Genomic DNA, 72,089 nt, shown 5'->3' with positions numbered 1-72,089 from the left:
GAAGCCTGGGTGCTCAGTGGTATGCCACAGATCAAGCACACCAGCTATCAAAACTTTTTACTATTTATGCATCTTATCAAACAAAGGATTTAGAGTTCATTGGCTACAAGTGACATAGTTCTGTTATTTTCCTAGGCAACCTAAAAAAAAATTTGTATTCAACACATATCTATCCATTTTTTATATCTCAACATTTTATAAAAAATTTTAGTGTGTTAAGGTTTTGAAGAGGGAGGAGATGGAAGAGATAGGTGAAGAATGGAAATATGATATGAATTTGTACTTAAAGCCGGGCCCTGCTGAATGAGGAAATTTTGTAATTAAGCCCAGCCAGGGCAGGATTTCACATGAATTTTATGTGAAATAGTCTTTTTCAAATCTCACCTGCGACATTCTGCATGGTAATGAGCAATTCAAAATGGAAATGGGAAAAAAAAATGTTGCTCCTTAGATCTGCAGCACTGTCCTTGGGAAGCCAAGGTCAGAGCATTTCCAAAGAGATATAAATCAATATCATTCTTTTAAAAAAATTTTCCATGCTATATTTCACAAGCACTAAATGAAAATATAAACTTCACTGCAATATATTAGAAGCTAAATTATAATTAATTGCTTAAGCCACTTTTTTTTAAATCCATTGACCATTATTGAATTTTTTTTTTATGCAAGCTGGCAGAGGTAAATATCCGTAACTAAACATCTGCTCACCTGATCCAGGAACAGCCTGATTTAGCCAGGCAGATTCAGGCATCACAGGAACATCAAAGAGCACACATATATTGACCCTGTGTTTATGAACTTGAACTTTCTTGAATACTTGAATATGACCCATAATTTTCATTCCCATCACGTCAACCAATCTTCCCTAATGACTCTTTCTTTAAAATGAAAGAAAATTATCAGCCCAATTTTTTGAATTGCAAAGTCCAAGAAAAAAAAAAAAACTATTTGCAACTCCTACTCAAAGGGGAAAAAAACATGAGCAGCAAATGTAATCCAAACAATAAATTATTCCTCAAAAGCCATGTAATCCTCTGAATTATATTAATATATTTTCTGGGTTTTATTTTACATGGACTCTGACCAGGAAATCTATTTCTCGAAAAACATTTTCACCCTGCCTGCAATTTTCATGCCACCAGTTTTGCTGCTGACTTCGAAATGGGAAGTACAGCAAGACTGACATCTGTGGAGTGCAGACATGGTGTGCTGGGCAGTGCACAAAAGACTTGCTTATCAGACTCTCTGACAATATGAAAATATGGTAATTGTTTCCTGGAGATGTGCATACTGAAAATACCAACATTGCTGGTTCCTACCCAGAGGGAAACAAAGATTTTGAAGTTAGAACATGAAATAAAATCCTCCTCTCCTAGCAATATAAGCAAAGCCATGAATTTTTGAAATCATTTATAATATTGTGGGAAGCAGTATTGCTTTACTGCCATTTATAAAAAATAAAGAAACCTCAGTAAAATAGGAAAAGGAAAGCAAAAGAGAAGAAAAAAATTGTGTCTCTATTCCAAACTTCTCCGAGTTAAGCCTGCTATGTTTTATACCTGAGCAGCAGGAATGAGGCTGGCCATTTTTTAAATATTTTTTTAAATTAAAATAAAACCACTTCATACTGGGACAGGACTTGGGCCAGCTTTGCTGCCAATTGACTGATTCATTTTCTCATGGGCACAAATGGCTTGAGCAAGCTAAGAGTGCTTTTCATTTCCTGCTGACAAGGAGGTTTAGAACCCAAAATTTTATTAAGGCCTGGCCCTGCAGGCAGGACTCTCATCTTATCTTGTTCTGGACAAATTCTCAAAGTGAACCTGATGGAATGTACTATGCATCCTAAAACTAAGACAAAAAAAAATATGAAATAACACTGCAAAAGAATCGGTCTATTTCTGAATATTAAAACATGTGCAACAGGGAGCTGAGATGATTATTTGTGCCTGACATGTGAGCGAAGAATAGGCCAGAGGAGACACGACCAAAACCAGCTGAAATGATACTGCCTAAATATAATACATAGCAATTCCCTGCTTGGAGAGGAAAATATGAGAAAAAGGAAAGAGAAGATAAATTGAAAAATTGGCAGTAAAGAACATTCCCAATCCCCCAATGCCAGTGAGGAACAGAACTGTAAATGGGGTACCCAAGCACTCTAATTTACACACCAATCCCCAGCACTGCCATCTTGGCAAACTTGCAGGAGACGGTTCTAACTCATCAACGTTGCTGGTTACTGAATACATTTTTAACCCAGAGCAAGGCATGTGGCCACATGTTATTCCTACATTTAGAAAGCCACTCTACTAAGAGTGAAACAGGACCCTTGGATAAACTATCTCCAGTGAATTTTGCAGCACATTAAATATCCTGTGTTGGAAAAGCAGCCCACCAGTGAGCATAACACATAAACCACACAAGCCATGGCACTTTCATGGGAAATAAAGAGAAGAGGATACCTCAAATAAAGCACTCAGGACAGGCATAATGCTTTACATGTACAGGTCATTACAGGGCAAGTGTCCTTCCTCTAGAAATTGAGAAACAAAGGAGTAAAAAAGACTCCAGTCATGAAAGGTTACCAAACAGATAATAAATTACTAGGTGGGCATTGTAGCTCTTGCACCATTGAGTTCAAAGCAAGCTTGTTCTGGCCTTGATCTCTCTTGTGATTTCATTTAGTAACAACACTTTAGTTTTAAGCTCTACTGAGCACTGAGTACTTTTTGGGTAATGAATGTTTATAATTAAGTGTATTTATATGCTACTGTATTTAAAGTGATGTGGCACAAATATCAGAGAACTGAAATAATTTGATTCACACAATTTAGCTTGGATTTTGTATCTTAGGTCAGAAATACTCAAAACTGAACTGGTGTTTCACAGCCAACTCAGACATAAAATGTGTTTGGGTAAAATATATTTTACTGGATTTACCCACATTATACTATAACTGACGAAACATCCATAAATGTGATTAGAAAATAGCTTTTTATATCAGAGCAGACACTAAAAGCCAGTTAATAAATAGCTAATTATTACATTTAGTCAAGCAAGTAATTCAGGTGAATTATCTTTCAGTCTTGGTATTGTCCATCTATCTGCCACCACAAATTTTCAGATATTTTGTCATTAAATTTGCTAACGAAAGAGCTTTTACTGGGCATCTTGTCAAAGATAATCCCAGTGTTTAATGCAAGGACTCATGATTTTTTATAATCTAATTACAGCAGCCTGAAATTGAATACAAATTTCAAAATTCACTTTGTGATTAAGAGTCCATACCCACATTTTCAAATTTAATGACTAATTTAGTGACTAATATATACAATATAATAAATACACTAATCACAGGCTATAGAAAATTCTGGTCTCTTTTTAAATTTTCTTGAAACCAAAGAAAGGAAAGCTAAAATATTTTCATATTTCCTTCTTCTAAACGAGAACCAGTTTCAGCATTGATAATGGAGAGAAAGTTACTTCCAAAACTCTTCAAAGGAAATTCTTTTTGTGGAATTTTTAAAGTCACAATATATGATCAAACAGCATGGTCCTCTATTTTTATTTTTGTGTCCTGTTTCACTTCCAGTCAGAATGCACACTTTTTGTCCAATAAGCTGAATAAAAAATAATCTCCATCCTTTCTCTTAAACCAGAATATAAAAACTGCAAGTCTAGAGAAGTTCTTCTTAGAAAGTACCCATTATCTCACATTAAAAACCTCCAAAATAAAGCTTAAATTAATTTTATAGGATAAGCTGTGAAAATTTACCCAATGTGTAATAGACTCTTATAATCCATGATTTTTCCATAATTCTGATTTATATTCTCAACAAGTCATAAAAATCAACATGAGTTTTTACTCAAACACAAGCCTAATGTATGACTGAACACTTCCAAGGAAATATAAGTAGTTTCATAGAAAGAAGTCAACCAAAATCTACCAATTCACCTCAGCCAAATATAACACACAAAATCTGGAATATTCATTTTTGTTGGGGCCACACAGAAACATCTTTAAAGCTATTTGACAGCACGATGCTCTTCAAGTAGGTGTCATTTAAATATTTATGACATGATTACTCAGGTAAAGTTTCCATCATTTCTGTAAGCAATTTCTGGAGGAATCAAACTTAGAAAAACATGGATATTACTAAAGCACTACATGGCCACACTTGCAGAAATAGCATATTTAATGTGCAGCATGAATAATTTCTAGCCCTACTCAGAGCTTGAAATAAGAGGAAGTTATGCAGGAATTTTAATCAAAACAAATTTTTGGGGACACAGGCCATTCCATAAACCAATAAATAAACAGTCTGAATGGACGATGCATACCTACCTCAGGGGATACTGCAAGAAAGCATGTAAAGAACCAGAACATGAATCCAACAATTCAACCAGTCAGCTTTACAGAGGCTGATTCTGACTTGATTTATACCAGTGTAAATCAGAATCTCATTATATCTACATAATAATCCATCTCTCTGACGAGAGACCGGGTGCTTTTTGCAGGCTCAGGCTGCTCAGCAGTCACTGCAATCTACAAAGAAATGTTCACTGAGCTCTGCTGACTCATTGCAGCTTTTGATCTATTCCAGCTGGCAATAAGAGAAGACAGTGTGGCTGGGAAGGGTGGAATTGGGCTGGGTGGCTGTCAGGTGAGGACTGCCTCAAGTATGTGGTTATCTCATTATTAATGAAAACTCTGACAATATTCTCCCCCTCCTCAGAGCCTTTGCATGGATGCACAGACCTCAGAACTGTATTCCAGCCTAAAAGTAGGAGTGCATGGAGATTTGGACAAGCAAATTAATTCTGCACACACCTTCCAGACCAAGGCACTGTTTACATTCACAGGTTAATTATTCCTTAGATTTGCCTCTAATCTGTATATGTGTCTTAAACAATCCACCCAAAGCGTGCTTTTACAATTAAGAGTAATCTGCAATTACTTCCAGCCAGAGTGTAGACTTGCCTGCCAATTAATTGCAGAGTTTGTGGGAAGTGTTTACAAACTAGGCAACTGAAAGGCTAAATACAGCAGAGTAGTCATTCTGATGAGGCAGAAAATAAAAATGCCCTCAGGTATTTCGTGACTCTGTTCTTGTGTCCACAACCAAAGACTGAAGAGAACATACTAAAACTCCACTGCAATTTTCCAGGGTGCAAAAATGATGTTTCCTACATTTAGCTTACAGGATTTATAGTGCATTCCAAAATATGAGACTCTTAATGGCAAGATCAGTCCTTCTTTTATAAGTTACAAATGCTCTTTAAGAGCCTTTTTTCTGACAGTCCCTTGACTTTATAACTGCTGTAATTAATGTTGACAGGAGCTATGCTCCCTAATTTCTCGTGATTTGTACAAAGAAAGATGCACCATCATGATTTAAAAGGTTGGGGGGAGAAAAGCACTTATTGTAGGAAAATATCTGAGTGATTAAGTTCAATCACCTGCAAATTTACTTTATAATTGCTCTGAAAAACTTCTCATGTTCCTTTTTCAGGCTGCCCCTAGACATATGACTGGAACTACTGAGACTCTTCTTCTAATTTCTAACCTTAAATATATTCATACTACTCTATAAGTACTTGCTTTTGTGCCAATGTTTTATCCTGATTTTTATTTCAGAAAAAAAAACAGAATTATATTCTGAGATTCAGTGCCACAAGATGCTGGAATTATAAAGGTATAAATGAGAAAATGTGGAAATGAAAACATACTACCTCCAAACCCAATCAGGAAGTCCATCAAGGACTATTAAAATTCATATATAACTTTATGCACTTCAGATTGAGACTGTAAAGTAGAAAAACATATAGCTCTGCATTCCTAGCCCCTATATTATTGTCATAAGCATCTAATATTGGCTAGTAGCAAAGAAAAGGCTCTGGAACAGAGATACCTCTTGGGTTGTCCATAAACAATATTTTTCATGTAAACACAAATCAAGCTAAAACTCTTATACTAGTCACAGATTCTTTTCCACTTTTTTTTTCCCCATTTTATCTAAATTACCAAAAGAAACCCTTTCACTCTAAATATTGAATGAGGCTGAAGAGCACCAGTGCAGTCTCTGCTATGTTCTGTGATGGAATGACATTTTATTTTATAAAACAGAAAGGACAGAAGTGATTAAACACTTTTTGTTTTGTTTTCTTTCAAGGAATTCTTGAAAAGGCCTCTAGATATTAAATAAGAGCATTCAAAAACCATGTCCATGATGAAACTGTTCATAAATGAGGCCATAAATAGCAACCTTTTCATGAGTCTTGTCCATATGAAAGAAGCTTCCCTTTGGGCTAATTAAGTTTTTCAATAACTATACAGAACACGGAATGTGGCTTGACAGCACTTGACGTGACAGTAACAATAAGACCAATTTTTCTTCTGCACCATGCACGGTAAAGGCATTACCATGGGAACATTTATCCTTTTAGCCCTTCTGCACTGAGATTCATTGCTTCGAACATGCCCAGACCCACGAGGCTCTTGACTCGAATATTTTAATCGTTGATGAGGGAGGGACTGAGGGGCCATAGGAGGAGAGACAAGATGCTCGTGCAGCCTGGAGCAATACATTTATGAAAATCCCCTCATGGTGAACTGTGTCTCCTCCTTACTGAATCAGGCTTTCAGTGCTGCCCCTAAACTATGACCAACCATGGATTTTTAACACAAAACACATTTCCATAGGGAGTTAGCAGGCAGGCAGGAAGAACTGCCAGGACATTATATCTCTTGGCAGACACACTACAGCAACATCTTCTTTCTAATTCAATGGGAATTTATTCAGGCAACAGGTGCAACAGCAGCCTCTGAAAAGCTGATGCCAACTCACATCTCCAGAAATCAAGACATGCTTCTCCAGAGACCAAGGCAAGCAAATTATTAGGCTACGGGAAGATTACGAGCTAAAGGCTGTTTTTTCCTCTCAATGAATATGTTTTACTACCTTTAAATAATAGGATTTGGGTTGCTGGCTTTTCACAGAAAACCAAATACTAATCACAGAGCCATGGTGTGGGTTGGAAGGGAACTTATAGATCCTCAAATACCACCTGCCCCACAGGGACACAATATTAACCTTTAGATATCATACTTGCTTACTACAATAGTGTGGGAATGCACAGGACAGAGTAAAACAGACTTAATTAGCATGGGTGGTTTGATAACCAAGATGCCATGGCAGGAACAAACACAACTACGAAGATTACAGGAGATGGAATTAAACCTGCTTACAGGAAGAGAAGAGATTCAATCAACCCTCTGCTCTGCAAGCAAAAGATGATGTAAAAATATGAGTTGTTTGTATGATCTTTTAACCTGATTATTGTAGTGGAAAATTATTAACCTTACTTAAATGGTATATAAGCTTTTGGAAAACCTGAGTAAAATCAAATTCTGGTCACCGAATTGGTCTTCCCATCTATCAATCATCAATACAATAGAAATTACTTATTTACTTATAAATTATTGCTGTTCAGATTTAGATTTTTTTTAAAGGGGAAAAAAAATCTTTGTTTGCATTAAGTGACCATTTTTTGGACTTTAATTCCTGTGTAGTTTTTTTGCCTGCAAAGGTTTTTGTAGTATTTATTATCTTGAAAACCTGAGCTCATTGGCTCAGTTCAGAGAGAGGCACAACTGCTCCTAAATCACTACAAAAATCCTTGTGTCAACAAAGTGCTGAGTGGAGTAACATGTCTGAGAAAACTCCAGAGGAAAGAAGATAGTGCAGAAACATCATTAAAATTCCTCACTCTTGTTGATTATTCTTGAAAACTGTTCTATCTCAATAATATGAATTAAGTATTCTTAGAGAGAGAGGTTTTCAAAAGTTAAACAAGTTAGTGTTATAAAGTGTAAAAGAAAATTTAAAGATACAAAACTCATGAGAATTTTGTCAGATTTCACTTGTAAGAAGAAGGAAAATAAGGTGAAAGTTTTCCAAAAATGAAGCAGATGTTGCTCTAGGAAACAACAGTAGAGCAAGTGAAATTACAACCTTCAGGAGGAGCTTTGCTCAGAGCCATAATTTTAAGCACTCAACACCTACAATTAGGGTCAGATTTTAAATGAGCTACCTGATGTGTAAAAGCCTAATGCATCCCACTGGATGTTTTCCTAGCTAAAACCCAGCTTTCAAATTAGACAGAAGAAACTTATGCTTCTGGTCTCTGAGCAGCCATTTGTCAGAGACTTTTCAAAATAATTTATTTTTTAAATATCATGATATGGAGATAAATGAACACTCAGTATCCTGCAACAACAAGACTTTGGCCTGCAAATATCTCCAAATGGTTTTGTTTTAACATTTGTATGTTTTGTTTCAATAAAATTTTATATTTGAAACATTTTTTGTACTGTCTTATCATTGGTATTATAAAAGCAGTTCAAAACAAACTTAAACAAAAATTACTATAAAAGCTTCATTGTCATTAAAAACAGACAGAAAGAAGACCTCATTTCCTGTCTAGGTATTTTTAAAAAGTATGTTTTCAATCAAATTCAGGAAGAAATAACATTTACTTCATAGCTCCCATTCTTCACACAGCTCAGGATGGAGCAGTTTTGCTGGGATTTCTGCCTATAGAAAGAGAATATCACCAAAAATGTACATATTCATCTGAAGCTGAGGGTTACTAAATATTTTACTGCTAAATGGAATTGCCCAATGATCCTGAAAGTGTTACTGCAATTAAGTGAAAAACATATGATTTTTTCCAAGGGCCAATTCTTGCCTAGTATTGCAGAATCTATCCCAGCAATTATCGTGATGTGTCATCAGTTACAGCAAGTTACTTAAATATCTTGTTTGTTAAATATGACTCCTACATACAAAAGTGCTTTAGTTCCTTAATTTGCAAAATACTTTAGCACATAAGCATCAAAGCTCTTTTAAGAGGTACAGAAGTGTCATCCGCTATAGGAGGTAACAGCAAATTAAATTGGGAGTGGGAAAGACGAGGGAAAAATTATAATGGGTGTACAGAATATCAGAATATTGAGTCAGAAGGGTATATTTAGACTGATGAAATGTTCCTTTCAACTAAGTGAACTAACCAGGATGAGCTCACTGTTAGATTTTGACTTGGAACCTGGTTTTGTTTCTAGGAATTGCAGTTTGGGTTGCTCTCAGGTCAGAGAAAGCCACTGCCTGTCACTGCAAGACCATAAGTTCCCCCCACTCAAACCCATCAGACATCAGTAGGTGAGCACATGTTTGAAGCAGCAAGTCTAAAAATATCATTGTGAAGGGAAATATGTCCCATCAGAGAGACTCAGCACAAAACAACTCCCCTCCCTGAGGTTTTGGGGAAGTGCAATAGCAGGGAGGTACAGCACCCTCCTGCTGTGTCACCCTCCTGGTGAGTGAGATCAGACACATACAGAGCACGCTGCATTTCAGCAGTGGATATTATCACCTCTGGAAGGAATAAAAGAGCTGGATAACCCTCAATCTTTATATTTCTGAGAGCTTCAAATCAGTGACAGGCAGAACAAGGTGAACTGCTTGAATAAAAGACACTGTTCCCCCAGAAAAGCACAAAAACAAAACTCCAAACTGGCAACAGAGCAGAGAAAAAAGAATTGATGCTCCTACACTATTCTGAACCCCGATAATTTTTTTCCTACATACTAATTTTTTATATAAAGAGATTTTTTTTCTCATTCTCTCTTATGTAAGTGATATCCTCCTTAGGGAACTATCAAAAGTGAGAATGATCAGTGCTGGAATTTAATAAATTTGGGTTCTAATTAGTTTTAGTAGCTTCCACATTTAATTTTTTTTTTTAATCCTTCTTCGTTGGGGGAGCTAGATTAAAATCAGATTGCAGAGCAATAACTTGGGAGAAAAGTGACCATGCCCAGTGAGAGAACATGACATACAGTGGAAAGCAATCATAGCCAGTAGCTTTGATGGAGGAATTAGATTTCAAAGGGGAATTTCACATTTCGCAAGATGTAACAGGACATAATTCTGCACTGATTCACACAGATGTGCAAAAGCATACAACAGCCTTAGAGATGGAAAAAAATCATCTAAGTTAGAGGAGGCAATGACAATAGGGTGTTTATTTTTAAATGTTTATTTTTAGTTAATTATTTTCCTTATGTATCTGACTTAAAATCAGCGCACACCTATTAATAACCTTAATTTATCACATAGAGTGCTTTGATGATTTCTCTGTCTTAAAACGTGCTAAATCAAAAGTGGAGGAAGGCACCCCAGGGAAATACTGGACAACTGAGGTTTTTTCAACCAACTTCAACCCTTCTTAAGCAATCATGTTGCCCAGGAATCTACTGAAGGTGAGAGACTGTTTCATTGTAAGAACTGAACATCATGCAAATATTAACAGGCACTGGGAAAGCTGGACTAGAATGGAAATCATTTTGTAGCATCAGCTATCAGTTTCTGTTCAGAGATTAAAGAGAAGGGAATTTAAACATTCATTGCACTCTCCATAGAGCAGGTTTGCCAAACCAGAAAACATAGACCTCCATGCTTAGAAGAAAAATCTGCTTGTACCCATCTGAATCTTAACCATCAACAGTAAAATAAGCCTGCCTCTGCCCAGGGGAGCAGAGGAAAGAAAACTTGTGATGCAGTGGAGTAATGAACTCCATGAGCCTCCCTTTGTCATTAGACCTTTCTTGGAGAGTGTCATTTCCAAAGAAAAAGACACACTACAAGTAGTGAACGACTTACTGTACTCGATTACGGCTTTGTGATGTGATCAGACAGGTTTTAAACATGAGCAGGGACAGTAATTTTGCATGCAGTTCTCACAGAAATGTCTTTTCACAAAAAAAAGATAGACAGAAAGACAGTTATATTTGACACTGAAGACAGAGAGCACATGCCTAATGGGCTGCAGAAAAAGCCTAAAAGCATTCGTCTCTCTGAGTGACCCCTGCAATGCAGCAGTGGATACCAAGTCATATTGCTGCAAAATGGGCAAGGGACAAGTGTGTGAAGGACAGTTAAAACTTGCACACTTGGTCAGTTTTTCAAAATATTTTGAGGCAATACATCAGATTGCCTCGTAATTCATGCGAACAGCCTAATCAGCCCCCCTCAGTACTGTTAAAGTAATAAACTACATTCTGCCAGCCAGAATAAACATATTAAACATAGCAGCAAACAGAGCTCTAAATGAGACATTATTTTCTATTTGTGTTCAGCTGCTGTGCGCAAAACCCAGACAAGTGTAAACCTATAGTTACTGCCAAGGTATTCCCAAACTTTCTGAGAGGGCTGTGTTTCCTACACCCCCAATCTCTTACAGCACACCAGCATTAACCCCTTACAGAGCCATATTCAGACAGGGGACAGTCACATAAGTCAGTGCCACCTTCATCACTACGACATCTTCAGGACAAAGGCAATGTCAAACATTTCCTCTATTGCTGGACAACTGCTTTGAAAATAGTGCTGCCTCTCCAAAACAGAAGAGAGACTAACTTTGTCAATTTGAGTGATTATTTTGTTTCACTCAAATTCCAGCAGTCAGCTTTCCAGGTTGGTGCCCCACAATGTGGAGCACACAAAATCTGAGTACAAATTGAGCTTAGTAGAGTAGCAACAAATGTTGAAACACTCGCTCCAGAACCTTCCTATAGAAAAACCTGGCACAAAGCAGGAGAGACAATCCTCCCATGAATGTTATTGCTTTGCATTCAATCTGCATACACAATACTCAGGTTTTGTGTAGGCATATTCTAGGGTAGGCATGTCCCTGTTCAGTAAGAGACAGTGCCAAAAGCACAGGAGGAAGATGAGGTTGGCCACTGTCTGCCCCTGGGTGTGCTGAATACACCAACAGCCCTGGAAGTGAGAGAAGCATCGCTGGAAAGTCTGGAAACAAATAGCTTTATTTTACTTTCCGAGGAGTACGGCAAATTGCAATTAAGTTGGTGAAACAACTTAATGAAACTCAGTGTGAAATCTAGAGAGGAAGAGAGAGTGAGGTGGAAGATTTTCTTTGTATTGTTTACAAAACCCAGCATTGGTAAACTCTGAGAAGAGGCAATCAAACAGTGACATTCTCCCACCCTGCAGTTCAGGACTGAAGGCTTACGAATAACCCAAGAAAATAGGAATAAAGATATTGCATCTACATCCATCTCCCCACAGCAAGCAGCAAGAAAGGTCATCAGTGATCTTTATATTGCAGTTCAGAATGCACATGAAAATGTTGAAATTGCTGTTGAACCCACACACACAGAGCCCTTTGAAAAGCAGGGACATCTCTCTCTTAAGGTCAGCTATGCCAGGAGTCTCCCAGGGCTGGAGGAAATCCCAGCAGTCCCCCAGTAAATATGAAACACAATGAATCAGAAGATAGGGTCAGTGTTTTAGGTCTCTTGTTGAGATTTTCCTGTGTTCAGTGCACTTACTATTATAGGGCAACCTTAAAATTGCAAGTCAGAGCTATCTGCCAACTCTGCTTGGCTTCATCATAGAAGGAAAACCCTGAACTACATCCCCCTCCATGGGCTCTCTACCTGAGGACAGCAGAACTGATCTGCATAGGAACTTTGGCTGAAAAAACTTTAAGAGATGTAATTTAGCAGCTGCAGACTACTGTAGTGATGTTGCATGAAAAGCAACTCATTCTTTTTTCTTCGCTGCCTTTCTAAGCAGTGGTTTAACTGCTGCTAAGCTTTTTGGTGGAGGACAGAGGATGGATATTTCCCTGGCATTGATAAATGCAAACTCTGCCACAGATTTCAATACCTGGGATTAGTTTTAGCATCAGGATTAAATATTTACCCTCTGTAGCCTAAGAGAGGAGAAATCTTTGAAAATTCCTGTCAATCAGATCTCTTTTCTTCATTCTAAGTTTGAGTTTGTCCCAGAAGACTTGGAGAGTTATGAAGTATCATAACACCTGTTGCAATACATGGAAATACCTGGAATACATGCAATACTTGGAAAATTGATCTGAGGTTAATTCTAGTCCAAACTCTTTTAATTCTGATTTTAAAATAATAGCAACCCTTCTTATTAAACACCCAAATCACTTCTGAAATGCACTAAATCTTTAGATTCAAAGTACAATTTTTCAGATTCAAGGTAAAATGTTATCATTTTAACCAAAAGCAAACAGAGTAAATGGGCAACATTTTCTCTTTTTTTTTCTCTTTGTTACACAAGAGTAGAACAGCAGAACTTCAAAAGACTTAAGGCAGAGAAAGCACCAAAGCCTTTACCATCACTTGTTTTGCAATAAAGATTAATTCCCCGCCCTCCAAGCCTTCAAATCCTCATCATTGAACTCAACCTCAAAACACTTTTCCTGCTGCAATGAGTGCAGGAGCTGAGAAGCGAGGGAAATATATAGGTAAATCCACATACTGTGACATATTCACTTTTCTTGAATCAATGGTCATGAAATAGCAGCACTGAACCCTTGCCTGCACGTAATAAATAGCAGAGATGAGGTGGACACAACTCACATCCACAGGGGTGCTCTACATCACCCACTTACAGATGGGGAGTGGCAAGAGAAGAAATTAAAGGGCTTTATGTGATACTGTGATAATTGTAGATAATCTGCCTTTTACCTTTCCTTTTCTGCAGTTAGCAATATCAGCATCACTAACCAATTATTGGGCACTTTAGGAATTTGCTAATGAAGGTAGAGGAGGTGCCTGCTTGATGTGCACAGTTGATTTTACTGCATCAGCTTTTCTGCAGGGCACATGGAAACATGGAAGCAGGGCAGAGCAGTGGATGGAGCTCCCAGAGCTGCTGAGGAAGGGCACTGCCAGCACTGGCTTTGTCATCAACCTGCTGCCTGCCTTTTGCCCTCTGCAACTACAACAGGAAGATAAAGGTGTTTTCTTCAATTTAAAACAATTTTGGGAATGCAAAGCCTGCATAAAATCTGCCTTGGACTTTTGCATCCCTACCAGCAAGTCCACTGTCTCCAGTTTTCCGGGAAAGAAGGAAAAACTAAATAGCAGAACAATGGTTTTCTACCCTAGTGCCACATCTCTGGGCCCTCAACAGCCTACTCACCTCTGCCCACCATCCACTGACTACCAAATTCTATTTAATATTTCCTTATTGCTTTGGATGATAGACTGGAGCATATAATTGTAAAATCAGCATAAGGAGATGGGACATGCAAGCAGCCTGAGGGATAGAATCAGAACCTGATATGAACATGATAAATTGGAAAGAAAACTTTAAATTAACAAGATGCATTTCAATAAAGAAAAGCTCAAACCACTACACTGAGTAAGGAGAAATTGAAACAGAAAATTCAAACCATGAAGCAGTTGCTGATGCAACAGAAGAAATTATGAGAGGTAGGTCTGTAGGACAAAGAGGATATGCACACACTGACCATCAACAGTGCAGACCAAACAGCAGCCTTGAACTCCAAATACATAAATGCCATGTCACACACCTCCTAAGAGTTAGTTCTTTGCCATTCACAAATGTCCAAGTCCTAAAGTGTAAAAAAGACATGTTTTTATCGTGTACTGAAAATGTGCTACATATGATGGGAGTTGTGCCATAAAATGTTTTTTCTTTGATTTTATTTTCAAATCATGTTAACTTCTGAGGGATACCATTTATCTAGAGCAGGAAAAGCAACAAAAATGGGGACCAAGCATATTACAGCAAACATAGGTCAAATCTTTATGTAATAGTGAGATAGAGATGAAAGGAATGTACCAGCAAAATAGACACACAAGGAGAAACTACATAAACTTGCAACTTCTGAATCTGTGCCAGCACAGCCTGCTAAGCTGTACCTGGCAGATTACACTGGCAGGCACCAGAGGACTCTCACCCATTTGGTGTTTATTCATTCTTCCCTTCACTCTTGCCCTCAGCATGGAAAACATTCAGTCCTTGAATTTCAAGTGGCAGTGTTTGCCAGCCCCTTTTCTTATTGTTTCTTCTTTGTTTAAATTACAAGCTCTCAGCAGCAAGCACCTTGTTTCATATTATGCTACAAAACACCCACCACTGTGCTGATGTTCTAACAAAGACAGACAAGACAATGGTCTTTAAAAAGGCTGATTAAGAAAAGTTATTATTCATCTCCAGGGCCTCATACAATTCCCTTCAGGAAGATAAATAGTGCTACAAATATAGGCCTTTGTGAATAAGGCACTGAGATGATAAGAACTCTATTTCCATAGGAGGAAAGATATACATTTGAGTTATAGCTGCTTTTATTCTTGTGTATGGGTTTCCAGCCAGAATTTAGCTACAGCATCACTAAGGGGAAAAAAAAGAGGAAAAAAAGAAAATTAAGTAATATTAAAACATATGGTGTCTATACATCACTGAAGAGACTTTTGGCAGCAACCACCATGTGATAAGAGAGTCTATAGTTAATTAAGAAGTCCAGTAAGTTTGTTGAGAGATGTGAAACTGTCTAGCCTAACAAACCTTGAATCTTAACCTAGTCTTCCAAGCATCTTCAATAAGTCAGCTAAAACAAAGGCTACCACTGGAAAGAAACTAAACAAACACACAGTTCATGAGTTTTCTAAAGGCCATTGGAAACTTGTTTCTCCTTAGAGATTTGCTGGTATTACTGCAAGGTAAGTACATGCATCCAGAGGAGAAAAGGACTTTGGGTTTAAAATCTGCAAAAGTAATGAATGCTCAAAAGGACAAATAGATGAACACTACTTGTGCCAAAGGAAGAAATGGACAGTGCAAATTTATGCTGTTGAAGTATTCTGCCTTCTGGTTTTAGGAATAAGGCCCATCTGGATTTTTGAACTTTTCGCAGCAGTGTCAGACAAATACCTACTGTAAATAAATGCTCCATTTTAAATGGCTCCAGTATGCCACTTTTACCTTTGTGGCACAAAAATTTCCCTGGGAAGGGAAGTTTGAATGGAAAGTACACTTTCTACAAGCAGATTTTTTTTTGTCTTCCTATAACTTAAAGATGGGGCCATATATAAGAATCCTTGTAGGCACCACATACACCAGTGCAACTGAAGTGACAGTCTTCACATCCTGCATGGTGTTTGACCCGAGTTCTGCCCAAAGCTACTGGACCATATCACTCATCACACATCCAAAAAAAAACCAGCCCAAACAGTCCTAACCACCTTTTCCATTCCAACCTGGGAAGCTGGGCAATGGACTCGACTCCCAACTGCACCAAAGGGATTACTCTGAAAACCTCTCCTAAAGAACAAGAGCAAACATTGGATATGAAGGCATTCATGATGGAAGTTGGACTGAATTCCTGCTTTCTAATACAAGAAAAGCAGTGATTCCTATCTCTTCTCTGAGTTTCAAAATATTATCCTAGAAAATCTCATTTTTTATGACACAACTCTCTAGTGGTGGATTTCTTTACTTAAAAAATACAGCAAATGCCCCCAGAGCCTAATGTGCCTGATTTTGCCAGCACCTTCAGAAACAGAAATCACAGGTAACAATCAAAGTTGTTTCCATATTAAGATCTATTTTAAAAATCCTCAGGGTGGTAGGCCTTTCCTAAATAATTAAAATTTAATTAGCAATTTCCCCCGCATTTTAAAAAAACTTATCCAAAGAGTTACAAATGGTTAACACCTACTTGGATACTCAATGAGAATGTCAAAATAAACCTCTCCAGATTTCAATTCCTCTTATTTAGAACAAGTTAAATGAGAGGGAACCTGCCCTGGACCTGGTAAATTTGAGGGGGTTGATAATTTTCATTATACTCTCATAAGCAGCAGAGTCTCAGCTTTCAAACATTTCCAAATCACTTGAGCTGTAACATTTCTTCTGAGGTAGCTAAACTCTACTGAGCTATGTCCTGCCTATGGCAGGCCTCTGCAGGCTTTTTGTGGTAGAAGGGTTTTAACACTCAATAATTAGAAGCCAAAAGCCAAATGGAAATTAATTGCAGCTCAATCAGCCTTTATCATTCTGTAGTTATATCCAGAAAGTTGTCAGATGCTGATTAACCAGAGCTGTTCAGAACTGTTTTGATGAGGGAGTCAGAACTAAATAAATAGATTATTTTGTGAAGTGAAAAGGAGGGAAAAAATTAATAAAAGCCATTAACATGATAGGTTTGGACTTATATCACAGAATCTTCCGAATTTGAAGGGACTCAAAAAGATCATTGAGTCCAACTCCTGGCCTTGCACAAGACCATCCTCAAGAGTCACACCATGTGCCTGAGAGCATCATCCAAATAAGATAAAACAAAAAAAAATTTAACATTTTAAACAGGATCATACATGGGCACACTATAAGCTTGAGCTTGTTAACAGCCTGTATTTTCTGTCTGCAATGACAGACTTACAATTCATCTCTGATGAACCTGCAAAATCTCTTCAATCAGTAAAAGCCAACTGGATAAATTAAGCAATTTAACAGCTACACAGAACCAACTCATATTATCAGCCATCATTGCTATTATCGTTGTTACTTCTGAGAGCTAAAAAATTGGAATATTATAATCAAAACCCACATATAGCCCCAAAGAAATGACAGTTATTTAATTATTATTTTACCAAGAAAGCATAAATGGGTGAGCAGTTATCACTACAGAAGTAACTGAGCAGAGTATCAGAGGTGGGGTTTCTGTCCAAATGTGATGTAAAGGATAAATTTTTAAATTTTGTCCCACAGTGCTACAAGGTTGCCTTTCATATTTCCTTCACGAGCTGTTGGAGAGAGCTCTGAAGGCTTCAGCAAAGCTAAGAGATGGAAATGCTAAGTATCTTTCTGATAACTGAACACAAGTAACAAAACTGATAAAGTAGAGCTGTGAGGGAAGAGTGAACAGATATGTAGTAAATTCAAGCAACTTTAGAACTGCTAAATACCAGCAGCAGAAAATTTTGGGGTTTTTCCCTCACAGATTTAGAATATGAGCCATTTTCCAGAAAAATAATCACAAAATCATATTAAATCCAATGGAACAGAATCAATCCTTATAATTCTCTCCAACTTTAATGGAAGTTGTATCTACAAAACAGGTGTTTAAGGGGACTTAAAGCAAAAGAGCAAAATGCTGAGAGATTATTTAGTGCAAATGAAAATGACACTGAGGTTTTAAAGCACAAGAACAGAAGCTGTTTAGTCTGGGGAAAATGAAGATACAAGGGGAGAAAAAGCCCCAGCCTAACTGTTGTTGCAGGACAAACAGATCAAGGCCAGAAAGCAGAAGAGCTTCACTAATAGATTTCCAGCACCGAGAGAAGTCAACAAAAAGAGATCTGTAGGTTGAAGTTGACAACATGAATTATGGATTAAAATAATCCTACCTGTCTCTCCATGCCTCAGCCCACATATAGATATTATAGGGCAACAATTCATCATTACTCATTGTGCTGTTCATTATCTCAAAAATGGCAACCCCAAAATAAAGCTTATCTGGCTTAAAAATTTCTTCCCCAGAAAGAATCCACATCTTGTAATGTCAAATGTAAAACCTCCTGTTGGCCCAGGGAGGGCAAGATCCTCTTGGCCTATAAAGAAACTTGTACCACTCTGCAGCTGCCAGGATTTCAGCTGCCCTCTTTCTGCTCCAGAGGTCCAACAGATCCAGAGTGTTTTCCAAAAGTCAGATTACCTTATGTCAGTTCTTCCTTGTCTTTGTACCTTTGAAAACTAGTTCTTCAAATGTCTGCCTTGCTTATCTTATCTACTAAAGTCCCTTCCATTTAATTAGATTTGTTCAAATTTTGAGTGTTCTTCTAAAGAATATATTTTCGTTTCAATAAAATATTGCACGTTATCTCTTGAACACATTATTGGGGCTCCCACATTTCTCCAATTCTTTTCCTTTTACATTCCAGGGTGTGTCCCATCTGTGATGCTAATAAGGTGCTCTTTATGTGCCTCCATGTTGAGTCCAGGGATTTAATTTCTAAATTTTTTTTTCCTTTCAGGTGATATCTAATTTCTTTTAAATAGAAAATTTCCTTTCTGCAGGCTAATATTGCTTTTTTTACTCCTGGTGAACCTCTGAACCACATTAGGACTGCTCACCTCATCCCATTCTCACTCATCTCCTCACAGGTGCTTAGGACTACAGAGGGACACTCCTGGTATTTTTATCTCTGTCACTGTGGTTCACTGATTTAGCAATTCTGCAAAGAATCTATTTCCACAAAGGTGGGAAATTGTTAATTTTGTGGCCTAAGTGGAGATGCACAGACAGGCAAGGTCAATACCCTTGGCAAAGTCCTGATGAGCTGTAGAGGTCTCCAGTGCAGAGACCTCTCTGCTGAGCTAAGGGGAGTACACTGGGGCTGCTGAGGCTGCAGCTGCAATTAAAATCATTATAAAATTTGTTATATTTCATTTTAAAAACTGTGTGAAAATACTTGATTGAATTTCTGAATTTAATTCTCCATGATTGTTGTAGCTGCAAAAGGAGAGGACATTTCCATGAGGAAGAGGCCAAGAGAGCTGTTCAATGAGGGGGAACGTGATCTATACTGGAACGTCTGTGAAAACATCATGAAACAGTGTGAAGGCATCTGGTTTATGACAGCTAAATAATACCCAAGCCTACTCAATTTGGTTAGTGTCAGAGCTGCCTTGCCATCTGACAGCCATCTGCTTTCCTTTCCAATTCTATTGCGTTAGGGAAGGGGCTGGAGAAAACTTTGAAAGCACACAATAAGCAGTAAAATAAATAAAAGAAAACAAACTAGATTTATTAAATCAAGCACCCTTTGCAAGATATTTAAGGCAGTTACTTAAAGTATTTGCATTTTAAAAAGGTCAAATTAAATTAGCCATTAATTTTCGCCTGAGTTGCCTACAATTGTCTCAGAAATTTAATCTAAATGGGCTGATATAAAGCATTAATTTGCTCAAACTCCTTCAATCACTCTCTTTCTGGACACAAATCAAGTGCAATTAAGGAGGAGGCTCATTTTTGGATTATTTGTGTATCTGGTAGAAGGGCTATTTGCAGTTAGGACTATTACTATTATTTTTTAGGCATGATCAAAAATAAATGGGGTGGAAACAAACTGTGCTTTCTTATTGTTTCTTCGGGTGAAGTTACAGAAAGCAAAAGAAAACAGTTTTATTTCTGCTTGGCAGAAGAGTGTTCATAAATTTGTTAAATGGCTCAGTTGAAAAGCCTATAAACTCCACTGCTGCCCATATGAAATGAGAAATTTTTGATTCACTTATACATCCATGAGCCCAGTATATTACATATATTGGAGAAAGATGAGGTAAGAGAGAAAAAACTGCTGTACTCAGAAGACCAGATTAAACAGTCTCTTGACAATAAAAAAAAAAAAAAAAAAAAAAAAAAAAAAAAAAAAAAAAAAAAAAAAAAAAAAAAAAAAAAAAAAAGAGCCCTGAGTAGATTCAGTGTTTTTATTTACCTCTATTGCTATTTTAATTTTGGCTAGCAGAGTAAAAATTTATTTGAATTTGTTACTCCAGAACAAATCTGGAATTCCTTCTCTGTCTGTTAGCCACAAATATAATTTAATCAACGTTTTCTGTGGTATTTTGTCAAAGATAATTGGATCCCTTTGTAACTCCTTAGGTGCTCCCAGAAGAAAGGGAATTACAGCAGCTACTGGACAATTACAGAATATCCAACATTTCCAGAAATATTCCAACAGTGAAGTGCAGGCCAACAAGAACAAGAACAAATACCCTATCTACCCATTTTTTCCCTTGAGGATGCAGCAGTCAGAGTCTCTTGTTTCTAAAAAGACACTGATTTTCATGAAACTTGTAGAAATTTATCTTTCAGATCTTCAACCTTTTGCCTGGAGTGCTTAAAACTTGACATTACTTTCTAGAGATTTTGCTGTGTGGGAGGAACTGCCCTGGTAGGCAGCAAACTTAATTTTTCCTTCAGAAAATAAGCTAAAATAGTACCTGGAATGTGTTTGTCCTAAAAAACACACCCTTGGCCAACTGATGATTTGGTTTCTGAGATGGGAACAGCATCTGTCACAAGAATGAAGTCGTTGAGTGCAACATATTCCATTCTTGTAGTTTTCTTCACCAGGCTTGTCTTACTCTCCAAATATCTCAGAATAATCTATGCAAGTGGAGAAGGAGAGAACATTTTAGGGTCAATCATACTTGAAATCATGGTTTGGAAGAAAAAGCAAATAGGAACATGGCAGAAATACCCAACTCTGCATTAATCAGCAGAAAATCTGGCTGTCAGGCTTTGACAATTGATTTAATTTAGATTTAAATTTAGCCTGATAAGGTTATTTTTAGTTGCTGCAATTAGAGCATGTGATAAAACCCAGAGGATTAAAATTATAATTAAATGCAGATCCTGGAATCAACCAGAACAAACATAAAAGGGTCATTCCCATGGGTGTTACAACTGTTTTTGGGCCTCAACCTGTATTCCTGAGTGAATCACTGGGAGCCTGATGGCTGATAAACCAAGGCAATTTTTATTTTTTTTTTTTCTGATACACCTTTTCCACCTACAATAAAATGTGGGAAGTATTATTCATACTGATCTAACACTACAAAAATAAGCAACTCTCAATATTAATTCAACAGTTCCACCTGATGTCCAATGAGACAAATATTAAATGCAAGCTTTGTCTTTTGGGCAGAACAAAACTGAACATACTCAAATTCATGCCTCAATTTTGCAAGTGTGAATTTGTCTGTATGCAAGAGAAGATGCAGATCTTCATGATGCAAACTTGTAAATTTGTGCAGTTCTACCATATCTGTAAATGCTTGCATACAAAATGGATATACTGGAATACAGACAGGCCTAATTTCCTTAAAATAAACAAAACAGGAATTTAAAACTGCAGTTTACAACAACTTATCGTTACTCGAAGTTCAGTGATTTAGCACTAGATTCTGAGTGCAACCTGGATCTAATTCTGTTTCAATAACCACTATGGATAACACTGGTCCACATTTACTTATTTTTCTTAGTTTTCTTAGTTTTCTTTTTCAATTAAAAATTTATCCTGACCAAATAATGAACATTGTTAAGAGAGCTTGCTACTAGGGTAAAAAAACAAAGCTTAAAACAAATGTATTTTCAACAATTTGAAGAGTTTCTGAGACAATAAACTAAACAATAATTGTACTTCTTTTTTAATGTGTAAGGCAATGAGCTTGATGATGTTGTATTACAGCTGTTAATAAAGAGGTTTTTCCAAAGCAAATATATCATTCAGCATTAATTCCAGATTCTTCCACTTGAAAAGTCTCTGAAGATTATCTACACATTTTATATATATGTGTACATACATCTCCTTATTCGTAAGTATGTGTTCAACATCACATTTTGCCAAACCCCATGCACTCCCAAGACATCATAAAGGGAATTAAAAAGATCATAGAATCATCTCTCAGCCCACCAGTTTGCAGCCTGTGTTGATACCAGGGATGCCCCAACCCAGGTGGAGCCTGACCTGATTAAACTCTTGAGATTCCCATTGACCCACTGTTCGAGCCTGTCCAGGTCCCCCTGGATGGCATCCAGATAACATTGTCAGAATTAAATGTGTAGTGCAATATTTCAAAAGCAATCTACTCAAGGCTAAAAATATCAAAGAGACTAAATTAATTTGAGCCCTAAACTTAGAATGATTTCATGCCTTTTGTTTGTGTATTCTTTGCAGTTTGGTATGGCAAAAACAACAAGATTAAAGCTTTTGAAAAAGAAAGTGCTAATTTGTTATACTATATATTGCCAATAATCTAAGTCAGGAAAAAAAAAAAAAAAAAAAAAAAAAAAAAAAAAAAAAAAAAAAAGCTGTCCGGCAAGAAAGTCCAAACCAAGAAATTGAAAACAAACCAAGAAATTGAAAATTAGGTGCCATACTGCATAAATAAAACAAAAGAACTCAATTGTTCTCTTAACAGTCAGATATTCTCTCATATTAAGGCTATTCTTGATCTGTGCTCTTCTGATATGTTCCAGAAGAAATCCCATCCACATGAAGTTTCAAATCAATATGAAGCATTTACTTCTGTTTGGGAAATGTGATTTCTTCATTTGCAGCACATCTCACTGTAGATGATTACAAGGTAATTCCTGTCCCAGGGGTATTCCTTGTGCTGGAGATGGGGCAGAAGACACTCCGATTGAGATGATGCATCTGTGGCAAAGTGTTTTTTTCCAAAGCACACACCTGGGCTGTTCTCCAGGTGCTTTTCTGTGCTGATCGATCACAGATAGATCGGATCACCTCTAAGGTTTTGCCACCTTGGACACCACAATGGCACTAAAATACTGAGTTGGATTAAGTGTCCAGAACTAAACAACATCCAAACAACAATTCTAATGGGACAGCAGTTACTGGAGAGAAAATCCTGACTGTTTAAATATGAGCTTTGCTTCTTTAACCTATTAATTGTGCTTCAGAATCTTAAATGTGCAACTTAAATTTTCCTGGTAATGTCATCCTTCCTGATCATAAGTATGACAGCAGTTCTCTCACTCTGAAAGTTCTCAGTATTTAGGCAGCTTGTCATTAAATGTTTGTGAACATTCCATGTGTTTTACCCTGTCTTGAGGAAGGAGTTCATGGTAATGACAGGAATACAGGTAGTGGGAGGTGCATCCACTAATTTCCTGAGCCAGAAATCCAGCCACAAGAAGTTGTTTCTTCTAACATAATTTTCCTCTGTGCTTGTAGACACAGAATATTGTTCACTAAATATAAAAACTGAGTGAGTTCAAAGTTTCAAAAAATATTTACCACCTGTCAGTCCAATTTGAAAGGTCTTACTCATTTATAAAGGAGAAAAGAATTAGCATACTTTCTACCTTGAAAGAGACTTAAATAAATGTTTGCAGTGCAGACAGGTCAGAAACTTGCTGGGTTCCATCTACTCATGTCAAGAAAGAAAAAGTCATAAGGAATGTGTGACAGACAGTAAACTACCAGGAGAAAAACTGTGTATTCCTGTTATGTCTTGAGGCAGACTTTCTGAGCAAAACCAAACTCCCAAAAAAGCAGAGAACCAGTTCTTCTAGGCATACACACCAGAAAGTACATCTGTCACTATTGATATGGAAATGACAAGTGCCTGTGTATTTTGTGAATGGGGCAGGGGAAGACAGGAGAAGCGGGCTGGGGGAGTGGGAGGGACAGAGACTGCTTGGTTGTGGGCTTGTCTGGAAGAGAAACATCCTGACATGACCTTGCAGCACTTCCCTCCAGCAGCCCGGGATCAACACATCTGATGTTTTCAGAATCACAATCAAAGACAAACTGTCAGTCTAGAGCAATTCACTCCAGTGAGTGCAGAAAGGGCCTGACAACCAGACCTTCTCCACTACTGTGGAGTTTAAAGCAGCACAAGAAAACTGCACATTGCTCAGGCAGCTGAAGGTCTCCATCACTGCCCAGGTGGCTCGAGCATGGCAGGGAGATGAGGCAGAGAAGACTGATCTGGAATGCCTCAGATTTCAACTGCAGTCCCAGCACAAGCACTGACCTGCTGGGTGAACCTGAACTGACCCCTATTACCTCCACGCCTTTGTTTTTTCATCCTTGCATAACTCTGAGGGAGAAGGACTTTGAGGTTTGATCTGTAAGCTTCAAGGGTAACCTGCAGTATTCCAGAAATTTAAAACAAAAAGGGTTTTTTTACATCAAAAGTACAAAGTTACAGATTTCTTTGTTGGTTGACCCCTTGGATGCCCCTAGTACCCAACAAACAGCCTAAAACTCCACAGGGTAAAATGCAGGCAAAATGTCCCTGTGGTCTTTCTGGGTGGGCAAGATTGTGAAGCTCACTAACCCATCTCCACAGTGACACATGTCAACTGTGATCAGCCATGGGCAGCTTTAGACTGAAAATGAAATGGAAAAAGACAATGACAATTTAACAAGAGCAGTAGCATCTGAGGCTAGAAGGCTCCAGGTAACAAAGACTTGCTAAAGTGAGAGCAGCACCAAATCCCTCTTCTACCCTTATCCATTGGTTTCATCTCCAACTCTCAGCTATTCTTTTGCCTTGAAACACTAAAGCCATCACCAACATGTGAAGGGCATGAGGCCGTCTTACCCAGTCAGCAAGGCTCTTGTGCAAAAGCACAAAGAAAATCTGATATGAACAGTTGCAACAATGAAGGATAGTCAGGAATCACTCAGGAATTCTCACATACAGAGACAATGTTTAACAGCAATATAAACACAGATTTCAGAAATGTCTCTGAAGATTAATTCCCTCCTACAAAAGATCTTACAAACTAAATCAATAGAACAGTAAAGGAGAAGAAAGGGTAATGAAGAAGAACGATGCAATTATGGTGTTGCTAGAGAATCTAATACATACCAATGGAAGATAACACAGTAGAATTTTTGGAGGTTTTGTTGGGGTTCTTTTAATGCAACTATATTATAACTTCAAGTCTATAAGTAGTCAAGGTCTAAAGCCCTTAGCCAGAGAATGTCATTGTGCACAAAGCTCCCTTCTGTGAGAAGACCACAAAACCATGAGCTGAAATGCTGAAAAATCAGTATGGGAAAGTCTGATAAGTTCCAGACCAAATCAGCAAGAAATTCCTGCCAAATCAGCAAGAAATGACAAAGTTAGGACAAGAATCTGCCAAAGCCCACTGTCACACACCAGCATTGAGACAGTGGGATATTCACCCACTCCCATGAGGTGCTGTCTTGCTCTACACAGATAAAGACCACAAGCCTGTATTTATATCTGATGTAACACAGAAGCCTCTCAAAGACCTTCTGAACACCTCTGTACCCACCTACCAGCCCTACCCATCTCCTTGCACATTAATATAACCCTGCTGCCTTCCCCCACACCCAGGAAACAGCTGCCCTTGGCCTAGTTAAGTCTATCATCTCTCTTTAGGTGACATATTGTCCATTCCCTACACAACTTCAACCCATGGATTTATGAGGCTGTCATAGGTGAAGGTGCGTGTGTGCTGCACTCTGTCATCAAGATGAGGAAAAAAAAAAAAAAAAGAGGGAAGTTGGTGAGAAGGCATTGTGGCATTTGACATCATAATTTGGAGAGCAACAGCTGAGATTGTGGGCAGCTACTTTGTTTCTGTCAGCCTGAGGCTTTTGGTGAACACTGAACTGTGCTTGCTTCCATCTCTATAAAACTCAAAAAAACCAAAAGGAGAAGCCACAAAAGGAAATATGTTTACTGAATTATATAAATAAAAAAAAAACATGCAAAATTGCATGTACTATAATGAGCATATTATATACTCAGCAGCTCAGTTAATGACAGCACAGTGCCAGTGACTATCTATCCCTTATGATAGACAGGAACTCCGCCTCTCAGTGTTTCCTGTGAACTCCGATCTGTTTCCTGGGGCTCTCAGCAGACTAAATGACATGCCAGCAACAGGTACTGCTGAAGTCCTCACACTCCAGGCCAAGTAATGGAATCTCCTCTGTTTAAGGAACAGTCCAGTGTGCACCAAAACCATTGTTTTTCTTTCTAACCTCTGTTTTTCCTTCTTTTCCATCCTGCTATTATTCAAATTACAGCAATGCCCAGAGTTTACACGACTTCCACCATGCAGACAAGTCACAGGCAACAGTTGGGTTTCCAGCTGGAATGGACAGGAAGAAGTGTTAACTTTAGGCATATGCTGAGAACAGTGATGGGGATATTTTAAGTGTCTTGTCCATGGTCAGAAGTGGAGCCTGATAGCAAAATTAACCTATGCACTTTCCTTAGGATTAATTCAGTTCAGGAAGGGAATTCATATTTTTCCCCAAGGGCTGTGTGTAAGAGAACTGCTTTTGTGAAAGATCAGATTGGAGTTACATACCAGGCTTTTCTTCTACAATGAATAGACCAATACTCTCCTCCAGAACTCTCAATTTAGGGTCATGGACTTCAGCCAGCTTAAAAACAAACACATAATTAAGACTTGGCTGGAAATAGGTTCAGTTAAGCCTGCAAACTGGTGCACAGCCATCCCTTGATTTCAGAGCACCTGTACTTTCTGCAACAATCCCTGTTGTCAGATATTAAAGGGAGTTGCATGCAGATGCATCAATAGAAATCACATTCATGTGTCAGGAAGGTATAATTTGCTACATTCAGGAATCAAAAGAGTTCTTCCAGATTTTCATCTGCATAATAAAATGAAAATTGCAGTTCAGTTTCATTCCTTGATGTCTTGCTGACTTTTCCCTCCAACTGAATAGCTAAATTATTTTCCATATATATATAAAGTTCACTTCCTTGAACTTTAATTTTTAATATATATTTTAATATATTTTTTGCCCCTTTCTTCAGCTGCTAAGTGCCTGTGTAAAATTTAACTTGCCCACCCTCAGGAGCACTAAACACTTTCATCAATTTAGGTGCCTCTGGAAACTTCTACTTTATTTATCTGGCAGATCAAACCCAAAGATATTTAGTCATATCTGAAAGTTGATCAACCTGATATCTTTCCTTTGTAACTGTTGCTAGAAATTCCAGTTTGCAGGCCACATGACAATGCCCTCCATAAGTTAATCTGAAATAATTTTTAACCAAGCATTCAGAGCAGCTCTTCTGAGCTCCCTCTCTGAAGCCAAAGGACTTTCCTCACCTGAGTCTCACCTCTGCCCGTATGGGTTACACAGTCTGAATTAAACTTCAAAGTGAGCAAAGAGCTACTCAACTGCAACAAAATAAGTGACTCGTAAGTGGGTTTGTGCGCTCAAATAGCCCTTCAAAACTTCCTAACCTTTTTCCTCTATGGATTTGTTTGTAATTCCTCAGTGCAAACTCTTAGCCCTGTAAGGGAATTTTCATTGACTACATTGGTAGAAAACTCACATTTTACCCTCAGTACACTCTGGAATCCCTACTATTTCACTTAATAACACTTCCTGCTTCTGTTCTTTAGAACACTTCAAAATTTAAACATTTTTACTTCTTTAAAAAGTGCGAGAATTTTCCTTAACAGTTCTGCCACTGCAGTTTCTGCTTTCACATCCAATATTTTATTTATGCTGATATACAATCTCAAAATGACTAGTACAATGTTTTTAAATTATAAACATCCTCTAAATAAGTTATTTGCTGCCAAAGCACTCAAATTTATCAACTTCCCCCTTGGATGAAGGATTCAATGCTAATTTTGGAGGAAAATGTTTTGAAGGTACATACAGCTATTGCAGCATATATTAATTAAAATCATAAACCCATGCAGAGCTACAGGAATCTGTGAAGCTTGGGGGAAAAAAAGTAAAATCCAAAGCCTATGACCCTTGGAGGATTTTAACTGGAACACAAGTAGTAGACTGCATGATAATTTTTATATATATAAATAATATTCCTGATTTGTTTCCACAAGGATCAGCAATATTTACCTTCTCAAATACAATTGATATATGCACTGCCTCCAGAATTTTATCTAAGGAATCAGCAAAAGACAGACAAAGCCACAGAAACAGCCTCCCAAGGATTTGGCACAAAATAGCCTTCATAAATCAGGCTACAATCATTACATATAAGCACTGAGTTTAAGGCAGATTGATAAACTGCTACACCATCAAGCCCATGAATTACATCCCTGGGGAGGAAATCAGGATGAACTCCAAGAGAAGCTTCAGATGATATGAAAGCCAATAATAATTTGCACAGCACAGGAAAGAACACATTCCCATTTCAGCCTCTTTGGGACCCAAGCATTCCGCTTAAAAACCAGGTTGCAACTTTTACTGTAAAGGCCAACAGTTTCTTTGTCTTCCTTGGGTTCTTTTCAGACAATTTAAAATGTTAAACATTATTAAATATTTCTGGCGTATTATACTAAACTAAGAACTCCATTTCATGAAATTAGAGTCAACCTCAAGAGCTTTAAAGGAATTGCAGAGGAACCGGAATAACAGGGTTAGAAATCAAGTATAATTGTACATGGGACAAGAAGTATTTCCTCCTTTCTAAAAATTACATTTTTAGTGTTTTCTGTTTTGTTATAAAATTATTCCTTCAGTTTCCTCCAAAAAGAAACATAAAATCTGTCACCTTCTTTTAGCTCTTCGAGCATTCAAAGCAGCTAACAGGTACGAATATGCAAGTTTTGAATCGTGTACACTTTTTAAAAGACCAGTCAAAAACATCTCAACCACTTTCCTCACTGCCTTTAATCAAGTTCCTTATTCAGTATTTTAATACTGTTAACACAGCTATCAAAAACATAAAACCAAGAAAGCAGGAGAAAAGGATAAGAGCTACTGCACAGGAAATTAACGGATTTATGACAACTTGGTACCTATATGAATTTATAGGTACCAAGTGAGTGATAAGCCCTTAAAGTGATCTGTCATACCTATCTTAACAGGTAAATTGAGGTAGGAGAGCGACATTTACTGAGTATTTCCTTACACTTGATAGAAAATATTATTTATTGTAAGAACAATACATAATGTACTGTGCTTTAACTCTTTATTTCCTTGTTTAAACTTGGACATTATGAATGTCAATTTAACAAACTGTGCTTATTATTTAAAACAGCATTTCTTACAGACCCCTGATTTCCAGAAGTATTGACAGAAAGGAAAAATCTGAAGGAGGGCTAAAGAGACTTGACCCAACAGGGAAAGACAGATCTGCCAAAACTGAATTACTTTCTCTGAGAAAGAATATCAGCATGAAACACCTGGATAGACACAATTAGCTTTTCAAAGGGGTGTCTGACAAGACACTACAATGGTCTGATTTTTTGGGCCCCAAACTAGGACTTGAGGCAGCTGGTTTCAGATACATCTGCTGTGATGGGTAAATATGAATATTAGAGAAATAACCCACCAAGATAGGGTTGCCTCAGAAGTAGACTTCAAAAAGAAGCTGCAGGAGTCGAACCAACTATCAACAAATTTCAGACAAGTGCCAGTGCTATTACAGCTGATTCAGGCAAAAAATAACCAGGAAAACACTTGGGAAAGCCCATGCTGCTCCCCATTTCATCCAGGATTTTTTTACTTTTAAAAGCAGATTAAAAAAAAAAAAAAAAAAAAAAAAAAAAAAAAAAAAAAAAAACACCACCATGAGAAGACATTGAAAACACAGAATGCAAGTGAAACAGTGACATCTATCTGATTTTGTGAAGGACCTACACGTGCTGTCACCAAGACATCCCATGCATTTCCATGTGTGTGATCTCAGGAGTCATGAGCATACTTTAGTGGCCACAATAACGTCTGTGTCAGTACTCATCAACAAAGGTAAGACTGGAAAGGGAAGATCACACTCTGGAGTTCTTTCTAGTCATGCTCTGAACGTGTACCATCCAGAAAGAAATAAAACATACAAAATACAGTGCACTCTCCTTAAACAAACTCTGCCTTCCAGATCTGGGGAAGAAAGAAGCAGAGTGTTGTCTTGCTTACATAAGGCAAAAGCAAAATGGAGACAGAGATCCTGCACTGGATGGCAGAGGTCTCCTGAAAGATAATTCTTTTCAGCATTACTTGGATCGTGATTTGACATTATGCCATTAGAATACCTTACCTAATTACTAGATTTCACACCCTGGATTTCTTGCCCTGCTCTCCCTGTTTGGTTTTATTTTTGCAGGTAACAGTCTGTGTTTAACATCATTTCAAACCATTTACAGTGCTGTGTATCAATTCTTCAACATTATATAGGAGCAGAAATAGCCTGAAAGCAAACCTAGCAGCAGCTACCATGAGCACAGCTGTGTGGAATGAAAGCAGCAATGGCATCTCAGAGCAGTGCTGGTCTCTGCAAGATAGGCTGCCTCTTATCCCCTGCTAGACAACAGGTACTTATTTAATATTCTATTAAAATCATCTTTTAATAGAAGCAGGAGCTGTGAAATCCTTAGGAGAACATAACATAAGGCCTGAGATTCAAGAAGAAAGAGAGATCTGGGAAGGAGAATATATTAAACTTTTAAAAATTCTATGTGCCTTTTAGGAGCACTTACTGTATACATCAGACTGACCTAAAAATGATGATAAATAATGTGAATGCTTAAAGGTCTTCTTTGTTAATCAATTTCCTGCAGCAACAAGACTCTTGCCCTGTAATCTTTCTGCTTTTTGTGACAACTTGTGGTGTTACAGAGGTACTTTCTGAAATGCAGTCCCAGGAGAAACTGAGCATTTTGAGGCTCTGACCTAAGGTAGGGACCTTATTTGTCAGGGGTCTGGGAAAGTGTGAATCAATTCAGGCAGACAAGAGTTAACAGAAGGATGCTGGGTGATTTATGGGTGATGTGAATTAATTTGCAATTTGTGAAGTAATAACAGTGCCTGTGAGGCCAGATGAGACAGAAGCTGTAATGCCTTGAGTTTGGGTGGTTGGGACCACAGGGACACAACAGTGCTGAGGAGAGGGAGATCTTCAATTTCTTGCTTTTTCATTATATATAAATCTTGTAATTCCTTTTTCTCCTCAAACAGTGTATCTATAATTCAGGTTTCTAAAGCCCAAACTTAAAATCTACAAAATGTACATTTAAATAGTATAAATAAATTATTTATAGGCTAAGGGTGTGAGGGTGTAAGTCCACAAGGAACCCTAGAATTGTGTTGTCTTTGCATTAATATTCAAACCTGTCATCACTGCTCACTTTATTTTCATTTAACTGAGTACAAGGGTATTTAAACTTGATCATCTTCTTACTAGCCATAAAATGTCCCATTGCTTTTGCAGTCTTCTCTCTTCATCTTGATTTTATCCTACCTCACATTAATTTCTATTCCCTTTAAATATACAGAACCATAAAAATTAAGAAAATAGGGCAATCAGTAGTCCGTGGAGCACACTTTGGCTGCCAAGGAAAAGGGGTAGAAGATCTGTCTAAAGGGTTGGAAGAAAGTTAACTCTCTTTCATGTGAGGGCAATATCCAGGGAGCAAGAGACTGCAGCTACTGAGAAGAAAGAAAATTCTTTGCAAATTTCTTCTTACTTTGTTGAGAATCAATGATTTATTCAATGTTTCACCTGCAACTATCCTTCTTGTGCAATTCTGACCAAGCAGAAAGAATAATTCGTAGCCAGGTAAGGCATATAAGTATTAGAGCAATCTCAAAATTGGGGTCCATAACAAAACTGCTTTCCTAGTCTCCTGGTAAAAAAGTTGCACAGTTTAGCCTTTCACTGACCCACAGGAAAAAGAAATTAAAGGCCACATAAATAGGTCAAGGCCATCACACTAGGAGGGAAAACTTGTCTAAGCAGTGAAATTAATTATCCTAGGAACAGGTCTGTTCTACCATGGACAGATTTTTACAGGTATCCATCCTAGCTAGGTTTACATCCACTGCGCAGGGGGTATATGGGCACCCTCTTTTACAGGTGCTATACTCACCAACCCCTAGAGTTTATAAATCTCAGTCCTGTCCCTTCCCACCTTTAAAACAGGTGTGCTGAGCCAGCCTTCTCAGTGCCTCCTTGTGCAGCAGCAGTTGTATCTCTAACCCCAGTTTCAGTGCCTTTTCTCACACCTCCTCAGCTTTATCCTGCCTGAGGTGTGGACACCAGAATGGAACCAAAGTCTCATTCCCATCACAGATCTGCACAGGAGTGCAAGCATTCCCTTCATCCTCTCCCACCACCCCTCCTTGCTTGCTGAGCAAGCACTGCATAAGGTCCTGCAAATCGCCCCTTTAAACTGTGCATGTGAACAACTTTATGTGATTATTCCACCTCCTTCCCTCTGCTTCCTAATTCTTATTGCTGCCCAAAGCACATGTGAAATGGCAGTTTTTACAGCAGATCATAATACTTTTAAGCCAAGGACAATGTATGGAGAAGACAAATGAATCTTTTTCATTGGATTAGGGTCATTTCCATGTTTACCACTGCATCTTTCCCACAAATGATGGTTTAACTACAAGCTCTTTATGATCCAGCTCCAATGCTCTCATGATAGAGCTGTATGAACAGGCCATCCTGCAATTTCCCATTGAGGGTGTTAAAGTAGAACTGATCATTAATTTTCATAAAAGCAAGCCAAGACTCAAACACCCAGTAGGGAAATGCTGAAGTCCATTCTCAGTATTAAGCACAATATTTAAGTACTAGGGACAATAAAGGCTTAAATGAGCTACACCAGCCACAGTGTCATTACTGATACCTGTGTCCATTAATTACATCTTCATCTCACCCTATACCTTTCCATCAATACTATTTTCTGTTTTTCCCAATTGTAAAGAGATGATGAAATGGCATACATATGTAATAAAATCCCAAAGTAGAACATAGTGTCTTTCAAAAGCCATCATGTCAAATTATTAGCAGTGGTTAATGATTTTTGGAAGCCACCCCACCTGGCTTTCCAAGTTTTATTTGCAGTGTTTTACATATGCACACACAATTATAAGTTTATGCTTTATTAAGGGAGGAAAATGGAAAACTGAACTGCCCTGTGTTAATACATCACAGTCATCAACAATCATCAATGAACTGTGACCCATTGACAATAAATAGAAAACACAAAATTCTAGAAGAAGCCACTAAAGTAAATTTGTCAGCTGGAAAAATTGAAGTTAGGAAGACAAGCAGCAACAGTATCTAATAAAACAGGAAAAGAATGCATTGCCATAGATGTCGGCTGTGAGATAATACCACTAACTTTTTTGCTTCACCCTAGGTTCTTAATATTAAAAACATTGTTTATGCAGCTACTAAATCAAGCAATCTCATGATTCTGCAGGTTGGAAGAATGAATAAATCTTTGAACAGGCAGAGATTAACAAGGTCAAGTTTTAATAATCTGTTTTGTTACCGTGTAGAAAACTCTTACATAAAGGCTGACAGCATCGTGTGGGAATAGTTCATCTGGCTCTTCACATCCAATCAAGGTTCAGAGTGATTTTTTTTGTCCATTGTCAATCGTTCTCAGAACACCTCTAGATAAAACAGGTCCCCAGCAACCCTTCTACTCTCAGATTTCTTCACCAGAAACTGTTTTCCCCTTTTATTTTCACATTTCCTATTTTATTACATGCTTCCATTTATCACGCAAAAATAATTTTTCTTTAGTCTTCCACCACTGACTTTAGTGTCATACTCCTACCAGTGTTCTCTGTATGCTGAGAACATAATTTCATCATTTCTTGTGCCTTTTCAGATTGGAGGTCCAGCAGGGTGTCTTTCTCTTTCTGTGAATAAAACAATATTGGCAGAAATTTTTTTCAGACCTATTAGTCTGGGAAGCCACATGTCTGACATAGAATTCTAAGTTTGACCACAATTAAATGCTTCTTTCAAGCAGAGATGCACCTTTGAAACTTTGTGTCAAACAGATTGTTTTACTTTGGTACTTGGTAGATTTACATTAACCAAAAATATATTCTAGTAGCAATTCATCATGGATCCTTCCCCTTTTTTTCCTGAAACATCTTTTCAGGAAAACTGTCTTTTCACACAGTTTCACAAGGTTTTGATCAATAAAACAGAAGATTTTACATTTCTGTGTGGACACTCAGTAATAACATTTAGCTGACAAGACCCCATTAGTGTTCCAATACTTCTCTTTGCAACATTTTTTTCTTTACTTTTAAGTTTTCGTTAATACTTGTCTATCCATCTCAGACAATTTAAACAAAAACCCTAAATAATATTTCAGACCTCTAAGATTTTTTTGACAGCTATGTTATCACACACTTATCAACGTGTATTTCTCAGCTAATTAAAGAACTGCATATAACACGTGTATTACTGCAATTTTTACACCTTAATGAAGATTGACAAGAAAAAAAATATTTTGAACCTACAACCTCAACAAATACCCTGCAAGCTGCCTTAAGGCCAGTGTTTCCATAGCAATTAAGACAGCTACTAAATTTTCACCTTATCAGCCAGTGTTATATGTTTGATTAACTTACAACCAAAATGTTACCTTCTCTTCTTTGTGACTAAGAGAATGCTAATTACTTGATTATTTCTTTTTGATTAACAATTTCATTTGTCAAAGGTGGTTAAAAAAAATCTTATTTTTAATAATTTAAATTTAGAGATGTTAATAAGCAAGCTTTTTTTTCACACTTAGTTCCTCTTTCTTAAAATAATCTGATTTTTTAGGATTCTTGCTCCTAACAGCATGCCTAATTCTCTTACTCATCTGAGACATCTGCCATTTAAAAAAGAAAAAAAAACTTTCCCTAATCAAACCTAAAAAGAAACATATCTGCATATGCAAGATGAAATTAATTTAGACATATGAAGAAAGGTACAGTTTCCCTCCTTAAGCAGTAATGATTTGTACAGAAAAAAAATTCCCCAGAACTACTAGCATATAATTTTTTTTCCCAAAATAATTATGGAACTGATTCACTCTTGTATTACTTCAGTCCCAAAATACATTGAAATTAACTGACTTCAAAACTATCATTATGCAGCAATGAATCAGTTTTTATACATATATATTTAAACCAAACTATTTCCAGATATGTGACCTTTTAATATTAAACACCCTCCTTCTTAATGTGTGTATTTCTGTTCCTGGATATAAAAACTACCATGTGTGCTCTGGCTAAAACTTAGAGATTCTTTTTGTTTGCACAAGTGAGAAATTGTGAAATAATGAAAAATTATACCAAACAATGAAGAGCTTAATTTTCTCACCTTCCCTCATAAGGGCCTGCAAGTTTTTCTCTGTTCTTGGCTTCACAGAGAGGAATATCCCCCTTTCCCTAAAGATCTCTTTCTTGGGCAAAGGTGGTGAGGCTTTCAAATTCCATATTTTCTTCAGTATCTCTTATCTCATGAGTACAGCTTGTTTGACTGAAGAGTGAGAGTGTCTATTTTGAAAAAGGATGCAATTAAGGCATAGGTGTGCTAACACAGAAAGACAGCACACGGGAGATGACCATAAGAATACTTGAAACCTTTTGAGCTTTTATGAAAGATATTCACAAAAGAGTGAGCCGGAATTTCTGCTGAACTGATTTTTTTGAGTAGGCTTGCCACGAGTAGCAGTTGCAGTTTGATTTAGAAATCAAGAATTATATGAGAAAAAGAAATTTTTAAAAATCCCCACAGTTGAAAGTGTAGCTACTTATAGATCACTCACTCAAATCGTGCTCCATTGCACAGATAAATTCACTGTTATGTTACAAATTTAGTATCAAAATTGAAATTAAAGTTGCACTTTATTCATCCATACATACAAAGAAAGATCCATTTTCTTAGCTCTGTGCATGCCTGTTTAAGGATGACTTCAGATCCAGTCAGAAAATTTTTCTACTTACTCAGTTTTCCTATGAACTGTATCAACATGGTCTTTAGAAAAAATAAGCAGATCAAAACTTCATCAAGTAGTGGTTATGTAATTTGCCTGAAGATTTTTGTCAATGGGCATTTTTAATTGACAAGTATATTGGATTAAGTGCTTGAGAAGACGGGTCAAATCTGATTTTACAAACACAAAGAGCATGATTGAGACTGAGAAGCTTCCACTCTGCACCGTGCTGGAAGATCTCAGTGTGGCCATCCTGTGTTTTCTAGTGTGATTCAGGTTAATGCACCACACTAAGAAGATACTACATAGAGCATGGGTCATCTAATTTATTCATAGGAACATCCTAGGACATCTACTTTAAATTTCAGACAATCAGAGTAAGATTACTGTTCAAGAAGGCTATGTGATGCATATTAAAAATATACAAGCAAACACCAAAAGGTATAAAAACCCACAACAGTCAACTTCTTAAGTAGTAGATACAGCTTTTGTTTGTATGTACCATGGACAGTGTCAACTGTCAAACAAAAAAATTTAAAAAAATCTTAAAATCTTAATAATTTAGTGGAATTGGGGGGAAAAAAGAGCTTCAGCTCAAAGCTGCTTCAGCTGATAAGACAAATGAACAGGATTTAATGGCATTCAGCAAGAGATTTGCTTTCCATTTTCTGAAGGACTGTTGTGCAGTCCCAGTACCTGATAAAGAACTTGACAAAGTCAGGGTGTATAACGTAAACAGCCCAGCCCAATTCAAACCCATTGAATTAGACAAAAACCTGTACCTAACTTAACAAAACTGAAACTGCACTTAAGGTTTTCCATTCTGAGAAAAAAATCCAGAAGTGGTAGAGGTTGCCCAGAGCTGTTGTGCACTCTCTATTCTTGGATGCTTTCAAGACTCAACTGCATAAATCCCTAAGGAATTTATTCCAGTCTTACAGCTGACCTTTCTTTCAATGGTGGTTGGATTAGAAACTTACTGAGGGGTCCCTTTCTGACCTCTGACTCCTATGTGCATATATATATTACCAATAAACTGCCCTTATTTTAACAGCTGCAATGTGACAGCAGCCAAAAGGATTAGCAGCACAAACCCTAAAAATATTTTCATGGAGTTTATTTAAAATACTTTATTGCTAAAAAGCTGTAGGACAGAGCCCCTACTAAATTTGTTGAAGAGTTTATGAGCCTTTACAGGCCAGACATGCAGCAGTCTCTGGGTTGTTAACTGAGAATACAGTTTTAGGTTTACTGAATCTACACCACAATAAAACTTTGGTCTTTAAAAGAAGCTAAACTCACTATATTCTGAAATAACTCCAAATTCTGACAACCTTGAATTATTTATAAGACTACTGTACCCAGTTTGTATTAAAATAACTTGCCTAATTAGGGAAAGAAAAACATGCTGTTTTCTGAACTAAGATCTTCAATCTGATCATACATTTAACAACATGAAAAGTCAGCCTTTTAATCAGTAATCTGCAGCAGATCCATCCTTGACTGTGCTTATGGCTCAAATGCAATCCTCCAGAAGAGACATTGAATTGGCACCAAATTTTTACAGAGAAAGAAACAGTGAGAGCCACTCAAAAAAAAAAAAAAAAAAAAAAAAAAATTATTCAAAATATGTTCCATACATAGGATCAGAATACAATATCTTGATCTGTAGTGTTATTTATATGCCCTCATGGGCATAGGAGCATGGAGAACAAGTGCTCTGGGTGTTCACTAACTCTGACAACTAAAATGTTACTACCCCTGTGGGTGACCAGAGAAGGACATGACAAACAATTTTCATCAGTTAACATTCATTCAGCTGTTGCATTTGTGTTGTTGTTTGATCAGGAGAACGGGTTTGAAAATGCTGAATGTCCTTTTTTACTGTATCTGTCAACAGCTTTCTGAGGGGTTTGAAGTTTGCTTGGGGTTTTGTTTTGCATTATATATCTCATATTTTACATACTACCAGTTTAGTGGGAATAAAAAAGTTATCGGTCCAGGACAGACTTCTGACAGCTCAGCAATTTCACAGACCTTCCAAATCAGGATGTCAACACAGTGATAGGACTGGTCTGTCTTTCCTCCAATTTCTCACCTCCATACTTTTATTTTTATATCTATTTTTTAAATTTGTGTAAAGAAGACTGCATTTTCCAACTATTTTCAGGAAATCATTCCCTCTTTGCTGCCCTGGTCCATGCTATCTCTCCACCCATGGCAAATATTCACATCTCAATTTTCTCATTAATTTGAGTACCAATTACTCAAAAGCTATGCTATTGCATAATATCTTTTTTTTCTATTATTTAATTAAATTCCCAGCCCAAAAATCTTCCTTATGCCTTTTATCTTGAGAGAATACTGGGGATCCTGGAGGCACTTTGCACATATCCAGCAAGCCTAAATAGTCTACTCAGAGCACAACACTCTCTCCAGAGCTGTCAGAAGCTCAACACTGCCATGGAATTATACTGTAGTACAAAACCCCAGAAAGTAACAGTAGAAAAATAATAATTATAAGAGAGAGAAGGAGAGAGGAAATTACCTCTGAATACATGTGGGAAAAGTACAAATCCAACTGAAGTTCTGTGCTAGATTCAGAAGTCTTATGGATCCAAACCTCTGAAGAGAAACAATTTTCAGCTTTGTACCGCACCCACTTTGTAGAATGCAAAAAAACCCAACAGGCATGTTTTTAGTGAAAAATGAAATAGGGCTTATAACCACCAACAGCTAAAAACCACAAGAACAAAACAGCAGCTATGACATGAACTTAGTCTCTGCAGTATAATAGAACTACCAGAAATCCCATGGAGATATAATGATTCCAATCAATTAAAAAAAAAATACTTCTAAGTATGATATTACACTTTTTCAGATGACTGGAAAGCTAGATACAAAAAGCCACAGGTATTATTTAACCAGGATTTCCAAGAGGGAGGGAATGAATGCTTCTTTTTTCAAGAGTGGCAAAGTTGAAGCACCAAGAGCCAAGGAAGTGCAAGAGAGCCTTCATACCCCAAGCAGAAACCAACTAAAAAGACCAAGTGCACTAATTATTATCTACAAGGGGAAAAAAATAATTTTAAAAAAAGGTATTTTTCTGGTTTTCCTTTTAGCCTGAACAATGGCCTTAAGGAGGCTGTCATTTAAACTGGGTTTTTGCCCATGGCACAGAATGATGCTGCCTTTGTTCTGGAAGTCAGAAAAAGATTTTACTCTGAATTCCCCTGACAGCCAGGAACCATTAAGTGACACACTGAAACAGGAGTTACTCTGGTTTTATTACTGCTCTGTGTACAGGCATGGATATACACCAGAGCAAATTAAAGTAAACTTGCCTAAGGCACTTCGAATTTGAAGATCTAGAAATGACCAACTTCTGAGTCTTTCTCAGCCTTACTAATATATTAAAACTACCCTGTTGCCAAAATACTCTCATGTCATTCACCAACATTGCATTTACAGCTGCCTCCCTCCCCTTTTTCTTTCTTTATGTCTGTGGTTGCCTTTTTGTTTCTCCACAGCCTGTGATACCCCTCCAAGGAGCAAAACATAACAGTTGTGTACTGCTCAGGAAAATGAATCCATCTCCTGATTCCCAGCTGTGATACAAGAGCAACCTCACTCCAAGTGAGATACTTCACCTGCAAATGCACCCAAGCAAAGAGAGGAAAAATGAGAGCCAGCAATCCAACATAAAAATATCCACATTAAAGTGAAAATTAGAAGCGTCCGATGTAGACAGCTCTAACAACACCAAAAATAGTACAGTTGAAGGAAAATTAGTGTGGAGAACAAAAAGACTGTGAAATATTCGTATTTCCTGACTGGGTTATATTCTCAAATGTAACACCAATGTTGGTTTTATTCCCTTGGAAGGGTGCCTTCACTATCTTGTTTTTACACCACCAAGGTTTTTGTACCACAGATTTTGTACTATTTCTTTTCCAACTTATTCATATTGCCTTTGGTTCTGTCAAGAAGAAAAAGACAGTCAAGATACCACATGTATTAAAACAATTAGTCTCATGATAGAAAAAAAATTAGTTTTGCCACCTGTTAATGAGCCGATAGTTGAAAAACAAAGACAATCATGAAATCCACTGGTTTTTAAACTTTTTTTGTGTATGAGATTTAATGAAATACAATGTTTAGGGATTTTATCATAGACTTTTGTGGTTCTAGCATTGAAAGAGAGCAAAGGTGGTGCAGGGAATGAAAAAAGCAGTTATAAAGTTATAAGGCACTAGCTCCAATATTTGAATTAAAGTTTTTCTTGACATAAACCTAAAAGCCCTACAGTCAGTTTCTGCCTAGAACAGCTGCTAAAAAAATGCATCTCACAAAAAGATTTTCCAAATGTAAAATTAAATTAGACAGGAAATTTGTTTTAAGAAAATCTATGAACTGATGCACCTGTATTGCCCAGAATTGCCTCATTGATTATGTTGATGAGATCTCACACTCATAAAAGTGCAGTAGCTCCAACTCCTCATGAAAAATATGTCAACTGCCCCAGCTCTTGCAGAGGTGGGGCCTGTTTGTTCTGAAAGTCCTGTCCAGCATAACACAAGCTCAGGAAATACTTGAAAATTCCCAAGTGTAATACACAAAGTTCCAAACTGAGAAAGGCAAAAAGTTCTAGTGGGACAGATTTCCCAGCTTATTGGTATCATTTATTGTGATCCCTCCAAAACAAGAAGCATCTCCAAAAGGATACCTTTTGTTCGTATTTTCTTTTTTTAAGAATAATTTCTAAAGCATTTTTATCAGAAATCATCCTGAATTTGTACACAATTACTGTTAGAGTGACTTATATCCAACAGACTATTATATATACACCACATCCTTAAAGCTTTTAGAATCAACAGAGACAAGAGGGAAAAAAGTTCTCAATATATGGATTTTCAAGTTTGTTCATATGACCTGTATCTGTAAAAGACTAAAGATGTTGACTATTTAAGTGCCTAAGGGCAATACTAGTAAGCAAAGAAACCAGAAAATATATTTATTAAATACTCAAAATTCCCTATTAGAAGTATAATCCAGTAAATGTCTAGATTAAGTGAATCCTACCCTGAACTCCTTTTTACTTTCTGAAATGAGCTAAATTTTAATTCAAAGTTATACAGAGTTATACTTCCTACTTAGCAGATATTGCCACAACATTGCATGTGGACCAGAACAATATATCTGTAGGGTTTATTGATTTGGGAGATTATTTTATCAAAATATATCTTCCCTTCAATACAACATCCAATTCTCTGATTAAAAATTTCCAGGAGGGTTCTGGAAAGAGGCGGCCAAGGTCTGGGATCTCCTGAGTGCTGAGTATTCATAGAAAGTGCCTGCAATGATGCAGTTGAATAGATGACATCTAGGAATTAAATCCAAGATAAATTATGTGTATATGCAAAATATAAAGAGTTCTCCAGGAACAAGTTAAAGAGCATGTAAGTGATCAGATAAGAGAATTCCTGGGCATTCATAAGACTTTTAGCCAAGTGGCAGGAATAACTGTTTAAACAAAAATTTTCATGGCATGTCAGGTGTTTCTACTATCCTATTCTAGAAAGTAAGGTGCAAGAAAACAAATTAGACTTTCACAGGAGGTTCTCACACCTTCTCTGAGAAGTGGCAACTGATGATGTGTGCAATATTAATTATCTGCAAATATGAAGCTAAAAAGGTTAATTTCAATTCATTATGATTCTAATACTTCAAACACCACAGTATTTCCCTATTTGCCAATGGATATTCTTCTATTTAAAATACTACACACTTCTTCCCCATCTGCCAATGGGCCTTGCAGGTGCCCCAGCAGAGAGCAAAGCCTGCAGGTCAGACTATGAAGAACAAAAATCCTCAGTTGATTTCACTGGCACCATCAGGGTTATGTCATCTCAATAATTAATGTCATTAATTGCAAGAGTATATGCCTGCAATGCACCTCCATGGAAGAGGCTGCTGTTGTATTCACAGGGGGGTTTTTTGTTGGCACTTCAAGAATAACCATAACCTCAGATCAGAAAAGAGACACTGCACTACAATTTATTAATTAGCTGCCTCTAATAAAATGAGAGAATTTACAACTCCAGGGATGTGAGGTGAAGTATTAAGGAGTTGCTGCTGTTTGCTGTTGCTTAGTGTGAGGGAACATGCAGTGCATGACATGAGTGATAACCAGAGCCAGGTGAAAGTTTGTGTGCTGGTGAGCAAAGATTTCCATCTTGATTTCAAGAAATCATGCAAAAATGAAACCTGAAAACACTAGCTGTCAAATCTAATAATTCAATTCTTTCCCAATGCTGACCTTAGTCACTGGAGCACAAACGTCCAAAATCCTTTGTATTCTTTGTATTCTAATGAAAGAGAAGTTGTCTTATATTGCTGTGAGGACACATTCTGCCTCCTCCCAGGAAGCTTGACAGTCTCTATTTTGAGAGATCATCAAACTCAAATAGGACAAGTGTGTTTCTGCATCTTCACTCTTCTTCTGCATGGTAATTAAAACTGGCAGACAGAAATAATGCTCAAGTTGACTTCCTTTTATTCAGTTCAGTTAATGAAACCGTGATATTTTGCAAGTACCTGTCACTTTCAGATCAGAGGAAGAAATTTTGCAAAGTATCTTCATTACTCAAGGCTTTGAGGAAAAAATTATTAAAAATCTTGCATATTTAGGACCCTAAGTTCTGCTAACAAGGAACATGTCCTCTAAGTTTCTAAGTCATCTGGCTAATTTTGAAAACGTTAGCCTGAGTCCAAAGTCACAATATTTGGCCATAAAAGGATAGGGAAGCTCATAGGATGTTCTAAGAGCAAATGCAGGTCTCCCCCATGGTAGGGACATGCACTTCCCATGCCAACTGGCAGGATAGAGGCTCAGCATCCAAGCAAATCCTGCCTGGCCCCCATTCAAACCCTCCCTCTTCCATCAGACCTTGAGCAGCTCTCCATGACAACAGGCAGTGCCCCAGCAAGACTGAATAAAGACCAGGCACAAAGCTCATTTATAAACTGTGAGTGAATTTACAGCCCAAATACTGCAGAAAGGCATTTTTCCTCTCTTAACAGAACTGAGCTGTGTTTACTGAAAATATTCAGAGCAGGCATCTTCCCCAGTAGACACAGAGACACAGCTCCACAGGAGTTAATGGAGCTGGACTGATTGACACCAGTGGAGAAGCCAGCTCAGGATTTGACTGGTTTAATACTAAATAGATTTCATTCAGACTCTAATTTCAGCACTCTGCACCCTCCCTCAGGCACTCATTTGATATCCTGCATGGCTAATTTGTAGTCAACATAAAATATGCATGTTTGCTGTTGTCTCCAGAACTAAAATATTCAGCTTACCCATGCATGCCAAAGTCAGTTTCCCTGTACACTTCAGAGTCATAAGAATGTGCTGTAACAGGCATACCTGTGCATTTGGGAATGCACCTGAAAAATTAGAAAAACATTTTTAACTGCTTACTGGGTCTCTAATTGCAGACCCTGATGTGCTTACTTCCCATGCAATTGCACAGCAATTAAAAGAACCATTTGCACACCAACGAATTCTGAATTTTAGCACATTCTAATTTCAAAAACTCAAATCCCACAGGAACAGGGCAAGAAAACTTCTTGTCTAAAGAATTTTTTTTTTTTCTAAGATGAGGAATAATGACTCAAGAAGGGCAAATTCAAGAACAGGAGGCCTGTGCCTGAAAGGAAAGTGGGAAAAGTGGAAAGGTGGAAAAGCGTGTGGAAAAAATCTCTGCCAGCTACCCCTCAGGAACAGCACTGGAGCCAGAGAAACACTACAGTTTCAAACTGCATCATGTTTAACCTGACAGAGTCAGAGGTCCAGATACCAATGGGGCATGTGGCTCACAATTAAATGAGGAGCAGCACCAGCAATCTCATCAGCACAAAGGAGCACCAGAAAATACTTTTTACTTATAAATGGAGCTATCACCTGGCTGGGAGTTGATTCAACTCTTTTGCTCTTTGCAAAACACTTTATGCAATTTCACCTCCTGATGTGAGGGGTTTTTGTTAACAAGAGAAGAAAAATATTAGCATATAATATTATAATATTAGCATACAATATAATAGCATATACATTCTCAGATTTTAAGCTGCATAACACAGACATATGTCCTGATATCTTTTACAATAACCAGGCTAGGGAAATTATATCAAACCACTGTTACGGACTTAAAGAGACTTTGCACTGTAAGGTACCAGAATACATCAGCAACTCAACAATATTAATATTATTATATTCCACTCCATATTCAAGCCATAGCCTATATAACTTTCACTGTTAAACATGCTGGCAGAAAGAGCTGTCCAGTCTCCTCAGTATGATCTATATTTTTTAAAACAAACAAATATTCTATGACTAATTTCTCTCTCCTGAAATAGCATGATGATGAAACCTGTGCTTTAATTCCTCTGCAGTTATAACTCTAGCTACAGCCTAGAGTTTAAAGTATTCTTTGCTAACTATCACAGGCTCTACTAAGCATAGATCTTTCCACCAGCAAAGATTTCATGTGAAGTTTGGTTTTTTTAAGTACCAGAACTAGATTTGCTTGGCAAATGGAAGTCTTACTAGACATTGAACTGTTCACACACAGCCTGGAACATAAAAATTCAGCTGATGAAACCAATATCTTGAAAGAGAAAGAAAGAGAATGAGCACACTACCACAATCAAATTTTTTCCAGAGGTAATTCAGAGACAGCAAGTAAAGAAAAGGTATCACCCATGAGCTAAAACCAAAATAAATAGGTACACTTTAGATTTGTTTCAATAACAGTGCAGGCTAACAAGGCATCACCTTGTGCAAGCAGAGGCTACTCTGGGTCAGGTCCACAGCATGGCAGAACAAAAAAATATTTCAGTCGTTCATTCCAAACACAACCCTGGACTTTTCAGTTTTGTCTTTAGGTAACATTTCCTACAATACTTATGGGATTTTTCCTAATGTGGCACAATTTTTACTTCTCAAAAGTAAAATTTTGCAACACACTTGGTAGACTTTGGTGAAGTAAAGGGCTTCACTAACAAAAAAATTTACCAAAGTCTTTCAGCTTTTGTGACCCTATATAATTCCTGACGTAGGCCCCAAACTTTTTGGTTTTAGTCAAAATAATTAAAAGTGGCAAAGTTTTATTTGCAGAAGAAAAACATGGAGGATGAGGCTGATCCACTTTATTCAGCCTCACAGATAAAAACACTGGGTTGCACGTTAGATCTGATTTCTACATAACCATGGAACCATGAAGCTAAAGAAATTAAACCCTACTTAAAAGGAAGAAGGTAGGCCCAGGTTTACAAACCAGAATTTGAGAGTTGCCATAGTCAGTTTTAACAGCACTGACATGGAGTGAATTTAGAAGGTTAAAATATCTTTTTTTACAGAGGTATGTACTACAGCACAAAAAAAGAAAAATCATTCCAAATGTAATGATTTCCAGAAAAATCAGACTTGCCAAAACAACACAGATCTTGTGAGGAATACTCACAAAGTGAGGAGTACTCTGCAAAACCCTTAATATGACAGTAACACACATATTTTTCAATCATGCTACAAAGTCTCAGGCATGTTGCCATGGAATGAGGTGCTCCAAGGACATAAACAGGTTTACCCCTTCATTTCTAGAACTTCTCAATTCCTCAGTTGTCTGGTCTTACTTACATTTTACTTTCTCTGTGAAAAACGCATGTTCGTATGTTTCTTAAACTAACTCTCACTTTGATGCCTAAAGAAACAACATAAACAAGTCAAAGTAACATCCCTGAAAATACCAGCCACTAAAGTTCTGTGCAGTAAAAATAAGGCAGATATTTGGAGGCACGGTCTCAGTATACAGCCCTTTAGGCAAGATTGATTTTCTTTGCAGCTTTCCTTTAAAATAAATAAATAAATGTCCAGCACCATTGCCAGAAGATGAAAAATTCAGGCTGTTTGAGCTGATGTGGGATGGGAATAATGCTCTCTGTGGAAAAGAAGCCTTCTCCAAGAACTTTCTAACAGCTACAATGGCTGGTTTTTATAGTAACATAAGGTATTTGTTTGCCTGTAGACATGTGAGCCAGTGATTTTTGCTGCTTTTTAAGAAAGTTCTCGAGAAGATGTCATTCTTGTTTCAAAATTTTATACTCTCTGCCCACAGCTGAAACTATGTATATTTCATTAAAACTTAAAAAAAAAAAAAAAAAAAAAAAAAAAAAAAAAAAACAAAAAAAAAAACCAAAACATACTATACATGAAGGTGTTCAGATGAGGTAACAAACAGCTTTTCCTGAAATACCATGGGAAGAACTGGAGTACTTGTCATTCTGCTCTGTAAACAAACACCTGATTTACGAACACCATTGCATCAGCAAATCAAACACCTTTTCCACTATCCCAGCCATCAACTGAAAGTAGATGGAGAATGATGTCAAATCAATGGGAATTCAAAAGTGGCCAAGAGTCCTCAGAGCTGAACCGAGCTGCGTTGTGGAGTCTGACCTGAAGCATCAAAACCTGCCAGTGTTTTGGATTTTTACATAGGCAGACAAAGAAGACCACCGTGCATAAGAGATATCTCTATCTGGCTTCTAAGACTGAGCTCATGCTTTTCATGTATGAAAAATAACTATGTTTCAGCATTGGCTTGTGTTGATGACCTCCATGAGACTTTTAATCAAATCTTGCATATAGCTGGGGCTTCAGAGATTATTTGATTTCTTCTCAAGAAAGCAAGACAGATCTTGTTTCAATTAAAATTTTGATCTCACAGAACACTGCACAATCAAAAAAATGAAAGAGGTCCCCACAATTCCAAAAATTTAATTCAGTAATTAAAATAAAGATTAAAAGGTATCATGGAATCCTTATGTGGCCATAGCAGTATAAGTACACATCAAGATACCATAGCAACACTTGCTCCTTTATTATTAAATAAAGTATCTTGCAGGCTCATAAAATGCCAGTCAATGCAGACATATTTTTGGCTTCACTCCATCCCTCGGCTCGTCCTCTTTTTTTGAGCTTGTCTTACTGAGACACTAGAGGTCAGCCTCCCAAAGAAAACTAACCACTGCTCACCTTTAAATCCATGAGGAATTGTGGCATTTGGAATTTAATGCGTTCGAAAGCATCACTGTGATGCAGCAATCACAGAATCATGGAATATTGCGAGTTAGAAGAAAGTCACAAAGATCATTGCCCTGCGCAAGACTAGCCTCAAGAATCACATGTGCCTGAGAGAACTGTCCAAACATTCATTGGACTCTGGCAGGCTTGGTGCTGTGACCACTTCCCTTTCCTCCACAAAGAACAGAACAATGCTTTGGTTTCTTCGCTTGTTAAATTTAACACTGTTGAGTTTATCAAGAAAGCATAATTCATGAACAACCAGATGGCCTTCCTGGTGAAAATGGATGAATTTGAGCACAAAGGGAGAGCAATCCATGTCATGTACCAGACCTTTAGCTCTTTACATTATTCTCCAAAACACATATCCAAGCCTGTACTTTACATTGGACGCATAGGCAACTACACAGATTGAAAACCCAGTGCAAGGCACCAATGGAACAAGTTCATTGTTGGTGTCTGCAGCATTCAGTCAGTGAGGACAGACTGAAGTTCCTGGGCTCGTTCAGCTTGAAGAGCTGGGTTTGGAGGAAGAACCACCTCTGAGAATGTTTACAAAAGCACAGCCAAGCCCTTCTCAGCACCGTGGGGGGATGAGGAACAACAGGCATAAATGGAAACAGGAATGGATACAGCTGGACACAAGGAAAAACTTTATTGCCTTGAGGCAGTCAGAGACAGAGGCTGCCCAGGGAAATGCAGCTTCCACTAGTTCACATTTTTAAGGTCCAAATCAATAATTCTCTGAGTAGCCTGACTTCTCTGACCAGCTGACCTGGCTTTTAGCTGGAGTTTGGAGTAAAGGACTCCTAAGGTCCCTTTTTACCTGTATGGCTTTGAATTTTTTCATTTTAGGATATGCTGTTTAAAAATTCTGTGAAGGATGTTCCCTTTTTAGTCTTTAAGCTTAGCTATGAAATTACATAGTTTCCCAGATAAGGGGCACAAAAACTAGATCTCAGTTTCAGTCCCCACTTTATCATTACTCTGTAATACAATCACTCCTATTTCAGGTTGAAAGGCTTTGCACAAAGGCAAAACCTTTTGAGATACCACTGACCTGTCCTTCTCATCCCAGAGTGCAGCCACAAGCACTTTAAGGTGGCAGAAGTCACTTCAGCACAAAGTGCAACAGGAGTTTTAGAGTCCACAGCAGCACTACACCAGATATCAGGCCAGGAGGTGAGGCAAAGCAATAAAGCCATTAGAAAATCAATCAGCACAATGTCATGGAACTACCAGAAGAGAACTGCCAAGGCTCGAGGTGGGAAATCTCTGTTTTGACCAAGTCAGTCATTAAGGTGTCACACAGCTAAATGCAAGGGAAGGACAGCCATGCTAAACCCTGGGATCCTTAGTGCCTCCTACCACCTACTAACCAGGGTCACTTTCATTTTGCTCAGTTTAGTGGAATCACAGCCTGGAGCATTTCCTTCGTTTGTTTATTTCCTTATTTTGCTGAATGGCCTTTTCATCTCCAACCATTCCCTTCTCCCTCTTTCTCCGACCATTTATCTTCTCCATGGCTGTTTTCATGCTCAATTAGCTCTCCTTTCTCCATCCTTTCTCTCCAGGCAGGGACCACTGCTCTCCTTTAGCCATAACCACTCCCAAATCTGTCGCCTCCAGCTCTTGCAGAGCTAATGAGCGGCAGGAACCCATGGGAAGCTGGAGGTGACATCCCACATCTCTGGTGAGCTGCAGAGACAAGCAGCAGGTCTGCTGGCAGCAGTGTGACAGAGCATGCACATTCTCCAGCTGCCAGAGGACCATCAGAGCAGCTCTGTGTTAGTGACTGCTTCCTAGCATAAGCTCTGCATTTTTAGTTTCATGACTCGATTAAAATAAAGGTGGAAGCAAGACAAAAATAGGGATAAGGCTAAATGGAACTATTTTCAGGAGCTGCATGCATCGAAATTAGGGCATGAGAACAAGGATGGTGAATGGGTGAATGATATTTTATCCTCAAATAGCTATAGAGAACATCACTGCAACTTTTAGAGAAAAGCAATGAAATGCATAATGTGTTCCTGTCCTCTATACATCAGTGGGGGAGGAAAAAATCAACACAAATCTGTTGCAGATACAGGAACATACATCACCTAAAGAATTACCAGTTGTTTTATAAGGAAACTGTATTTTTAGAAAAGCAGAAAATCTTTGGGCTTGTTGAGTTTTGGGGATTTTTCTCCTTTATAGGGCTTTCTTCTGTCATTTTACAAAAGCTTATTATTTAAACTAGGCATTTGGGATCTGTATTGGGGATAAGAGACATGAAAGCATAGCTTCAGTGAGGCTGAAGTTCCTGAAATCCTCTGCCAAGCTGGATCTTACTGAACCTGTCTGTCACAAGAGACAAAACCAGCATAACTGTCTCAGTAAGAAATTGCCTCCATAATCAGTTCCAGCACACACAGTGGGATCATCTAAGAAGGAAGGCTAAGAAGCAGCTGTGGAAGTTGAGGGAAAGGAAGACAGACAGGAAAGAGCTACAAAGGACACTTCCTCCCTTCCTGCATATTTTAAGCCATGTATTTATGAAACACAGTGAAGGTCTAATTATGTTAGCTTGCAATGAACACTTAAGTGCAATTAGCCATAGTTTCAAGCTGGAGGGAACAATTATTTTTATTGCTGCTAATTAACTTACAGGATGCAGTGTAAGATTTTTTTTTTTCCCTAATTCTAACAAGGCAGCCTCAGCCACTTCATTGTTTTCCTCTTTTAATATGGCAGGTTTCAGCCCTGCCTTCTCTGCTGCTCATCAGTTTCATTCCACTTATTTTTTTTCTCTCATTAATTCTTTGGAATTTTCCAGCTGTGGAATTTCTGTCCATACCACAAATACAGCAAAGCAATAAAGTATTTAAGCATTTTCTTATGGTGTGTAGTCTCACTAACTTCAATAGGTCCCTCGGAGCTGGATTACAAAGAATTTCATTCCAGCAGATATTTTCTTGAAATTTTTCTTTTTAATGGGTTTTTTTCTTTTTTTTTTCCCCATTTTCACCTTCAGGCATGTAAAAGAATAATAATAATAAGTGCTTTTTTTTCCTTCAAATTATTTGTTGTCTGCCATCCTCCAGCTCTTCTTTCTGCTGTCTTCTGACAATCAAGAACAGGAACCAGGGAGTCAGGTCCAGCTTCACAGCTTTAACTCCTTTGTAACATTCTCAAACAATCTGCTATATGATAATCCTGCTGGATGCTACCACCTCCTTATTCCTCTTTGTCTTTGGGGTTGAGTAGGACTGTTTCTAATTCTTGGGAAAATTGATATGAATTTGGCTACCACATAATTCCCTACAGCTGTATTATTATAACAGAAAATTATAGCCTTTTAACAAACCCAGCACATTCTGAGCACTCAGAATGCAGGCAGCTCTAGTCAGCACATTTCATCTTGGCAATCCTTTCAAAAAGACAAAATTTGCATTTAAAATTGGCCTTTCCTGATTTGTGGCATAATGATAGGCCACAGTGGGAGAAAGCTTGCACTCCTCTTGTATTTCACCAAGACTGGATAAAAAGAAAGATTACATTGTCCAGAGAGTATTTGTGAGAAATACTAAAATCCCCTGAAGCAGTCATAACTCAGACATAGACTGGGTACTCTTGCAAGGCAAAAGGAGCCCGGGTTTTTAAAGATCTTATTTAAGACTCTCTTTTAAGTCTCATATGTTACTCTGCTGTTCAATTCAATTAATGAAACAACACAACACCAAAAAACAGGAAAGATGTAAACCTCAGTGTCTCAATAACTAGATTCTAACAATTACAGGGTAGAGGGCATTATCTCTCTTTACATTTTCATCTGAAGCACCTGATACAAGCCATTGCTGTTGGATATGGACACCAGAGCAAATGTACCACAAGGTCAATCCCCTGCAATGATTCCCAGTGTCTCTTCCTAGTCACTGCCATATCCTCATCTGCTGCAGCTCCCAGGAGACATCAGGATGAGAGAAAACATTCCTCACTGATGGTTCAGCTCACTCAAGAACAACCTACAGGCCTACCTAAGGAGTGCATTTATTTTCAGAGAGTAGGACCCACCACTTTACAGCTACCCATATTTCAGGACAGGCAAAAAGCCCTTCTGTAAAAACCAGCTCTGTGATTCTCCCCACAGATTAAATGTCACTTTATGTGATAAACCCACAATAAGGTACCATGAGGTAGTTTAATGTAAAACACAAACTTTATATTTTGAATTTCTTTCCTGCTGCATCTCCTACCTTGGCTTACACTTGTTTGGAGTGGTTTTTTCAAACAAATGTCCCCACACTACTGATAGTAATGAATAAAAAAGCTGCAAAGGTCCTGAGAGGGGGTATCTGACATCCTCCATGGCAATATGCAGGTACACTGGAATAGCTCACAGAACTCAGGCTATTACCAGGTGGGATATTTTAACATGACAGACATACAGCAGCTCATCTTCTAAAGCAGGGAAGGGAGAGAAGAAACACCATGTTCTGTGAGCACTTTGTGACATCCCTGATTTATGTAAGACACAAGTTAATGAGAAAGCAAATATGCAGATTGCCCTCATGGAGTCCCAGGCAGCTGCTGTGATATGTCCCTCTTCTTATAGCACTTTAAAGAAAAACAAAACAAAAAAAACTAGTAACTGAAGATGCCACTGGATTTCCCTGCAGCCTCTGAATAACATTGTGACTTTTTCCTTGACAGGAGGTAAAGAAATAATGCATACTGTGAGGGCCATACCTATTTCAAGGAAAGAAGCCTTTTCTAAGAATTCCTTTTCCTTGGAAAAAAGAAAACAGAATCTGTGTATTAGGGTCACCAAATGAATCAACCAAATGAAAGAAAATTAAATTATAAGCCATGTTGCTGCAAGTCTTCAAGTGCAATACAGCACTTCTTGCCCTCAAAGCATTAACATCAAGATGCACAAAACAAAACAAGCAGAAAAACTCTTTATACTCTGGCTGTCTGCCTGAGTGTTACTATGCTCAAATAAAACTCACAAAACCATGTATTTACCACTATCATCCTTTTTTTGTGCTGGAGGGAGGAAGATTCTTCCCCCACTTTGCCACTTCACACTGCTGGGAGAAGCCACCAGCAATTCCTGGGATAAAGTATTTCTGCACAGGTACTGTGGGACTTCTGCATAGGTACCTCATCCTGCAAGGTGCAAGGAATTTTCCCAGGATCTGGAACAACTTGCTCCTGGCTTCAGAAATCACAAGATACAGTTGTTTCTGTTTCCTGGTATGGCTTGACAATGTACACCCTCAAAAAGCTTTTGAAACCTTTTTTCTGAAATCATCAAAACTTCTTCCTCACACCCAGTGGGTGTGAGGCTGGGATTTAGGCACTGTGAAATTTGAGCCCTGTATTTTCACAGAGGACATGGTTTGCTGTTGAACAAATGCCCCATTTTGGCATTCCCATGCTGTGTCTTTATACCCTCATCTCTTTTAATCAGGCTGTAAGACCCAGCTGAAAGCTGAGCTCTACATTAATCACTTTCCAGGGTAAATTTGAGTTGAAAGATTCCTGGTTGCCAGTAGGAAAGCTGGAAGTTGAGCACCAGCGATGGGAATGACTGTGACCCAAGTTCTCCCAGATAATTTTGAACCTCACTCAGATTTTAGGCTTTCCTATTCCCCACCAGCTTTTGCAGGTAATTATAAGGTCTTGTTATAGACCTTATGGATTAACATTTTTTGCACTGTTAATCCATAAAACACTAAAAAGGAGGAATAAAATATTGAATTTTTCTTTAAGTGTTTAACACAAAGAACTTTGTATATAGTTAATTTAACAATGTCCTTCTAAATTCTCCTGATAATACATTACTGAATTTTAACAAAAAAAAAAAAAAATTTTAGCCTTTATTAAGGAAATGTCACTTGCCCTTCACCACAGGATGAGTAAAACTCATCCATCTCCTCAGGATCTTACACTCTCTCAGATACAAAGACCTTCTAACTTGCCAGTGAAAAATCTAAACCTTTTTCCTAGCAAATGGCCTAAATAATTCTATTCTGTAACTTATGAAAGCCTAAAAGTCTCTGATTTCATCTGGTCACGACTTTAAAGTGTCTGAAACATTAATAAATAAGACTTCTTGTTCTCACACAAAAGACAAGACAATAAGAGCAAAGTTTAAGTGGGTGTCAATGTGCATCGAGTAATTTTTGAAACAACTGATGTTTTCCTTGATGAGAATTTCTGGCTGTGCCCTTTCTCTGAAGAGTTATACAGGACAGCAAAAGGAATCCAAATCTTTTCACTCTGGGATAATCATGCCATAATAATGGTGGAAAGGGATTGCTTAAAACTAAGGGAAGGTAACTCATTTTAGAGTGTCCACATCTTCAAATTGCCTCAAGCCGAGACCCAGAACCATTCCTCAGGCTTATCTCCTTCAGATGCATTTTCTGCTCTCCAGGGAGACAGAAAACGTCTCACACAACCCCATTTTATTGGTCTTTTACATCCTCCAAAGTCAGCAAAGCCTTCTCCAAAACCTAAGGCAAAATCATACAACTCAGTTAAGGAAAAAAAATTAATCCAATATACTGAAAATGTCCATTTCCATTTATCTGTTGATAAACACAGTAATATTAAAGAGGCATAGCATACAGATATTTTGTTTCAGCCATTATTAGACCTGAAATTTACAGTGGTAATTTTGTTTCCAAGGAGTTGCAATTGGGCTACAGGCCAAGTTGTCAGACTACCAGCTCCATTTGCTCCTTACTGGAATGGTGCTTTTTTAGAGGCTAAAAAGCTAAATTTACTACTAAATTGACAGAGCCCTGCTAAATTACAACAGCAAGGAATGCAGCACAAATCCTCAACGAATTGGATTTGGCTTGAGTCACAGAGCTGACAGCCTCTGTCTCTCAAGTCACCTTTCAGCAGATAAGCAAGGAGGCAATGACAGAGCCCAGCAACATCCCAGCTCTCCTGTGCCAGAAGGTAAGGAGCACCAAGAGGGAAAGGAGGCTTTGAAAACCTGCCAGGCCAACCTCAGGTGCAAGAAATTCAGCTCAGCCTCATGTGCTTGGCATCAAGGATGTCTTGTTACTCAGTAAATGAGAAACAGTAGATCATGTCCTCTCTCCTTGCATGACCAGCAGCTGGTTATCTCCTCTCTATCTCAAGAGCAGGCAAACTCATCCTGCATCTTACAAAGTGATCTTAAATCCTACTGAATGAAGCATTAAATCTTATTTATCCTTACTGAGTAACCGTCAGAATGTTTCACCTACTTGATGGTCAGCCAGGACCATCTTTCTTAATTGAGTCCTGAGAAAACTTTTCTCTTCAAACTATGATCCTTGCAGGTGTTATCAGCTGAGAGTTAGTTAATTGTTGCAAATTGCAGCCAAAGTCGGTCTGTACTGATGCACTTGGATACAGTTGACCAAGACAGGCCCCCCAGACATGACTCCAGGCTCTTTGGGATGGATCCGCCTACCTGTCATGGGTTGAATTAACCTACCCCCCCACTGGCATGGCTTTGAAACATTTGCAGCTGCATGGCAGAGATCACCTGAGCAGTGCCAGCCTGGGCAAGCTTTAACTCTCCTGACACAGATTGAGGCTTTAAACCCTAACTCTTTTTGGAGATGAAAGAAAAGACCAAGCTGGAGACATGTAGAGGGACAATATGGAGATCTCAAAGTTAGTAAAAGTGACCTTTTTTTTTTTGTTTTGTTTTGGGTTTTTTTTAAGTAATAGAGATGACGAGTTGCCTTGGTTCTAGGCTGAAAATCTCCTCTGGATTTTGGTAACAAGATAATCTTTTATATCGTGAACAATATAAATTGGGATGATGATTTGTGGATTTGAACAAAGGTATCTGTGATGAACTGAGTGAATATTTTTGTGCCCCTGTGAGAGGTTGAACAGAGAGAGATGAGAAGAAGCCCTCTGCCAGTGAAGAAGTGAGAAGACAACTCTGTTCCCTGAGCTGAAAAAGAAGATCCTTCGTTTTTTCTTGAAACAGCTCATTTCTAAAAGGTACCATCCCAATTTGTGAAACCCATGGCCCATAGGTAGTCATGGGAAAGGCTACGTAATATAGGAAGTTCCACAGATGCAAATTCTCTGGGCAGTCTGCTTTTGTGTGAAAGTTACCAAACCACAAGAGTGACTTCTCTCAAAGACTAAATGAAAGACTGTTTTATAAGTGATACTGACCTGGAGTTCTAAGTTTTGCCTCTTTACACTACTTGTAGAAAATGAACAGTTTGTAGTGAAAGGGTTGGCTTTAGAAATTAATTTGTGGGGTTTTTTTGTCTTTTGTTTTTTGGGGGTTTTTTTCTCGTCTTAGTGTATGTTAATAAAATCTGGTTTTGCTTCTAAGTTGAGCCTGCTTTTGCCTTTTTCTCCCAAAAATCCTATCCCTTAGTTAGCAAACAAATTCAGCAAATGTAAAACCTCCACATAAATGGTGCCTTGACTCGGGTAAGCAAACCTAAACCACAACACTACCCTAGAGAGAATTGCCCTCAAGACACCAGAAGGAGCCACAATTGAATCTTCCAGCTAATGAGTAATTTTCACCTAAATATTGCAGATTTTCCCAAGGCTCTACAGTCTTCTCCACCACCTGCACCAATCCACACCAGTGTTCAGTGCAACAGACACATCTTTGCCTGTTTGGATTTTCAGATTTCCCCCTGAATGGACGGGAAGAACATCACAGCACTAAACTTGGCTTAGGCTGGGGCTATTCCTGCTCAGCTCTTCCACTGTCCATCACATGCAAATGACAAACACAAAGTGCACCTGCCCCTGGCTGCACAGTCACCACACAGCCCCACTGAGGGCTTGGAGGCTGTTGCCACTCTTACCATTGCTGAGGTGAATCTTGTGAGTTTGCCCTCCTCTGATTTCAGAAAATGCCAAGGTATCAGCCCTTCAGACTGATTGGAATAACTCAGAGGACCCTGCCTGTGGTGGTGAGTTGTTAAAAACCAATATGATCATGGATAAAGACCCTCTAACTAATTAAAGTTAGAAAGTGGTATGTTTATTCACCAGCGGGTGGCACAGGAGTCATCTCTGAAAGGAGTGACCACCCTGAACAAGGTTCTTTGCCCTCTATTTGTTTTCCAAGATCTTACATACAATACATATGCATAACCCCAGCACCTCCCATCCCCATTTAATATTAAAATGAGGCAATTAGTCCTTCACGTACGTGCCATTCTTCTCTTGAATTGGGTTGGTGGTCTCAAATTGGGTCAGTAGTCTCAAGGGATAAAGTCAGGAGAGTCTTCATCAGGTCTCTGTGACCCTCTGGCATGATCCAAGATCCCCTGCTTCCTGATTGATTGATATAAAGTCCAGGTGCTGGCCGTAGTTCTACTGGTTTCAATCTGTTCTTATAATGGTTCACTTACTCCACTTTCTTCTATAAACATGCTCATAATATAACAGTTTTAGCTTAAGCTTAAACATTTAATAATCATTAACCTACCATTTGCTTATTTAACTTACACTTTGATCAATATAAATTACTTCTGACTTTTAGCTAAAATTTTAACTCTTTAAAATCATAGTTCAGTGGGGAAGGGAACCCTGGCACAAAATGTTCTGCTGGCAGGACTCTGGAGATAGCAACCTCTGATAGAAAGTAGATTATAAAGAGCATGAGCATAAAAATTAAGCCTCCTTCAAAGCTTTAGAAGAGGCCTTTTGCCTCTCAGCTCTAAAAGGAGAGATTAATTTCACTTCTGATTGAAGACTGATGTTATGCTTTAGCAGCCAGTGATCTCCGAGCAAAATAAAAACTGATTAGAAATCAAGAGCTGGGGATTGGCTTGAAGTTAATGAAGTCAATTTATCATAGATCCTGTTACAAGTGAAAATAGCAGAGTGTGTCTCACGAAAGTCTGAGAGAATGATTTCTCCAGCCCCAGACAGTACTCCTAGAGAGAACAGCAAAATTAGTGATCAAGGAAATGAAATGTACACAATGATTTATATGCAGCCCTGGGTAATATCAGTGAAATTAGTGAAATTAGCTCCAGGTATTGTTTCTTCTCCTTGGGTAAAATATTTGAAACAAATGTCAGGAAAAACCTAATTTTTATATTAACTGAAAGAGGTGTGAGTGAGAATGCATTTCCAGGGACATAAACTTGTGGGGGAAAAAAAAATAATTGCAAAGAGAGAGTAATGTATCATGACAGAAAGGTAAGGAAAAAGGTCTAGAGAACATAACAGATTTCATCATTAAGGATTTATTAGAGAATTAACTAGATCATTCACTCAATATGCTAAAGTGCCTGAAGGAAACAGTGTAATACTGAAGGAAAAAAAAAAAAAAGGAAAAAATAAAACATTTTATTTATAGAAATTATAAAAAACTAAGGGCCTCTAAGTCAGACAAGTGGCTTGCAAGTACCATAAAGTTGTTCTGCACTTTTCACTTCCAGGTGAAAGCAGTTCTGAGCAGTGTGATCAGTCAATGCAGCGTACTGGAGACAAACAGGAGTGGGAAGCATCAGCTAAGTTAAAACCTTTCCATTTTCCCATCCCAACATTTTTTTTTTTCTTTATCCTTATCCAGCCAACTCTCCCTAATAATCATCCCACACAGGTTTTCTTTCTAAGGCATGTAAGAATAAACCCATAGACTGAAATATCAGTAGGACATCTTCAGCTGTGTGTACAACTGAATGTCGTGCATCCAGTTGCTGCATGAAGGCAGAATTATTATATTTCATGAGAAATGTCCTGAACTTCACATCTCAAAAGTGCTGCTCTGTTAAAGACAGGAGTGTCCTCCAACTCCTTGAATGCATCAGCACAGAATAAAAGTAAAGTACTGCACATGCAAAGGAGCTGACATCACAGGTGAGCAGAATTATGCAGTGTCCTGGTTACAGTGTAGGATGTACACAAAGTATTTATTCTATCACCATTTTCATGAACTGTTAAACAAGTAGGGCAGAGCTCTACTGTTCCCAAGCCCCTGCCTTTGGGGTGTCTTCTGTTAATGGCCCATCAACGTCTGGCCCATGACTCACAGGTAACTCCCTCCAGGGGTTATCTCTGTTTAATGGGCCATCAAGGACCCACTTCACACTCCTCATCCTATTGTGAGATGCTCTGCCCAGGGGGAGGAGCCAAGCATTCTCACCTGGATATAAGCTGGTATGTGGGACAGTGCAAGGGCACTCATCCACTGGATTCCCAGAGGAGCAGAGCTACCAGACCTTTCTACAGGATCACTGCTTCAGGAAGACCATCTCATCTGGACTGCTTCCACCATCCTGCTCAGGTTGTATTCTGACTCTGTCAGTGGTCCTTTGTGTTATTGCATTTATTTTATTTTATTTTATTTTATTTTATTTTATTTTTACCTTTTTATCTTTCTTCTTATTAAATTGTATCTCTGACTTGGAGCCTCTCACTCGTTTTGCTTTCAAACCACAACATGCAGGTTCCCTGTGTTGTGGGAGAAGTGAGCAAGAACTGCATTGAATAACACCTCCTGATTTCATTCTTTATTGTTTCCAACTAGTAACGAGTACTACCAGCAGTGGTGATAGGAAAGCAACCCCTTTGGGAGATGCAGACAAAATTAAGGGATGGAAGGGGAAGTCAGACTTACACCTTATTTTACCCCCACTCTTGCTGTATCACATGCTGCTTCTTTCTTCCTGACATGACATTACCCACCAGAAAGCAGGTGGCTGAAAGATCCAGTGAGAATTTTAGGAAAGAAGCCCAGTATAGCTAATGACAGAGGTCCTCTCAAACCAGAAGGTGACTTGGAGATCTCCATTCTTTATAGAGGAGTCCCTTCACAGGAGAGGGGTCTGACATGAAAAAGACTCAGAAAAAGGGGAGAAGATAGTACTGCCACAGTTTATAGTACAAGATAAAAGGCAGGAATCTGCTAATTTTTTAGAGCTTAAAGGTGGGTTGAAAAATAAAAGGTCTTTTTTTCCTTTTTTTTTTCTTTTTTTTTTTTTTTTTGTAACCATCCAGAAAGCAAACTTTACTGAACGAAGACATTGGGACTGCAGTTCAAAGTCATTGCATTTGCTCATCCTCCTGCATCCAGCACTTTGGTTAAAGGTTCCTGCTGACACTTACACAGCTCCAGCACAATGCTAATCCTGCTGCAATAGTGTCTGGCCCCAGCAATCAATTTTCTACTCTTCATTCTCTGTTCCTCCATCTTCCTTTCCTTCCTTTTGGTCTTAGACTGTGCTTTCTGCACTGAGTCATCTTTTCTGAGGCCCATCACAGACCACCTTTTGCCACAGACAACCCACATTAATATTCCTCTCCCATGACCCTGTTGGAAAGAATTACTGATTTTGGTGGATCATAATTTTAAGAGTTTTGTGTTATCTAGCTTCTGTCTCCCACAACTGCATCACTGTCTTTGGAAGTATCCCTTTCCATATCCCTCAGCCTTCCCTTTCTGTCACATATCCACCTTTTTAAAAACACTTCTAGCTGATATCTCATACTAAGATAGCTGCTATATATCTATGTATCTATAAATACAGACAACATGCAAAAGAAACCACATTGCCACAAGTTTATTCCCATTTTGCTGTGGGACAAATAATCACTCTGACCCCACTTGCAGCACTAGGGATCTAATTTCCTAGTCAGAAAGATTCCAGTTTAGAACTGTAAGAATATGGAATATGCAGTGATTCTGCAGAATTGCACCTTTGAGCTGCTTCTTGCAGATCAGGCAGAATCACTAATACTCAATGTCATTTGCTGGAAGTGTGTGGCAACTCAAGCATGGCCCATCTGTGATTATAAAGCTGGTCCTGTCAGGGAGAAGAGGAACAGTTGATACACACATCATTATCCCCTCTTACAAAAATTACCCCTTAGTCACCCATGAATGAAATGGGAGTTTTGCCTCAGCTGAGAGTGCCCAGTTCAGACATCAGGAAGTACCTCCTATCTCTCTGTCAGTGAAAGCACATCCTTCAGGCCATGCTCTAGCTACCTGTAAAAACAGCCTTTTATACTTGTGCAGTGTTTCAGTTGAACTTCCAGTATCAGTATCAGTATCTGGTTCTACCATAAGGGAATAAATACCTACCAATTGTTTCTCTTTGTGTAGAGCAAAGAGTTCAGTTCAGTCATATAATGGAAAACTGTGGGCAGCAAAACACCACAGATCTATTACAAATAGATAAAACTCTCTGGATTACAGTTAGTAAATTCCCTTCTACAGGGTGGAAGGTTATCTCCTAGAAAATTTTTATAACCATCCAGATTATCAACATATCCAAGAACACAAGTTTGTTGTGCTAAAGGACCAATTGCCACAGCCATCCCGGCAGTGCTCATTTATCAAGGCCCTGTGGAAATATTCTCAGTGTCTTCATATCTGCATCCTTAGGACTCCCAGTTTGAAATGTTTACCAGTATGAGGGTTTTTTTGACCCTTTTTCAAATGCCAAGAGCTTTTTTGGTGCATCTCTAGGTAACTGATTATTCCGGTTAAGAGTCCTTTATGTGGAACTAGGTTATCACCATAAATCACCAAAATGGCACCACAGGAATAAGAGCTAAAAAATATGAAAGTTTGGACTTTTGTGACCAGATAATTCTCAGCTTTAAACTCTAGATACGACTCATTACCAGAAAAGGTGAAATGAGGGAAATCATGTCCTGTCTGAACATACCTTGTGTCCAGGGTTTTGAGCCATCTGTAAGGATGCAGCACAGATAATGCCCAAGTGTTCATAAAATCCTTTCTCCACATTGGTGAAAGTACATTGCCACCATCAGCATGAGAAGAAAAGTGTTTCTGAGAAAAGACAGAATGAAGAGTTACACCAAGAGAATATCAACAGAGCACCAACTCCAAAGAAATGGATGCTAAATGTCTTGCATTTCACATAAACAGGAAGGAAATAGTAACCAGTGTAAAGGAACCAGGGAGAGATTTTAAGATACCCCCACAGTAATGGCAGAGGTTCTTACTCTGACATTTCAGAGTTGGCTAGTATGAACACTGTTGGCTCTCCACATCAAAACACGTATTTCTGAATTTCTGGCCTTCTTCAAGCCATTTACAGAGTGTGGTTGAACCAACAGCTCTAACCAAGGTCTAGATGCACAGCCCCACACTCTTGCCCTTCAGAATCTTCCCAATTGATCAGGAGATCCTCTGGCCACACTCAGACTGATATTACATCCAGTGCTGCCAAAGGAAACTTCTACTTGTGCTCCCAACCCACCTCTGGCACAGATTAAAGCCTGAACAGCTGTTCAGCAGCTCTGAACGTAGCAAGAGAATTAATTGGCTGAAAACTTCATGTTATTCTACTCCCAAAGACAAGCACAGAGCAGAGCAGTGCATCATTCCTTGCACACAGAATCCCAGAGCATCCACAGCAGAGGCCATTCCCATGAGAAACTGCAGTTCAGAGGAGACGAGAGCCAGGAAGAACAGCTCATCAAACAAGCTTCATCTTCCCCTAAACACATGAAAAAGCTTTTATCACCTCTGCCTGTTAACAAAAACACAGTTGATAGCTATTTCTTTTTTTCTTTGATATTAACTGGAGAAATGAAAGGCCTATTGTGCCAAGAGTTCTCACACTTCTGTGCCTCCTGTATTTCTTTTTGAGATGTGCTGGTTCATTTGCTAATGCTAAAGGCTGACAAGGGTTCCTAAGTGATGGATAAAGATGTTTTTCTCTTTGATAGAAAGACATTTCCAGTGGAGCACCATTATTCTCTAAAGACATTTGTGGTCATGGAGCCTTTTTTATTAGTATAAAAATCCAAGTTACAAAAATTGCATTTGGGATACTAAACCCTCCCTCTTATGTCTTCACTAATTTCAACTAATAATAGTATAGTAAAACAGTATAATAGGATAATAAAAAGAGAAGCACATTTACTGTGAAATGAAGCAGAGCAAGAGCTCAGAAAGGACTCACTAGATTTTCTTTTGACCTTCAAAATGGCTATAAAATATGGAATAAAATGTGTGTATGTTCTGTACATCACATTTTAATGGCTCATTTTAAAGGTCTCAAATGAAATCATTTGCCCTGTGACACAGTCTCCAGTGCATAAGAGACAGAATTACAAACAGATCAGCCAGTCTAAGTATTATCTAGACATATGGAGCTGCCACTTCTTCATACAAGCAGTCAAAAGCTGACAAAATCAGCTTAAAAACAATCCAACTTCTGACTATAGGCTAGAAGTTCCTGTCATCCCCACTCCCCAGCTATAAAATGTGATTGTACTTTAACCTATTCGTTCAAAGTTGTCCAGTTTATCTCAGTCAAATTTTGTATCTAGCAATTACTTTTTGTTATTTTTTGCCTGTTGCTGTTTCATTTTTTAGTAAACTGGGGGTTTTCTCACTTTAATCTATTCATATTTGTTTCTCCTTATTGATGGAAAGGGTTTGGTTAAAACTAAGGGGAGGTGACTGATTTCAGAGCGTACCCCTTGAATTGTCTTAAACCAAGACACTTGCCTTCTAAATACATATAATGTAACTGCTTTCAAAGTATAATCACCACCAACAAGCTGAGAGAAACTGTTCCAGGACCAAATAATTTGTCTTGACATCAAAAGTGTGCATACACAAGCATGCTATTCCAAACTTCTCCTTTTTCTCTTAGCTGACCTTTTTGTTTTGCCATTGGTTTCACCCTCCCTCCCCTTCTTCTTTTTTCCTTTTTGTTTCGCCCCACACCTGAGGATCCTGGATCCCAATTCCCACCAGCAGCACCATTCTCCATGTACATATTCATCTTCCTTCTGTTTGCTATTCATTAGCAGCACACAGACTTGTGCCTTTTGACTTCTAAGTTTTGGTGGTTTTATTTTTTAAAGCCTTGTTTTGTGAAACATGGAGTCTGGAGTGAAAAGGATTCATCATAGTCATCATTATTCCATATTTATCTACAGTGAACTATCTTTCTCATCTGTTATGCTTTAAATGATCTAAAGTCTCCTATCTGCTGTGTTCCTCTTCATTACCTGCTGTTCCTGTCTCATCCATTTCTTACCAGCACTGTCTTTGCTCTCCTTCTTTCATCCTCTGAGCCACACGTCAATGCTGCTTGCTATGATCAAGACGTTCACAATGAGGGCCACAAAAATTATTTTCTAAGCGTGATAAGGATCACAGAAATGGACTTTATCCTGCACATCTGGATAGTGTTGTTATTCAAACTGAAGTAATCACCCCGGCTGCCCCCTTACCTTCTACATTTTTCTTCAAAAACACTCAGAAAACAACACTGCTAGATTATAAATAATGATAGAGACTTGACTTTCATCCATCCCCACCATCATCTTTCACCTCCATATTTACTGCTACACATACTTGACCTTGTGACTCTTTTTTATTTCACGTGTTGCATAGCAGACATGCATTAGACTGATAAACGTTTCTCCATAGCCCTGACATCATCTATTAGCAGTGTCTGAATTACCCTTGGCACACATTTTTTAGCCTCTTAGAAGATGCTGCATAAACTGCATTCTTAAACAGCATTCAGCAAACCTATTGACTGAACTAATCAAGTTATGCTCCATCAATTTCTGCTATTTCATAGCAAGGACTTGCACGAAGCTGATCAGTCATCAGGTAGCTTTTAGACACCAAACAGAGCCAACTACAACTTCCTGAAGGGTAGTTGTAGACAGCAGGGGGTTGGTCTCTTTCTCCAGGCAGCAACTGACAGAATGAGAGGACACAGTCTCAGGCTGCATCAAGGGAAATATAGGCTGGATATTAGGAAGAAGTTTTTCACAGAAAGAGTGATTAAGTTACTGGTATAGTCTGCCCAGGGAGGTGGTGGAGTCACCATCCCTGGACATGTTTAAAAAAAGACTGGATGTGGCACTCGATGCTATGATCTAGTTGAGGTGTTAGGGCTGGGTTGGACTCGATGATCTTGAAGGTCTCTTCCAACCTCCACATTCTGTGATTCTGGGAACCTACCTCTCGACAACTCTGAAACAGGAATTTCTACCTCAGGGTGCTACTACTAGGATGGAAAGATTTCAGTGCTCCCTTTTTACTTTTGTGTACAGGTGTGGATGAAATATATGTGTGAAATGCAGCCCAACCTACAAGACAAAAAGCATCAAGAATATGGCACAGGAAACCCTGTCCTAGGGAAAAAAAAAAAAAAAAAAAAAAAAAAAAAACCACACCCAAAACAAAAGAGCATTTCACTGCCTCTAATACTGGCTTCAGAGTCCATTGTTCCTATTCAGTCATATACAAGAGACATGAGTATTTTTAATATTTTTAATACAGCAAACAGAGACCAATGCTGGCTGCTCACATTGCCAGGGAAAGATGCAGCCTAGGTATTATCCCATTTGGATTTGGCAGACTAGAAAGTTTCCTTGTTTTCTTATCTGCTTTTGTGTTCTTCACTTCCGAATGTTTTGGAAAATGTAATTCCAGTGACATCAAGAGACGTCTTAACTTCTTATAAAAGCCAGAATGATTGTGCTTGAGGAAATTTTCCAGTCCACTGGAAATTAGTTGAGCTGACTGAAATGAAGAATTCTGGGCCCAGTCCTACCTTGTACCCAACCTTCCCAGTGTTTTCCAGGCAGGTGAAACACTGCCACTGGTGTGACCAGACAGCATTTGTCCAAAGGCCTTTTGCTTTGGGATTACATATGGTGACTTCAGCACAATTTCCTTGGAAAATCCTCCAGAATGTGCATGGAAATCTGCTTGCATTCTGCTTCAGTTTTGCTGGAAAGAGGATCAGCACAAAGGGCAGAAATGACACAGCCTTGCAGACAAGTACTGGGGATTGCTGGAATCAACTTGGTAATGGCTTTTACTTAAACCATTCTCACCCTTAAGTTCACAAGGGCAAAAAAGGGAGCTAAGTTTGAATAACAAGCTGAAATAATCCAGATAAGTGGGAGCAGTGACATTTTTTCTCTCTCCTTTGGAAATTCACAGAACTGATAGGCAATGAATGGAAGTTAAAAATCATGCACTGTTCTATAAAATCCAGAACAATACAAAATATAGAGATTTGTTCCTTAGATGGCTTGAAGATTTCTCAGTTGTGGCTGGTCCTTCTCAAAGAGAAAAGGTTGGATGGTTTGAGTTGTTGGTTTTTTTCCCAAATATTATTATTAAGCAACAGAGATTGACACGTATGGGAATAAATTAGATTGGAAAAGTTTCTCTGACCATATCTTCTTGTCCCGCTGTTATAAATGACGTAACCAAATTGATAATTAAAGAGGATTTTATTGGGATACCAAAATTGGTTTCGGAAAGCCACAATCAAAAACAGCATCAAGCTTGAGGTTGGCGCTGAGTGACCCTAGATTTGGACTCTATTGCTCTGAATCCCCCTCTGTTCACAAATTCTGCCTTTGCAGGGCCTGTTTATACAGTTTTTCAACTGAACAGGGGTGTTCTCATTCTTTTGTCGTTCTTGTTCTTCTAACATATTCATGTAGTTTCTTTTCTTGCTGCCGATCTGTTGAAAAGCTTTTTGGGAAGGGATGAATACTTGATTCTTTGTATGGGAATCCAGCATTGGGAAGTACGCCCTTGACAACACATTGTCTGATCATAGATGCAAATCGGGTGCCCATCCCCGGAGGAGATTCAACTTCGATCAAGCCACCCTTTCCTATTGCAAATCAGTTCCTCCCTGTCACTGCCTGTGGTTTTCCAATTGCTGAAATCTTTAATTCTTAAGCATCAATTATTTTATAACATATATCACACCACTTTTAAGGTTACAACAAAAGGCTGCCATGAGTTTATCTTAAAGAACATTTTATCAGTTTAATCTGTTTGTTTCTGTCCAACTGGGCCTGAAATCAGACTGGCTCCTCTAAATCTAGCTCTAAAAATCCAGTCAGAGAAAAACATTATTTCTTTATAGCAAATCTCATGCTGTTTCCCGAGCACTTTTCCTACCCTTCAAAATTTTCTACTATCTTTTAACTGCACTTCCATAACTTTCAGGGTATCTACTTTGACGTTTCCTACTTGAAGAAACTTCTTACCATAATGTAAGCACAAGGAACCTGCTATGGAAATGGAAAGAAAAAAAGTTTCTTTTCCTCCTCTTAGAAAATGTTGGGGGGGGTTGGGTTTTTTGCTTGTTTGATTTTGGTTTGGATTTACTGTTATTTTTTGGTGACGGTGGTGGGCTTTGTTGTTGGTTTGTTTGTTTAGAGATGGTCAAACAGAGGAACTGTTGTCCCAGAGATCTTCTAGATTCTCCATATATGTTGCTGCTTGAAACTAAGATTCAAAAAAATTGTATGCACCTTAAGGAGTCAGATCTCTTGCATGTGTAACAGCACAGCCTTGTGGGAGTGTAGGCTCTGGATCTGTAGATTTAACAGCATGAGCTCTCCCTGTGCAGGCTCACACAAGAACACATCTGAAGTAGTAAATAAAGACTTGCTCACTTTTGTACCTTTTGTTCATCTAAGAATCCATAAATAATTTTTGGAGCAGTATTTTATCTCAGCATTCACCTCTGACTAGACTGTCTTGGTTTACTGCAGGAACACCTCTATAGGAATTTTTCCTGTTGGACAGCATGTTGTCAGGTGAGGGTTCTCTGAGGGCAAACCTCAGGGCTCAAAGTTTCTTAGTAACAATGATATTAAAAATTATCTTCCCCCAAGTTTTCAGCTACTTTCATAGACGTTAATTAACCAGGTCATGTAAGCTTCCTTTGACTTAACAAGAAAGGAAAAAAACACAATATACAAGGGGTAATTTCAACAAAGGGCTAGAAATATGAGAAAAGAACTGGAGGATCTCCCACACAAGAAGAGGTTGAGTGAGCTGAGAGTGGTCAGCCTGGAAAAGAGGGAAGCAAGCTCTTGTCAGTGGTGTTCAGTGACAGTACAAGACAGAAGGGTCACAAATTAAAAGACATTAAATTCCCCCTAAAATCATGAATCAGCTTTTTCCTGTGAATAGTCAAGAAGTGGAGCAGGTTGCCTGGAGATGCTGTAGAATCTCCTTCCTCAGAGTCACTGAAGGTAAAATAAAAAGAAAAAATCTGTATGCCAACGTATAGTAACCAACAAGATCAACCCCAGTTTTAGCTGCCTGTAATGAAAGAGTAATCCTACTTGCAAAGAAGTGTGCAGGGAAGAAGAACAAACAGTCCTCACCTACCAGAAACTGTCCATGATAATTCCTCCCCTTACTTTAATTTTATATTTTACCTCTCCTACCATGGGATCAATTCAAGGATGAAGCAACTTGATAGAGCTAAAACGGTGGTTTTACTGTGTATTTTTTTCACTGTCTGCATCAATTTGTTGTCTGGAGAAGGCTGAGCTAAATGCCTGCAAATTAGATTGAGGGGGACAGGAGAAGCAATGTAGCATTTTATAGCCTGTAATTAATGAGTCACTCAGCTTGTAGACAAACATTTTGAATACTGATTGCCATCATTCCTCCACCCATAATTTACACCAGCAATAGTGTGACAGCAGCAAGAGCTCAGCAATCCTCCAAAGCCTGAACTCACAACCTTGCTGAGTCAACTTACACCTGCTGGAGAGAGAAAAAGAGTTAAAGGGCTCAGCAGGAAGGGATAGTCAGGGCTCACCTTAGGCATATTAATTGCTTAAATAGAACACCAAGATTATTTCAAATGATTACAGTAACCTACATTAGAGCTGCTCTTTGTACTTCATTGCCTGGCCAGATCTGAGGGGCCTGATTCAACATAAATATTTTGTCTGCTGACAAGCAGTACTCATATCCATAGAGTCATTTTCAGCTCTATCTTTTTCCCAAAAATCAATGCTACTTCTGTTCTTAATTTACACGCAGAACCTGACACAGAAAGGGAGTCTGATGTGGCTCAGAAGCAGCCTTGGTCTGAAGCATGAGACAGGCACTTGTTTATAATGTTTTAATACCAAGGAGCTGTTTTCCTCCAGGGTAACATTTCACTGCTCGCTCTCCTTCCTCCCTGACACCTTTCAGGAAATCTCTGCTCAGAGTAATGTGACAAACATTTGGTTGTTACCACAGGGGTGTGCTGCACTAATCACCTGATGACAAATTATGCCATTAATATGTAATGGTTAGCACTCCCATACAGAAGCTCCACTGTCTCCACAAACCTCTCCAGGGCCATTCCCCTGCAAGGTGAGAAATCTCATGTGCTTTACAGAAAGCTCAGCACAAATGTTTTTTAGCACCTGTTTGAAAGACATCATATTTGACTGTTTTTTAAAAAAACACCAGGTGCTGTGAGAAAGCCATAGGCTTGTTTTACAGAACACACCATTACAAAGTCTCCTGTTGTATCACAGCCCTCTGATGTACTGTCCTAGGGTGACTTTATGATGATGCTTGTATCCTCAATCATCTGTTCTGTGTGTGCTGTATGTTGTGTTCTGTACCTTTAAGACTGGTTCTGAGAGTGAAGCAGAGAAAGAAGACACCTACGGCTTGTTTTAAGAAAACAGTGTTCACTCCTCTGCATTTTCTTCTTCCTCAGGACGGGTGTTGCTCTTTGGGTGCATGGAGAGAGGCCAGACAGAGGGGTTGGTGGTTTTTTTTGCTTTTAGTTAGTTTAGCTAGCTGAGGCAAAGAAGCTTCCTGGACTGGCTCTTTACCTTTTTTGGGGGACTGTTTAAACCTGCTCTGGACTGAAAAGCCAGAGGACCAGGGAGCTGCACCTACAGCCCACCCAGGCCTGGACCTCAGCATTCCCCAGCGCCAAAGGGACTGGGACTGATAAGAGACAGAGAGCTGAGCTCACTCATGGCCAGGACTTCTCTCAGTTTTGCCATCTCTCTTCAGGGCAGCGAGAAGTTTTATTGTTTCATATTGTTCATTCTTTATGCTTGTAGGCATTTTGTTTGTCAAATAAATAGTTTTTTACACTTTTCTTCGAGGAAGTTCTTTTCCCGGACTGGCTTGGGGGAGAAACTGTTTAGATTTGCTCTTCAGAGAAACCCAGTTCAGAGCTTTCCTCCCAAATTTGCCCTAAACCAGGACATGTACACGAGGGTGTAAACATTTCTCATGGCAATTAAAAATGATGTCTTACTTGTCTGGTTGACCACTTACCTCTTACCTGAATTACCCAATTCATTAGGTGGAATTACTGCTGATCTGCTCAGGCATGACACCCACTGATGGCTCAGCACTAAATGCTGATGCCTGGGTGAAGCGTGACCTAAACTTATTACACCTTAAGGTGTAGCTGTCCTGTTGTTTCTCCACTCTTAATTAAAAATTGACTTTTCCAGTGATTTTACATTAGTAATGGATGAGAATGAAATTGCTTTTCATACCTAGAAGACGTAACACTGCAGCAGGATAGAGAAATGGGTTTGCATTAGTCCTGTGCATGTGCCTCTTAACAGCCCTCCGTATCATGATGGTGAACAAGGGGAGAGCATCAGCCATGGGGAGGCAAGAAGTGAGGGGTGAATTAAATAAACAAAAGCCCAAGCAATTCGATTTCTAGGCAGGTGCCGGTATATTTGAAACCCAAAAGAATACACATGCAAAACTAAAAACAGCATGTTACCCTACTTTTAAATCACAAGTCTCACGATACTTTGTATCCTTCTTTGAGGTGTATTATCAGCAAATCTCACTTTTTTTTTTTTATTAGGTTTTTTAACCCCATTGTGGAAGTAAAGGGTAAAAATCCAAATTAACCGCTTGTTATGAGATAGTTTTTGGGGAAAAAGCCAAAAAGCCATAGCGTATGTATTGATTTTTAACCTAGTCCTGCAATTTGGGAAAGCCTGGGGTTGGGCAGTATCATATTGATATTGAGGCAATCTGTTTAGTTTCCTTTATTACACTTTTGGGAGAGGCAAGCAGACCAGGGTTACATCTTGCAATGACCTATTGAACAGACATTCTCGTACTTTGTGCCCTGAAACAACACTCCTCTTGAAGAGGAAGAATTTTTGGTGGCCCAAAATTCCTCCTAAACTCAGAAAAATTATTCTAGTTTATAATACTGCTTTCCTCATCTGCATTTAGTGGAGCAGAATACAGTGGCACAAATTTATTGCAGGAATATCACATTACACATGCACATTACCTACATTGCACAGCCTGGCTACGAAAACCTCATTATCACCTCCTTCAAAGGATTATGCAGCAGGGGGAATAAAGAAAGAAAGAGTCCAATACCCAAGCTTCTAAAGGATCAGCTGTCTCTACCCTACTAGAAATAAGTCAAATGCTTCAGATTAAAAAAATAAATATTTTTTTTTTAAAAAAAGAGAAAACAGGGAGGAAAGTCATCGCTTTGAGTGGGCATCTTGTTTGGATATGCTCTTCAAAAGCATCCAGCAACAGTAAAAAAGAACACACCAAAAGAATGATGTTATGGGTGCCAAAAACGCAACAAATCTGGTTCAAAAATCCATGAGATCAGTTTCAAATAATTGCGAAGAATTATCTCTGAGCTCCTACATTGCACATATGTATGTTTTACATTTTTGTCTGCATTGATAAGCACTAGAAAATTATCATTTTAAAAATGCCTCGAAGATTTTGCAGGGGTTTTTTTAAATTTTTATTTCAGTTTGAAGAAAGGATAGGGGCACATCTATTAAGACACATGATATAATTACATTATGCATAAAAGTAGTCAGATTTGTTTTGCTATCTGTGCATATGCCACTGTCTCTCTCATTAACTAGATCAGAATTCCATGAGGCCTGGATATCTGGAGTCCAGCCCCTGGCAGCTCTGGCAAACAGCAGACACTGCTTTGCTCCAGCTCAGTCCTAACATCACTGACAGAGCCCCAGTGTCACAGCTGGGAAAGCCCTGCAGAGAGGCAGCAGTGGCACAGAAATGCAGCTCTTCTGGGAGTATTAATAACACAAGGGAGGCAGAGCACAAGCCCTGGCAGAGGCTCGTGTGTGCATTAGCTGAGGCATCCAGGACAAACAAGTTAAACACGACTGCAGGAACCGACAGCCTCTGGATTCCTGGTACCCTTTCCTGTCACCCTCAAGGGCTTCATGAATAAAGATCGGCTCCACAAACACTCTCTATCAGTTTTTTCCCCCTCCAACATCATCATACATGCACTCTTAATAAACTTCCTTATCTCTTTTGGTAGCAGTGACCTGAAAGATTAAACAAACCGAAGTCTGAATAATTCAATCATATCCAAACAAATAGCTGAGAAAGATGATAAGGGAATGCTTAGCTGACAGTGCTGGATGAACTAAAACTTATCTTTGGCTGACAACTTGGTCAGTGTTTGATGTGAGCACCACTTAAATTGCATCAGGTAAACAACAAACAAGTCACCTTGACATTTCTCATTGTCATTCGGTGATTTCAAGTTAAACGTCTGCAGCAATGAGAGGGAAAAAAAAAAAAAATTAAGCATGTTATGGTTTTGTAGTATGAGATTCAGGTTTTGAAAAACCAACAGATTTTGGTATTGCATCAAATTTAAAGCCCTAAGTTTTTTCCATTTTGGTTTTGGGACTTGTGAATAATTTAACCCTCATGCTACAGCAAGATAATATCCCACTGTACTTCAGAAAAGAAAATTAAGAGATGCTACGCTTTTCTAAAGGATTACCATCCTGAGGTGTATCTCTTTGATAGTCTTATTTACTTAGCTGCTCAGATTTCACAAATCCTGCTAAAAATAATGCAGCCTGGAAGTGTTTGGTGTCACTGAGCACTAATCACTAAGCAGCTGAAGCTCATTCTACAGAGTTCTGCCTCTGTGCCAAAACCAAGCTGTCATCTTGATTGGCATTGTTGTGTCAGCAGAGCCTTCTTAATGTGTAAAGC

This window comes from Zosterops lateralis (assembly GCF_965231275.1).
Source record: "Zosterops lateralis genome assembly, chromosome: 3".
NCBI lineage: Eukaryota > Metazoa > Chordata > Aves > Passeriformes > Zosteropidae > Zosterops > Zosterops lateralis.
Note: the sequence above shows the minus strand (reverse complement) of the source record.